This window comes from Sminthopsis crassicaudata, chromosome 3 (assembly GCF_048593235.1).
Source record: "Sminthopsis crassicaudata isolate SCR6 chromosome 3, ASM4859323v1, whole genome shotgun sequence".
NCBI classification, from domain to species: domain Eukaryota; kingdom Metazoa; phylum Chordata; class Mammalia; order Dasyuromorphia; family Dasyuridae; genus Sminthopsis; species Sminthopsis crassicaudata.
In genome coordinates this window covers 151,753,588-151,814,535 of record NC_133619.1, presented here as the reverse complement: position 1 = coordinate 151,814,535, position 60,948 = coordinate 151,753,588, and the positions used below count along the sequence as shown (strand labels likewise).

The 60,948-nt window shown below is 33.5% G+C and overlaps 1 protein-coding gene across 3 annotated transcripts; it reads left to right on the top strand.

Moving 5' to 3' along the window:
- Nucleotides 1-1,039: 1,039 nt before the first annotated feature.
- Nucleotides 1,040-54,978, top strand: SLC15A1 (solute carrier family 15 member 1). 3 transcript variants are annotated; one of them, XM_074299405.1, is made up of 23 exons: nt 1,153-1,171; nt 13,986-13,999; nt 14,350-14,431; nt 14,532-14,673; nt 15,304-15,423; nt 18,915-19,014; nt 19,233-19,323; nt 24,680-24,763; nt 33,028-33,110; nt 34,312-34,398; nt 35,540-35,629; nt 35,956-36,000; nt 36,089-36,121; nt 36,215-36,303; nt 37,755-37,836; nt 39,597-39,713; nt 45,130-45,270; nt 46,948-46,997; nt 49,489-49,596; nt 52,307-52,391; nt 53,006-53,152; nt 53,562-53,669; nt 53,965-54,978. In XM_074299405.1, the coding sequence occupies exons 1-23, from the start codon at nt 1,168-1,170 to the stop codon at nt 54,169-54,171; spliced, it is 2,109 nt and encodes a 702-aa protein (XP_074155506.1). In that variant the 5' UTR covers nt 1,153-1,167; the 3' UTR covers nt 54,172-54,978. The 3 variants fall into 3 exon arrangements, with proteins under 3 accessions (XP_074155507.1, XP_074155508.1, XP_074155506.1); XM_074299406.1 differs by lacking the exon at nt 13,986-13,999 and having other exon boundaries at nt 1,040-1,175; XM_074299407.1 differs by lacking the exon at nt 13,986-13,999 and having other exon boundaries at nt 1,040-1,196.
- Nucleotides 54,979-60,948: the final 5,970 nt, after the last annotated feature.

The following is a 60,948-nucleotide window of genomic DNA, read 5'->3' as shown; positions in this document are numbered from 1 at the left end:
CGGTCTCCCAACCTGTCCTTTCCCATGTTCTTATTCATTCTCCACTTGGTTTGAGGCAAAACTACCAAGGCTATGCCACAGGTTTCTTAATATCCCTCTTTGCTTTAAACTTCACCATAAACTATGCCCAAAAAGCTATCAAATTGTGCACATCCTTTGATTCAGCAGTATCTCTACTGGCTCTGTATCCCAAACAAATCATAAAAAAGGGAAAAGGACCTATATGTGAAAAATGTTTATAGCAGTCCTTTTTTAGAGTGGCAAGGAACTGGAAACTGAGTGGATGCTCATCAGTTGCAGAATGGCTGAATAAGTATATGAATGTTATGGAATATTATTGTTCTATAAGAAACAACCCTCAGGACGATTCAGAAAGACCTGGACTTATATGAACTGATGCTAAGTGAAGTGAGTAGAACCAAGAGAACATTGTACACAGCAACAAGATTATGTGATGATCAACTATGATGAGTTTTGCTCATTGAGGTGATTCAGACCAATTCCAATAGACTTCTGATGAAGATATCCATTTGCATCCAGAAAAAGGACCATGGGGACTGAATGAGAATCCCAACATAGTATTTTCACTTTCTTTTGTTGTTGTTTGCTTGCTTTTTTTCTTCCTCATTTCCCCCCTTTTTTTTGATCTTATTTTTCTTTGTGCAGCATGATAAATGTGGAAATATGTTTAGAAGAGTTTAACCTATATTAGATTACTTGCTGTCTAGGGGAGGGGAAAGGAAGAAGGGAGGAAAATTTGGAATAAAAGGTTTTGCAAGGGTGAATGTTGAAAACTATCTTTGTATGTATTTTGAAAATAAAAAGCTATTATTATTTTTTAAAAAATAAAGCATCGTAGATGTTTTAGCTGTTTTCCCCACACCTGTTAATTAGAAATCTGGGCTCTCTAGGGAAACACCTAGGGCATACTCCAGTCTTCATTGAACATCAAATTTTATTGCTTCCCTCCCCTTCCCCCAGCTGGAGGAGGGTGGAGCCCTGGCCCGCCTCAACCTCCTACAATTCCAGCTGGCCAGGTAGATGGGCTGGGCTTGGAGCAACACCTTTATAGGAGGAAGAAAAAAAAAAAAAACAGCAAGCAGAGACAAAAGGTCTTCGCGGTTCCTCTGACTTGGCAATCCCGTGGAGGCACTCCAACCTATCACCATGGGTAAGTGAAAGGGGACAGAAACTTGGTGGGTCAGAATCAAAAGTTTTGACAAACTTCTTGAACTTTTCTCTAGCTCTCTAAAGACCTCAGGACCTAGCGGGTGAGCTAAGGAAGACGTGCTCAAAAAACTGGAGCTCTTAGAGTTTCAGAAGTTGAAGAGCTCGGGGTAGTAGGACGTTGGGGTGGAACCAGGTCCCAGAGTAGCAGCAAGTTCACCCTCCCACCAGAACGGCAAGCCTGGCACCACCTGCTCCGCGAAAGCGAGCGCGCCCAGTGCCCAGTAGCGCCGAGTCCTCCACTCTGCACCTCACGGTCGGGAACTGAACTTCTTTCTACTTGAATAAGCGCAAGCTCCCTCCCAATAGCGTGGAGCTTCCCTCCACTAGCACTGAGATTCCCCTAAGTGGCACGGGACTCCCTTTGAGTAGCAGCGATCTCTCCCCACTCACAACACTAAATTTCCCCCTGAGCAGTCGGGAACAGAGTAGGAGTAAGCCCACCCCAGTAATAGTGAGCCCTCTCGGAGTAGCACGGAGCCCCCCGGGTGGCAGCGAAATATACTCCTCTCCCCAGCCCCTGGTGCAGCAAGCCCACTCACTACTCCAAGCTCACTCGGAGTAGCTAGGACCTTCCTCCGCCCCCCTCCCTCTCAGTAACCGGGAATCCCCTCGTTCACTTGAAGCTGGAATGGAGGACTCCGCTGAGGGCTAAGTCCGAGCTGGTCCGGTCTTGGGGGCACATTCTCTACCAGAAGCGGTCATCCCCAGGAGTTCTCACAGCCTCACATCCGGAATGGAGTGAAGGAGGATGGGGTTGGGGATGGAAAAAAACACGTGCTAGAGCACTCTGAAAGGGAGATAACGAGAAAAGTGAGTCCCAAGAGGTCTTGGGGATTTAGGCTGTCTTAATTCCCTTCCCTCAAATGCTGAAACATCAGAACTACATTGCGGGGTAGGTGCCTAGAGGGCGGCAACAAATGGGTCTGCATCCTTGGAAGACTCGGCCTCACCTCCCTGGTGTCGTGGTTATTTTTGAGGACGAAACAAACGATAATCACCCTCGAATTTTTGGCCACTTCTAGGAATCCTCCGCCTTTAGAAGAGAAAACTGGACGCAGCCTTTTCCTGGCTATTCTTTTGCAGAAGGGAACCTTCCGAACTCCTTTTGTGATTAGAGGTTGGGGGGGGGGGGAACGAAAGAATGGAGAGAGGAGGAGAGCTCAGATTAGTAGTAATAGGTTGAGTGTGTGTGTATCTGAAGGAGGGAGAAACTAAATTTAACATCCCTTCTTTGCCCCAAAAATTCCTATTACGAGACCTTTCCCTAACTGGGCATTCTTTCCACGTCCTAGAAGCAATTATGCAACTTTGCTGTCTGAACAGATACTCAACTAGGCGATGCTCACTATCTTGGGAGGCACTCCACTTTCTAAATAGCCAGCTGTCTGGGGGGGAGGGGGGGAAGCCTTCTTTTGTCAAATCGAAGTAACAACAATTAAACAGCAACAATTGAAGTATCCAACCAACAACATCATTTGGTCCCAGTCCTGACTCCTTGAAGAGGAGACTTGTAGAACTTTGGAGACAGTTGTGCACTCCCCCCTTTCTCCTCGAGATTCTAGTTCACAACATTTTGGGTAACGTTGCATGTTTTTGTCACTAACTGGTACCTTGCAGAGTTCTGGATTAGGTTTCAATTTGCCAGCATTTTTTCTTAAAATTTAGAATCCAGACTTGTCATTCTTGCCCTTCTCCTTCCCCTTTCTCCTTTCTTCCTCCTCCCCCGAAATTTGTGTAACTTGATAAAAGAATTTTTGGCTTTGGTTTTGGAGGGAATGGAAAGGAACATAACTTTGTTTTGCCTAGACAATAGGAAGGAAGGAAAAGGGGTGGGACTGGGCAGAAAAATGAAACTCCCATTTCTAAGTATAGGTCTTAGAAATGGTTTAATCTGTCACCTGGAAATGAATGAATACTGTCAAATTGTAGGCTTGTTTGTCAGGAGTTTAAAGGAGTGGTGATCTCCCGCAGTTAGGTTGTGTTTGTATTGTCTTTCCTCTTTATGGCTCTTGTGAAATGGACCCTTGAGAGCAACTATTTGGTGTCTTTTGGGGGTCATAGTTTAGTGTTCTTAGTTAATTCGTATGCTTTTAAAGCTAAAGTTTACAGCTTGAATAATTCTGTACTTGCAAAATATAAGTGGCTGAAGTTCAAGCCACCTTTGGAGTATTGCATTCAGTTTACAGAGAACAGCAAATCAGCCAATTGAATTGAAACTTGGAATGGGAATGGGAACAATTCAAAATATATCCATAAAAACGGGTTGGAGTCAGATTTTGAAATTTTGAACGCCAAACCCAGCAATATATATTTTTTTCTTAGAGGCAATAGAAACTTCTTGATTAATCAATCTAGCCTAAATTGTGCTCCAGGAATATCAGTTGGGTAGCTGTGTGAAGAAGGGATTGGAGAAGGAAAAGACTAGAATCACAGACCAATTAGGGAAGAAATAAGCATTTATTAAGCACCTACTGTGTACCCAACACTATGATAAATCTTTTGCTAATGTCTCATTTGATCCTCACAATAATCTTGGGAAGAAGGTGTTGTTATTATCCTTATTTTATAGTTGAGAAAGCTGAGGCAAACATGTTAAGCCATTTGCCCATGATCTCATGGCTGATAAATCTGAGAACTCTGGCCATTCTGATTCTAGACCCACTGAGCTAGGAGGAGACTAATGCTGTAGTTCTGGTGAGAAATGATGGACTAAAAGAAAATGATGGTCATTTTGAACAAAGAGAAAAAATAGTTATGAGATATTGTGGAGATAGGGTAAAGAAGCTTTGACAACTCATTGGATATAACAGATTAGGAAGGCTGAACTAAGGTTTTTGAACCTGGGGGCCTGAAAAGATGCAAATGCTTTCAACAAAAATAAGTGAAGGGAGCTGGAGAGCAGGTTTAGGAGAAGAGATGAGTTTTGTTTGGAGATATGTTCATTTTGAGGAAGTATGACACATCCAGATGGAGATGGCCAGTAGGCAGAACAGAAACTCAGATATGAGGATTGGATATATAGATATGGGAGTCACCTACACAGAAATAATCTATGTGATTACTGACAATATGTGATAAAGAGAAGTGAGCCAAGAAGAGAACTTTGGGAGATAACCTGGAGCTAGGAGGAAGCACATGAAGTATCTCAAATAGTTTTGAACAACTTAGGTTCCCTAGAACAGTGGTGTCAAACTCAAATGGAAATCTGAGAAATTTGAGATTACTACTAATCTCAACTACTACTAATCCATATGTGAGGATGACTTTGGGCTACATATTGACTTAGTTTTAAAATGTAATGTTATCTGTGTTTTATTGTATTTTCACTTATTTTGTTTAATTTTTCCCAGTTATGTTTTAATATGATTTTACCTTCACTAGGGAGTTATATGACCCAGGACTTTGTGCATTATCTTTCTTCTCTAGATTAGATGGTCTAAGATGTATCCTTTAGCTATCTACAAGAAATGTTATAGAAATCATGATTAAATCATTGGCTAGCATTATTCAAGTTATATGATAGACTAATAATCTTAGACCTTAAACCTATAATGAATATCTCATTTGAACACTTGAAACTAGGATTTTTCTAGTGGAAAATTTGTTACCCATATGATAAGTAACGATATATTTATAGGGCTGCCATTTGAAGTGTTCCAAGGGCAGTGTTATATTAGGAAATAATGACTTTTGGACAAATGAACAGTTCTACTGTTAGACTGAATCATCTCTGAGATCTCTTCCAATGAATCTGTATACCTATGATTCTTTAAGTTGAGAAAGGGGCAAGGTGATAAAGCAAGGTGAAAAGAATCTTAAGACTCAGCTTGACAAACTCTGCATTATAAATGGATCCACCTTTTATGCATAAATCACTGCTCTACTAGTATATAGAAATGCTCATTTATTTGGTGTCAAGTTCAAAATATAAAAAAAGGAAAAAAAATTAGCTCTAGTGTTATTTTCTCTAAAAAAGTCTTTCTTGATCTTCCCCCCCCCCCAACTATTAATATCATCTTATCTAAGCCTACCTACCCTCCCTTTATCCTACATATCTTGAAGGCATTGGTTTTCATGAGCCTAAGAATATTTTCTCCCTCTTTACCCAGTAAAGTTCCCTGAGGACAGGGGCTATTTTTGCCTTTTCTTAGTCTCAAATAAACAGTTTTAAAATACTAATTGACTTAATTTGCCATAGAGTAGACTAAAGATGTTGGGGGGAAATATAATGTCCACCTCTGATATGGTTATTCATGAAATGGTCCTTCATTTCTGATTTTTTTTTTTTCCCCTTTGAGGCTGGGGTTAAGTGACTTGCCCAGGGTCACACAGCTAGGAAGTGTTAAGTGTCTGAGATCACATTTGAACTCGGGTCCTCCTGAATTCAGGGCTGGTGCTCTATCTACTGCGCCACCTAGCTACCCCTCTGATTCATTTCTGATGGCCACACTAATGTTTCAATACAGGGGGTGGGGAAAGGAAAATGGGAGAGTTGCTATAGGACTAAGAAATCAACTCTCTATTTTTGTCTCTGTCTTTCTCTCTGTCTGTCTCTTTGTCTTTCTCTACCTCTGTCTGTCTCTGCCTCTCCTCTTTCTATTTCAAAAATAAGAATGGGTTTGTAGATACTTTGAATTATAATGAGTTTTACTTGGTTTCACATTTTAAAATATTGCAAGGAATTGGTTTATGAACACTAAGAAAGAAAAGCAGTGTTGACAGAATATCATAGTAGTTTGTGGATAAGTCAAGAGACCAACTTTTGGTAAAGTTTTATAGATCAAGTTATCATAAAACTGACTTTTAGAGCTGTAGCAGATCTTTGATATCATCTAGTCTATTCCATTTCAAAAATGAATCACTGAAGGTTTATAAAGATGAATCTATAATCATACAGGTAGTAAATAAGTGAATCAGAATTTGAACTCAAGTCTTCTGATTTTAAATCCAGCACTTTCCCCAATGTATTACATTATTCTTTTTTCATCTTCTGAGGAAAAGGACAGATATGGCTGTTAAAATAATTAATGAAATCAGAACTGATTGAACAATTATACCTAAAGAGTTATGAATGGATTGAATAAGATAACATATGCAAAGCACTCTACTTTGCAAACCTTAAAGTGTAATACATATTATTTTATTATTATTAATTAGCATGTCTCTCTGACATAGAAAGATCTGTAATAATGTCACAGTTATATAGTGACACCACAATCTGTAGTCTTTTTCAAAATTTTGATCAATAATTTAGATGACCCCTTTATCAGATTTAAGGATGACAAACCAAAATATCCACTATATTGGATGACAGAATTGGACCCCCCCCAAATTGGTGAGATAAGAACAATGGACTGAAGATGAAATCAAATAGATGTCCGTGTAGGGAACCATACTAGGTTTAAAAAAAAAAAAACCCCACCAACATCTAAGGACACAAGCATAGCGTGGGGAAAAGTGTGGTTAGATAGTTTATCCAAAAAGAGGTGGAGAGGTATATCTTAAGGAAGCAAAATTAAGCACTTCACAAATCTTGACACCCATGTGAAACATATGTAACTATGGTTTAATCTGTATCATAGTTATTTGTGTAACAATCTTATAGGATTTAAGACTGCAGCAAGTTTGCATTCCCTGTGTATGTTAGTACTACCCCATTTGCAGTGGTGTGCAAACTATTGGGGAAACAAATAATTAATCTTTTGAGTTTATATACCTTAAAAACATTAAATATGGACTATATCCTGGTTTTGCATCAATCACTTGTTTTATGTGATTTGATATTGAATTCATACATTTTTAAATTTATCATGAAACTGTACTTTTATTACATTGGCTATAAAGCACCCTTTTGACAAACTTGTTTTTCAATTCTAGCTTTGATTATAGCTCTTATGTTTTCAGTAAGGTTTAAATCAGGCAAATTCCTGGATCATTAAAGCGTGTTTATCTCCATCTCTTTGACAGATTTTATAATCTTTTGTGACATGTAACTGATCTGTTTTTGTAGGAGTTTCTACACTTGAGAAATCACAGGTCAAATCCCATTTCCCCCCTAGCAGTAGAATATGCTGCTTGAGGGAGGAGCAATATCTAGTTTTCAATATCTATGATTTGGTTAAGATTAAACTTCTGATAATCAGAAGATACAGTTATCCAGAATTCTCTAGTTCTGGACTATTGCTAAGTGTTTTTTACTGTAACTTAGAAAGTGTCCTCGAGAGAAATCTTTCTTTTGATAGCCAGCACTCTGAATTATCTGCTTTGGGCATATTATACATGCCTTTTCTTATTGCTGACATTCATTTCACTGTTTATAATTGTTTTTTTTAATTTTTAAAAAAGTAGTCAATTGTATAAATATGTATGCATATATTGGATTTAATATAGATTTAACATATATTGGATTACTTGTATCTAGGGGAGAGGGTGGGGAGAAAAATTGGAATGTAAGGTTTTGCAAGGATTAATGTTGACAAATAATCTGTGTATATGTTTTGAAAATAAAAAGCTTTAATATATTCAAAGATAAAATGAAATAAAAATAAAATAAAAAATAGTCAAGGAAAAGAAAAGATATGCTTCAAAACTAGATGTTTATAACTTATTAGCACTATTGATTGTTTTCTTGGTGAGAATTATATTTACAAGTATTTTTTAATTACATGTAAACAAAAATGTTAATATTAATTTTTTAAAATTTTGAGTCTAAATTCTCTTTCTTCCTTCCCCTTCTCTTCCCTTTTTGAGAAAATAAGCAATTTGATATAGACAAAAGAAACAAGAATATTGAGGAAAGTTTTAAATGTATGCTTCAATCTCCATTTTCAGACTTCATCAGTTCTTTCTCTGGAGGTGGATACCATTTTTCATGATAATTTTTCCAGAATTGTCTTGGATCATTGTATTTCTGAGAATAGCTAAGTCATTCACAGTTCATCATTGCACAGTATTGTTGTTACTATATACAATATTCTCCTCATTCTGCTCATTTAATTTTACATCCATTCATGTGAGTCTTCCCAGGTTTTTCTGAAAGTGCCTGCTCATTATTTCTTATAGCACAAAAGTATTCTGTCACAGAGGCAGCTAGATAACATAGTGGATAGAGCACTGGTCCTGGTGTCAGAACCCTCCCTTCCTCCCTGGAGCTTGAATCTGGCCTTAAACACTTGCTGTGTATTGCAAAGCAAGTCACTTAACCTTGTTTTTCTCAGTTCCTTATTAGTAAAAGGAGCTGGAAATGAGCTAGGAAAACCCCAAATAGGGTCGTGGAGAGTTGGACATGACTGAAATAACTTAACAGCAATATTCCATCACAATCATATACTATGAACCTGTCTGGTTCAATCATTTCCCAATTCATGGGCATCCTCTCAATTTCTAATTCTTATCAATACAAAAAAAAAGCTACTATAAATATTTTTGTACTTATTCCTTCCCCTCCCCCCCTTTTCTATCAGGAGATAGGAACTTAAAAGAAGTAGAAAGTAGTAGATAAAAATATAGCCCAAGAATTTGGGGTAACTATGTGTATGAGAGGCAGGCAGCATGGGATAATGAACAGTTAGAGTAAGGAAGTATGGCTCTGGCACATATGGCTAGGCAAGTCTCTTTATCTTTCACTGCTTTACGAAACTCTGTAAGATCATACATTTCAGAGAAGGTGCTGACATGCTCTGGTAGAAAGCATTTCCTCACCTGAGAGTTGCCTCTATTCACAGGTTCACACTTATCCCTATGAGTGTACATAAATAATATAGAGGCATTTCATGTTCCATTTCTACCAACTATTATGTGCCAGGTATAGGGATTACAGATATAAAACATGAAGCTATTTCTATCCCCTTCAAGGAATATGCATTTAATGGGAGAAAGAATAGGTGTATGAATATTAAGATAATAGTAGTTGGGAAGGTAGTTAGGGAGGAAGGGCCCTAGGCAGTTAGTGAGGTAGGTAGTAGTCAGGAAGTAATACTTGAATTGCACCTTGAAAGAAGAGAGAATACTATAAGAAATAGGCAGGAATTCATGGACTTCTTAGTAAGTAAAGTGAGCTTAAAAATAAAAACCTTATCTTTAAAGAAAAAAAGATATGATACGACCTAACATTATACCAAGATGGGCATGCATAAAACACTGTGGCTGTACAAAACATTAAATGTCTATTGTGTGCAAGGCACATAGAGCATATAAAGACAAAAAAATCCCTACCCTCAAAGACCTTGCATTGTACTAAAGGAATACAACATATAAACAGATAAATATATTCATGATAATTCATCATATCCCTGTTGTCTCATCTATAAAATGTTGGGATTGGATTGGGCTAGATTTCTTAGGACCTTTTAGTCATAATAAAGATTCAACTGTATCATAAACTCACACATTCCCTTTTTCAATGAGATTTATTACCTACAAGTTTCAGGATATTTTTCTGACTCCCTACAAGAGGAGATTAACAGTTCTCAAAAAGAGCCATGCAAAGATTTTCAATACATTTTATTTTGATGGACTCCTTGAAGGGGAAGGAGTAGGGGGGAAGAGAGGAAGAAGGTATTCTGAAGGCAAATTGGACATTGACTATCCTATCACTGATCCTGAAAAACAGGGAGTGCGGAAGCCTTGATTTCCCTAATGCTTTTTATTGGTGATGATTTTTCAAAATGGCAAAGGGGTCATGGATACAACAAACGAGTTGTTTCAGATCTCTGTTGAAAATAAAAATGATTAGAAGCTCCAATCTGAGACTGATTCATAAATTCAGTTTCTAACTCCTTGTTGCTATGCTTTCTGTTCCTAACCATTTGTAAAAGATAAAATTTTTATTATTTCCAAGGCAAGTGCTAAAAATCAGTCTCCTAATTCTCAGGAATGGTATCTTCATGTTACTACTCCCTATCTCAAAAAGCCTATAGAGAACACCATTCTATATCACCTGATGTTCACTCTCCTCTACCCTAAGGACAAATAGCACGTTTCCCTTATGCCTTGTGTCAGGTCAAAGTAACCTAAAAACTGTAGTTTACCAATGCTATTTCAAGTGCTTTATGTTAAATCACATCTTGTTTTATGTTAGGCAACATTCAGACTAATTTATGTAGGAGAGATCTAAACTAACCCTACTATCATTTCAATACATAAACAACCTCCCCCCAAAACCCAAAACAAACAAACAAAAAAAAAATCAGCTTCCCAAAAGCTTTTCTTTATGGAAAGCTTAACTTGGATATGAATGGCCTGGTATAAAGTATTATAAATAAGATCATTGTATTTCTAAATCATACACTGCTGATCACTGTACAGTATTGCTGTTACTATATGCAATATGTAGTATTTTCAAGGGTACAGACATACCTTGAGTTTTCTGTTTTCTATTTCTCAGATCCCCCTTTTTTAGATATCTTGTTACTCAAATGATACTGTCCTATCTCTCATGATCATTATGTCTTTTCATCACCTTTGGGATACTTACATTTTAGATTCCTTAGGTTGTGATATTATGGACATATATATGTATAAATAATAGTTAATGATTTGCCACTATGGAGCATTGATTGGATAAAATGGGGTATTGAGGATTAGCTTTCACAGAAATGAATAGTTTTGGATCACTGAAAATACTGAACAACTTTCTAGATGACAAATCCAGCCGGATGTCTTAATTATAAATTCTGTATCCAGCTCAAGAGTCTAGGCAAGATGTTTTTTTTCTGAGCATACTTTCTATCAGTATTTTTGTATCATTTTCCTATAGATGTTAAATTTAAGTAGATGCATTTTGCAAATTTTGAAAAAAAAAAAACATAGTATCAAAGAAAACAAACATGTGACCCAGTACATAAATTTAAAATCTCATAAGCATTAACACTTAAATATCAAAGTACACATCATCTTAGCACTTGAGTTTTCTGTCCCTGATAAATCTGCTTACCTGTAATATATTAAGATAAGAAATGCTGACTGTAGTTATAGGCAATAGATAGCCTGAGGCTTTCTTAAACCTAACCTCTGCTCTTTCGTGTAAAAAGAATGTTTCAGGGAAGCTATAAATGTGACTACTTGAAATATTATAGGTGTGGCCTCCCTTCAATTCCAGAAGTGAAGTTTTCAATCCTATATTTTACTTGAAGTTTCTTATATTTTAGAACTGGAAGAGGCTTTGAGGATTAACTATTCCAATTTTCTCATTTTATATACAAAGAAACAAATTATCCAAATCTTAGCAATGCCTTATCTGAAATAACATAGCTATTGAATTTAAGACTTCAAGAAATCAAATGCAGTATTCTTTTCATAGCAGAATACAGATTTGTGTAGTAATGACTTTCTTTAGTATTATTTATGATGATTGATACCCACATCAAAGAAATCCAATCATGTATGAAAACTGTAGTAAAGCTGTCTCTCTATTGAAACTCCTCCCTTTAAGGCAACCACTCATCCCTTTTCTTTTCTTATCTTTTCCCTTTTTTTTTTTTTTTTTTTTTTTTTTGGATACCCTGGAGGTTAAGTAACTTGCCCAGAGCCATACAGCTAGTAAGTGTTAAGTGTCTGAAGCCAGATAAGAACTCAGGTCCTCCTAATTCCAGGGCTGGGCCATCTACCTGTCCCAACTCATCTCTTTATTGTGAAAGTGAATGGTATTTTCTCATTCTTCATCTCTTGAAATCTTTCCACAGATTTCAGCCCTGAAAATTCCTTCCTTCTGTATATTTTCTCTTCCTTTAACTTCTCTGACACTTCTCTCTTGGCTGTGTTCTTCCTCACAACAACTTGTGAGAAAAGTTTTCCTGTTCTCTTTATTTTATTTTCCAAGTATGTAAGGTTTGTGTCCTGGACTATTATTGATTCCATCTGTTTTCCTATCACATCTATGCAGATGACTCCCCAAATTATATCTTCAGTCTCAACATCTCATGAACTTTAGTCCCATATCTCCAACCTCTTTGCTATACATAGCTTCCTCTATTCCTTGATAGCAATTCAGATCAAACACATTCAAAACAGGTTTTTTTTCTCTCTCTCCTTGAATATATTCTCAATTTATCATGGAGCAAAGGTACCACAATCTTCCTAATTACCCAGTGTTACTGCCTCAGTTTTAGATTTTCCATTTCCTCATTCATATCCAATTAGTTGCCAAGTCCTGCCAATTTTATCATCTCTACACCATTTTATGTATCTATCTCTTTGTTTCTTCCTTCCTTCCTTCTCTTCCTCCTCTTTCTTCCTTCTCTTCCTCCTCTTCCTTCCTTCCTCCTCTTCCTTCCTTCCTTCCTTCCTTCCTTCCTTCCTTCCTTCCTTCCTTCCTTCCTTCCTTCCTTCCTTCCTTCCTTCCTTCCTTCCTTCCTTCCTTCCTTCCTTCCTTCCTTCCTTCCTTCCTTCCTTCCTTCCTTCCTTCCTTCCTTCCTTTGTTTTTTTCCTCCCTCCCTCCCTCTCTTCTTCCCTTTTCTCCTTCTTTCTCCTTCCCTTTTCTCCTATCCTTCCTTTCTTCTTCCCTTCCTCTCTCTTCCCCCCACACACATACCCTTCCACCATTCTAGTTCAAATTCTATATATTTGTTTTGACTATTAAAATTGAGTTTTCAAGCAATAATGTTGTAAAAAACTACCCAAGCATATGTTGTCGATAAAAAGTTATAATAAAAAAAAAAAAAATTGAGCTCTCAGTGTCTCTAGTCTTCGTAGGAGATGGTGGGGGGGGGCAGAGAGAAAAACATCTATTTAGTATATATACTATATAGCATCTACTATGAGCTAAGCATTTTTTATGAATATCTTTTTTGTTGTTCCTCACAACAACTTTTTGAGATGCTATTATTATCTATCCCCATTTTATAATTTAAGAAAGTGAGAAAAGCAGAGGTCAGGTGACTTCTCAGGATAATATAGCTAGTAAGTATTTGAGGCTGGATTTTAACTTATTTTTTAAATTATTATTTCAGGTTTAACTCTATTCATTAAGCCATATAGTACTTAATTTTAAACATTTAAACTTTATTCTAAAGTACCTAGGAGGCCATTAACTTTTTTTTTCCCCATCCCTACATTGGTAGCTTATTACACCCTCTTTCAAATGAGAAATTAGTTCAGTTTTCTACCAGATAATCTGAGTAAGTTTCCCAATGAGCCTCTCACTATTCCAACTAAAGCAGAGCATAATTAGTTTCTATGAATTTACAAAAGAATTAGGGAGTAAAGAGTATGAATCTTCAGATATGTGGAACTCATTCAGTGGTACCTTCACTAAGTAAATCAGCGGTTTCCTATTCAGAATGTTACTTTGATCCTTTTCAAGTAAGCACAATTGTTTTGTTTGTGCACAGGTATAATTGTGCTCTTCCTTTTTCAAGGGGAAAAAAATAGAAACCAGGATATTTCACAGTTTGATTTGCATGTGTGTAGGTGGGGCAAGCATAGTTAAGTTCTGAGTTTTTCTTTTTTTGTTAATCCCCTCATGACTAGGAAGATTTTCAAATCGAAACCCTACTCAGTGATATAAATCAAAAATCTAAACCTAAAATGCGTTAAGGTAAAAGAGAGACACAATTGTTTATGATGTTCTCAAAAAAATTATTTCATAACTGAAAGATCATATACATTATATTTACAGTACTCTGAAATACCCAGGCACTAACCAATACATCTGAATTCAAGTTTCATATTTATGAGATTAATATGTAAAATGTTTAGAAATATTTTATTTGACTTCCTGGTTTTCACTGATTTTTTTTTTCTTCTTGCCTTTCTAGGGACCAAATCACTGGTGAGTATGTCATTTCCGTTATTGTTTAAATGGCTTCCTTTTTAAAAGATTTCCTTATTTATTATTAAGAAATTATACTGTCCAATTACTTATATCAGGTATTTCATTCATAAATGCTGTGATTAAATTTTTTTCTTAGATCAATGTATAGTAGATGTGAAATGACAAGACAGAGAATTATGAATTTTTAAACTCTGAATTGTTACATAACTTTGGAACTCTGGATAAATAACTAAATATAGCTGTCTCTTTTCCTGTCTCTGAGTATACTAATGAGAAATAAATTTCTGTCTGTCCATGAAAGAACCTTCAGTTGTGTAACCAGAATATTTTCTTTCTTTTCTCTTCAGAGTTGCTTAGGTTATCCTGTAAGCATCTTTTTCATTATCGTCAATGAATTCTGTGAAAGATTTTCCTACTATGGAATGAGAGGTAATTATTTGAATTCACATTCTTCTATTAGCTTCAACAAATGATTGTCTTGGATATTTTAACATTTCCTTTTTGCTCTCCCTACCCCCTCCACATACAGCAATTCTAGTTCTATATTTCCAACGCTTCCTTGGATGGGATGATAATGTATCTACTGCCGTCTATCACACTTTTATTGCTCTATGCTATCTAACACCAATTCTTGGAGCCCTTATTGCTGACTCATGGCTGGGCAAGTTCAAGTGAGTATTTTCTATTTTTTATTTATGGAGAGAATCTTCTTGATTAATTCACTTACTATCTTTTTTAGAGTATATGTACTTTTTCTTTAATGTATATAGAGTTAATGTTTAACATTCTTCAAGGAATCTTCAATTACCTTTAAGCACATGCTGTGTGTAGGGTACTATGCTGAAGTACAGATAAGTATAGAAACATAAAACAATATTCCTCATGGATCTTGTAATTTCACTAGAGTTACACAAAAAAATAGAATGTATTGACTGTTATTAAATGAGACTGGTGGACATCAAATAAAATAGAAGGACTTGAGCTGGGAAATGAAGGAAGTGTTGGAAAGCATTCTTAGATAGAAGAATGGCTTGAGCACCAAAGGCTAGAATGTCTGATTTTAATCACATTAAAAAAAAAAGTGTGCTTTGCTACTGCTCTGTTCGATTCAACAGGCATTTTCCATAATATTTGTCATTATATGAAACAATTATAAAAAATCTCATAGTAACTTAGTACAAATTATCATGAATATAGTATTATGAAAAATGATGTTGATAAAATGGAGAATCTTTTATATAGCTATATATAGCTTTTATATAGCTAGATCTTTTTACCCCAACTTTTTCTTTGTTTTAAAGAACAATCATCTCGTTGTCCATTGTTTATACTCTGGGGCAAGCAGTCACCGCCATAAGTTCCATTAATGACCTCTCAGATTCTAACCACGATGGAACTCCTGATAACATTACTTTGCATGTGTAAGTTGAAACTTATTTTCTTATTCAATTTTTTTCAGCTTTATCTGTCTTCATTCTCTTTCCTCCTAAAAAAAGTGCCTGTTCTTTCACAGGTAGGTTATAGAAATAAGAGACCATTCCTCTTAACCATAAGTTGGGTCTTGAATATGATATCATATGATATTTTCTGTCTTCAGATTTTGATGTTTCACTTATCTCCATGTTTTAGTTGCAAAAAGCAATTTGTATTGTGATCAGACTATCCTTGAAGTGATTGAAAAAATCCTAGTGAGTAGCAACTTGGCAAACACAAGGAGCTTTCTCAGGTCTTAGACTTGCTGACTTCATTGTTTAAGTTAAATGCTAATTTTTCTAGACTGAATTAATTTTCACTTTTGTGAGGTATGGCTTGATGAACATAGGTCTAATAGTGTCCTTTGTATATACTATCTTGTTTCTATAAGTTTATAGAAAGTAAAACTGAGAACTAACATTTTGGCTGGACAAGCCAAGCTGGGAAAAATTGTTCCTTCAAATATTAGATCCCTTAATTTACTTTCCATTATTTATTTAAAACTTAAATACAAAATAGAAAAAGGAAAAAAGAGAAAAAAGAGAAAGGAAAAACATTGTCATGTGCACAGAAGAATATAAGGGAAGATTCAAAATATGTAACAATGAATTTCTATTTCAAGAAAGCATATATAATAATAGAAGACATTGTATTTGGTATTGTACATCTTTTCTTTGCTTCCTTGTAGGTTTTCTTTTTCTTGCATGGTTTTGCTTTTTAAAAAGAGTCACATTATCCTCACATTCATTATCTTGAGGATAGTAGAGTCTACTGGAGTAGATTCTACTCTAATCTTTCTCTTGGACTACCCGAACACTAATAACAATCTTAGACATATGAGTTATATGTATCTCATATATAAAACAAAGTTTTTCCTTAATTAATCCCTTGAAAATAGTCTTTGATGGCTCTTGTATGGCACATTTTCTATTGCATTCAGATTTATTGGCAACAAAACTCTGAAAATCTGATAGTTCATTCAATGTTCTTTTAATTATCAATATATAGTATTCTAGGACTTACTGTCTTTTATTGTAGTCACTGATGGGTCTTGTCTTAATTATAGTTCCAGTATATTTGAATTTGTTGTTGTTTTTGTTGTTACTTGTAAAATTTTCTCTTTGATTTGGGGTTTTCAAAATTTAGCAAAGATGTTCCTATTTTTCTTGTAAGATCTTTTTCAGGTGGTGATTGGTGGATTTTTTTTTCTTTTTTCTATTTTTACTTTTCTCTCTTATTCTATCACTTAAGTACAATTTTCTTTAATTATTTCTTAAACTATTATATTAAGATTCTTTTTTGATCATAACTTTTCTTATACGATATCTCACATTATCTTCAATTTTTTTTCATTCTTTGTATTTTGTTTTATAACAAATAATCTTTTATCTTCACTTTGACTAGTTTTAATTTTCAGACAGTCATTTCTTCCTTAAGACTTTGGAAGTCCTTTTCTAGTTGGTTGACTTTCTTTTCATAATCTTTTTGCTTTTCTTGAATTGCTCTTTCTCTTTTTTTAAAAAAAGTTTTTCCTCATTCTCCCTCATTTGATTTTAAAAGTCTTCTTTGAGTTCTTCTATGAATTCTCCTCTGAAGATGAAGCCCAGTATCTCTACTCTTGTAGTAACTTTCTATATTTGGGTTCTATCTTCCTTTGCGTGTTTTTTTTTTTTTTTTTTAATAATAAGAGCTTGTTAGTGTAATCATCTCTAGTTCTAGGGTGAGGGGATCTTGCCTCTGGTTTTCCTTCAATTATTCCTTCTGACCTAGAATCCCAAACCAAAACCTTCATCCTTCTCTCAACCAGCAGTTATTCTCCATTCCTACTTTAGCATTCAACTAATTCGTAGGTTCCTTTTGCCCAGGGCTCTGTCTCAGCAGCACAGCTGGGCCTAGTTCCTTATCAGCAGAAGTTCCCTCAATCTTCCCAGACTCTCCCCCTACCAGGTGAAAATTCTTGTGATTGGGACTATTCCCAGGGTCCCCCATAGCTGTTTCTGCTCAGGTAGTCTGGAGGTATTTACATTCTCATTTCTGACCCTCCTGGACCTGAGGCACAGTTTTACCTTATTTGTGGAAGAAATCTAGCGTGTTTGGAATTTTATGACTTACTCTGCCACCTCTCCAAAATCCTCCCCCAACCATAATCCACAGAGACTATTCTAGAGTACCCAGTTTCATATCTTTATATGAGGCTTTATAAAGTTGTCCATTATGATTTAACATTTACTTTAATATATTTAACATGTATTGGACTACCTGCCATCTAGAGGAGGGGATAAAGGGAAGGAGGGGATAATTTGGAACAGAAGTTTTTGCAAGGGTCAGTGTTGAAAAATTACTCATGCAAGTTTTATAAATAAAAAGCTTTAATTAAAAAAAAAGTTGTCCACTACTTTACATAAACTGTGCATATTTAAGGACTATTTCTTTGTCAGTATCAATAATATTAATAATGCATAGCATTTATACAATATTTTAAGGTTTAGAAATGTTACCTCATTTGATCTTCATAACTGTGAACTAAGTGGCTTTATCCCCAGAGACAAAGTGGCTTTCCTAGAGTCACATAGTTAATGACTATCTAAGATGGGATTCAAATTCAAGTCTTCCTGACTCAAAATTCAGCACTTTTTTCCATTATACTATCTCCCTGACTAATTCATGACAAGCTGTTAAAATGTGACTACTTGAATGTAGTCAAAAAAACAAAGAAAAAAAACCCATATATATTTAAAAAACTCTTAGGCTATATTCCATAATCTTAGGTCACTTTCTCATTGGTTTACTTAGTTTCTGCAGCCTATTATACAAGTCAGGGATATTTGGTTTCTTAATCCCCAAATTCCAGCTTTGATCTTCCTACCCCTATACAACTCATTACATTAATCCTTAGGGCTTGCTTTCTTCTTATGGGGATGGTTTATACTCTTCTTGTAAATCTCAGGTGATCCTCTGATAACTTGATATACAAATCTCAATGTTTTGCATCTGTTAACATAGTCCAACTGACCAATGCACAACTCAACATTGCTAATTCTTTAAATGCCTTTAAAGGGTGATTTTAAACTGATTTTGCTAAAGCTGTTCAAGTATATCCCTTTCAGTTACATATCATAGCTATGGAACTTAACTGTCCCTTGTAATGTTACCTTACTTAGTCACATTTTTGTGGAACCAATCAGGGGTATTAAGGACAGTATGCTTGTGCTATTATACACATAGTTTTGCTGTTTACTAGGAGAAGAGAAAATTTATTGTTTGCTATTAAAAGACTGTAGACAAAATGTGTAGGAATGAGAATTTCACTTACATTCCTCAATAAATATTTGAACCTGCTCTGTGTTACCATATCAACAAAGAACAAAGACCTTTACTTTTGAGGAGTGTTTTTAAAACTGTTTTAACGATGTTTTAAAAAGTTAATTCCTTTCCCTAGAGCTTTGTCTATGGTGGGGCTTGTCCTGATTGCTCTTGGTACTGGTGGAATAAAACCTTGTGTGTCAGCATTTGGTGGAGATCAATTTGAAGAAAATCAGGTATGTGCCCTTTGTTGAAAATAACTGGATCAATATGTCTAGGAAAAAAAATTTCATTGACAAGCTCATTGGCTACTTGGTTTTTTCAAGTGTGCTTGGAATAATATATACAGTGATAGAAGATGAATTAATCATGTCAGATAATCAGTTGGTTTTTATCCTTCACAATTGCTATTGATTTGTGTTCACTATTTTAAAAAATATCCTTTTCAATACAGGAAAAACAAAGGAACAGATTTTTTTCCATCTTTTATCTGGCCATCAATGCTGGAAGCCTGATTTCTACAATCATAACTCCCATACTCAGAGGTAAAATCGTGTTCTCACTTCTTCCTCTTCCTTAGAGGCAATATCACATTGTTGTTCATTGTATTGGGAGTCAGAGCTTGAATATGAATGCCAATTCTGCTAATTTAGGTCTTCTATTACTCTCTATGTTCTTAATTTCCTTACCTATAAAATACAAGGGTTTGACTAAATGATTTCTGAGATTTTTTCTAACACTACTTTTGATCCTTTGAAACTCTCTATAAGGAAGTACAATAAAAAAAGATGATTGCACATGAAACTGCAAATATACTATGCATAACTTGCTATTCCTTTCAAACATACAACAAAATTATTATGTAATTTTTTTTTTTTTTGCTTCTCTTCCATTTTTCCCATTTTAGAGATAGCTATCATTATGTAATGCAGGAGAAACTGAGCAAGGTAGAGATTAGAGAACAATTTAATAATTTACTTAATGGGGGAGGTATCTGGATGGGGATGACCTATTGGGGGGACATGATAGAGGTAGGCACATCATGGAGGGAGGCACTGGAGAGGCTCCAGATATTCTAATGATGTCTAAAATGGATAAAGACCTTTATCCCTAACATTAAGAAGGAATGGTTATAACCTGAGGCAGAGTAACTGATTAGGACAATTAGGGAAACGAGGTCTGGACTTTAAAAGGGAACAGTGGCACAACACATATAGCGCATTTGAAGACAGTATAGATTTTTGATAAATAGGTCAGGGGTCTAAGATTCCAGAGACCCCAAGGACCTAGTCCCACCTTCCATCAACATATAGTGTAAAAGACTCTAGACAGAGTGTTTAACTTTTAGGGATCTAAAAAAAAGACTTAGCCTCATCAGGTCAGGATGAGATTCCCAGCTTTCTCTCAAAGAACAAAAGGCAAAGTGGGAGTGGCCCCAAGTACTTGGGCAAAATAGGATCTTATCTTAGTTGAGACCAAGATAGTCCTCTCGATTCATTCCCAAATGCCATCTTTCACCTGTAACAACTTCTTCTCAATATCCTGTGGCATATTCCTTTCAGATGGTGGAGTTTGATGATCTATGCAGACAGTCATACCTGAATTCAAAACTCTAAATAAATATTAGCTGCAGTTCCAAAAGATTTTATCTCCTACAGCAATCAAAGCTTCAGCTGAATCTAGTTCTCAAGAATCATAGTAAAGGATTCATCCTAGAAAGTTTACAGCTTATACAGCTTATCCTTCATATCTAAGTAGTTGGTTCTAAGTTTAACATTACACAGATTATTTTGCTTTTAAAATACTCAATACAAAAAAAAATATAAATCGCATTTGCCATCCTGTTTCCACATAAAAGAAACTTTAAGATCTTTCAGATTTAATATTAATACTCTCTTCATTCTAAGAATTAAAGTTTTGGAAATAACTATCAAATTATGAGATCAGATTAAAATCCTGCTCTAGGTTTTAAAAAATTTTTTATAATATTCCTTAAACAAGAAGACTATCATGCATGTAAATAAACATTAAATAATTTGCTTAGACAAATGAGATATCTTTAGTAGAAATAAATTGCTTTCAGAAAACTTATAGTTCCAACAAACTTCTTTGAGCAGCTATAGACTTGAAAAATAAAAATAAAACATTTAGTTATTAACACCATATAAATATAGGCTGTTCCTTTAAACAGTAGAAGCAATTAAGATACAAACCAGCAAGGAGATGCAGTTGTTAAAAAGCCACCAAATTTAATGGGGGTAGGGGGATTACATCATCTGACAAAGTTGATTTCCATGTGGTCTCCCTTCCCCCATTCGACCATGCTTCTTGATCCCAACTTATTATAGCTAACCTTTTAAGGTGCTATTTCTCCAGGATCCAATCTGCCAGCTCAAGACAGACCCCAAACTCATGAGGTATCTCCTTTCCCATGGCAAATGGCAAATTCACTAGGGGTTCATGCCTTTTTGTTGTCATTTCTGGAAAGCTATTTTCTTCTCTCTTCTTCCTTCTCTCACGTCATCTCTTCCTGTCCCATCTCTCTCTTTCTCCTTCCAATGTTTACTTGCTCAAACCTTCTCTGACATACGTTAAACACTCCCAAACCAATACTAGATGCTTCATTTAAACTATTAATTGCTTTTGCAAATTAATCTCTCTTGTCCCTTGTCTTTAAATCAAAGAAAATTTTTTAACTTTAAACTTCAAGGTTCACAAATAACTGAACCAAATTTCATAAAACTTATACATGTCCAACAGAGCTGATAAATTTTTTAAGGCATAATTCATAGTTTACAAATTACTCAATATCTCTAGAAAACAACATACCATCTAAATAGGGAGATACAATCATGACCTCCCCTAAGGTAAGCTACTGGCATTTTGTTTTAATAACCTGTGTTTTAACTTAAAATCCAATCAAATACAGCTTTAAATTCCCAATAATATAAAACTATTTTTGCTTATATTTATTATATATACGAATACATTATATTTTACTTATATTTACTTTTGCTTATATTTAAAATAATGAATTTCACTAAATAGCAGTTTCTTTCCCTCTGGCCCCACGTGGCCCTGCTGCAGTCACTATACTAGGGAAGGAAAGGAAAGAAGCTACCATATTCACTCTCTTGATCCTACATACTTCCTTGATGTACAGGGTTACTGTGATCCCAAATGGGATCTACTAAAGGGTATTTCTGGTCATCTGAGACTACCCTTGCAGCTGGAGGGTTTCTCCTGTTGCACTCCTTCATAGTTACATCTCTAATTAGTCTCCTTACCTCTTGTGAGATGAGAGAATTCAAAATAGACATAAGTTCTCCTCCTGGGCACTAAGGGCCCCTGGAGGGGCTGATAGAATTAAATCCTTTCCTTCCCTTTCAGGTACAAATTTAGTTTTTGGCACACCCAGTCTTCAAGGAGCCATACTTAGGCCAAATAGTGCCTCCACCAATACCTTTGTCACCCCAGACAAAATAACAATACCTTATCATCTTTTTCTTTTTCTTGCTTTTTCCTTATATTTTGGCAGTTTGTCCCAATTACTTAATTTATCTCCCAAGGGACTACCTACTGGTATTTTCTGATCATTTTTCTCATTTCTTTCCATGAGGGCTGGTTGGGACTGGGCTACACCCATTGAATTTGGATGGAATCTAAATTCCAATTGTTACCAGTTGACCCCAGTCACCTAAGACTGTCCTGTCCTGTCCAGAGCAGCCCTCCAGAGTCTGTAACTCGACTCAAATGGCTCATAGGAGGCTTACCTCTGGGGTGCTACACAGAAAATTGCTTGACTGATTTGTCCTCACACCAAACCGGTCAGAATTTTTACTGTGGAGTTTCTCCCTTTGCTTTGCCTTGAGTTTCTCCACTTCGGGCCTACTTTACTTTGGGGAGCAAAGAGAAGCCCCTGAATGCTGGTGGGCTGCCTAAATCAAGGCAGGGCGCCATCTTACTAGCACCCAAGAGTTCACCTACTCACCAAGTAATGTGATCCCGGACGATCCCCCAAAACTGTGTGGTTCAGAAATGGTGAGGGGTCACTACTTAATAAAAAAGCTGGAGAGATTGAATTTGACCAATAAGTACATAGTTGCCCATATTTGACTGGAATAAGGAGAAAATGATGTCATGGGAGGATAGCAGGAAAGGGATTTAAGTATGCCCTTGGATCTATGCTCAAAGTCCTTCAGGCCTACTCAAACTCTGAAGTAGATGAAGCCTTACTCGATTTTCACAACTGTATTGAAAGATCTCACCTCATCTCATAACAAAACTATTCACAGCCAATCTTCCCAACACCCAAGGAATAGGGGAATATTATATAGAAATATAATGGCATATTCTTATCTATGCCAACTCACTTTTTTCCCTATGAGGAAACAGGCTTAAAGAACTCAGTAACTAACCTAGATTTTGCTGAAAGTATGGGTGAAAGAAATTTCTTTTCATTAATATAATGAAGTATGATCTGATATAAGAAAAATGAGTCTCAAATAGATAAAATGACAAGTCCTTGCACAATAAGTGGCAGAGACAGAATTTAAACCCAGATCCTTTGACTACATAAAAATTCCTTGTTCTTTTATCAGGGACTATGGTCAATAAAGAAATGCTATTTAAAACTGAGCTCCCTAAACCAATTGAATTTTCTTGTATGCATGTCAAAGTTTTATAACATATACAATTATTAGCATAGACATTTCAAATGTAATTATTAGCATAGTAGGACATTTAAAAAAATTCACTTTTATTTATTTTCAGCTCCAAATTTATCACCTCTGTCTTCTTATTGAGAAATCAAGACAAACAAAACCCAGCCAAATGGCACAGTGAAGAGATTGTTGGGCCTGGAGTCAGTAAGACCCAAGTTTAAATCCAATCTCAGACATTTACTACCTGTGGGACCCTGGGCAAATAACTTAAAAACTGTTTCCCCTTAGTTTCCTCATCTGTAAAATGGAATAATAATAGCACCTATCTTCTAGATTTGTTGTGATGATCAAATGTGACAATAATTGTGAAGTGCTTAGTCCCTGGCATATGATAGCTATTATGACAATTACGTAGCACAGTGCACAACTCCTGTTCTTGAGTTCATATCTGGCCTCAGATACTTATTAGCTGTGCATGGCAAGTCACTTCTCTTTGCCTCAGTTTTCTTATCTGTAAAATGAACTGGAGAAGGAAATGGTAAACCACTCCAGTATCTTTGCTAAGAAAACCCAAATGGGTCATGAAGAGTTGGATATGACTTAAATAAATGAATGAGCTATTATTGTTGTTGTTGTCATCTTACTGAATTTTTCAAGATAGTTGTAAAACAAATATGATGCTAGTAGGGTTGAGATTCTATCATGAAAATATTTATTTTTCCCTTGAGGGAAAAAAAAGATTCATATGCAAAATTATTTGCAGCAACATAATAGCCATTCACAGCCAATCTTCCCAACACCCAAGGAATAGGTGAATGTTATATAAAAATATAATGGCATATTCTTGTTATCTAGGCCAACTCACTTTTTTCCCTATGAGGAAACAGGCTTAAAGAAGTATCTTGCCTAAGGCTGAGGACCACGCTGAAATAAGAAAACAGGTTTCTCTTTATTATAACATAGATTACTGAAACAGGAGCTTTTGTGTATTAGAGGTAAAATGAAAAGTTCAGGTGGTTGAGTAAAGAAAAATTTTTATTTAAGTTGACTCTCAGATCCTTGAGATCAGGTTCTATTTTCAAAGTCTGTTTTATCTAGAATATGTATTTTATGTGGTAGGTGCTTAATAGTATTTTAGCTTAAATTGGTAACTAACCTATATTTTGCTAAAGTATGGGTGAAAGAAATTTCTTTTCATTAATATAATGAAGTATTATCTGACTTAATTTTCCCATAGTTCAAGAATGTGGCATTCATAGCAAACAAGCATGTTATCCATTGGCATTTGGAGTTCCTGCTGCTCTGATGGCTGTAGCTCTGAGTAAGTCTCTCCAATTCACTAATGCAACAAACTTATTGAGTTTACCATTGTCACAACACTGTGGATAGCTTTTTAAAAAATGTTTACAATCTTTGAGAATCTAGATAGAAAAATTGTATTCCTCATCCTAAAATGTAAGTATGGATGATTTCATGTTTTGTCTTTGTTCTTCCAGCACCTAGTATATTGCTTTTTACATCAAGCTGATTAATTCCTTTCTTCTTTAATGAGTTCAGCAACTGACTCATGGTCTTTCTCTTCTCTAACTACTTCTCTAATAATAGAAAACTTCAGCCTCTATGTTGCTACTTCCTCAAATACCTTTACTTTCCAGTTGTTCAACTTACTCATTTCCTATTTTCTATTCCTCCACTTTACCAGTTCTCTGGATGGGTTCTGTTACAGTACCAAAAGATTCCCACATTGCTGTTTCAACTAGAGAAAATCTTTGATTTCCCAAGTCACTGGGGTAAGAAAGAGGATAGATAGAAGTGAGTTTTGTCTTGGGATGGGTTGTCTTTCCTTGCCAGAGCACGGAGTACAGGGGGATAGAGAGTACTGAGTGAATACCTTGAAAAATAAATTTCTCTATATGATCTAAATCATGAAGACAACTGAAAGTATGAATATCCTCCAATGCTCTGTCCTGGATCTTCTTCTTTTCTCATTCTACATTATGTTGCTTGGTAATCTAATGAGTTTCTATGAAATCTATTATCATCTCTGTGTAGGTAATTCTTAGATTTATTTGTTTAGCCTTCACCTCTCTCTAGACTTCCAGTCTCTTGTCTCCAAATGCCTATTATGCATCTTAAACTTTATATGTCCCAAACAGAACAAATCCTCTTTACTCCTAAACTCTCCAGTCTTCTGAATTTTTCTCTTACTCTTGAGGGCACTATAATACAAATCACTCAAGCTTGAAACCTCATTATTTTCCTCAACTCATGTGCTTTCACCCTCCCATATACATTCTGTTATCGAGTTTTGTTAATTTTACTTTTGTAACATCTCTTATATATGTTACCTTCTCTCCTCACACAGTCATCAATCCCAGTGCAGAGTCTTCTCACCTCATGTCTGGTTTATTGCAATATCCTTCTAGTTGGTTCCCCTACTTCAAGTCTCATCCTATTCCATTCCATCCATTGTTGCTGTCAAAGTGATTTCCCTTAAACTCTAGTCTGACCATGTCATTCACCTATTTAATAAACTCTGGTATCTCCTTTTCACCTCCAGAATCAAACATAAAGTTCTCCTTTTAGATTTTAAAATCCTTCAAGATCCTTTTAAAAAAAATACTTTACCTCTTTTTTGGCTAGTCATTTTTCTTCATAGTCCTCCATTCCTGGAATTTTCTCCTTTCTTACATCCACTTCTTGGCTTCCTTCATGTTAAAGCTAACATTCCATCTTTTTATAAGAAGGCTTCTTATAAAGGCATCATTGCTAGAGCCTTTCCTCTGAAATTATCTCTGATTTACCATGAATGTATTTTATATGTACATATTTGTTGGGTTGTAACCCAACAAATAGAATGTGCCTTTTTTTGCCATTCTTTGTATTTGTGGCATTTAGTACAATACTTGACACATCATAAGTACTTATTAAATGGTACTTGACTAATTTACTTGATTGATCTCTCTTTCTGAATTCCTTTGTAACATCTGTTTGCTTACTACACTTGGAAAGTTAAAACATTAGCACAACTAATGACATAAGACAGAGCCAAATAGATGGTCCAAGTAATGTTAAAAGAGTTCTGGAAGATAGTAGAGGGAAGACAGGAAGTTTCCTGAGTTCTCTGCAGTTTTCCTCAGAAACAATGTTAAATCAAGTCTTCAGAGATTCTGGAGGAACAGAACTTATGAAGAGATGGAGTGAAACAGTTTTCCAGTTTAAGATAGCTTAGAAGGACTTCAGAAAAAGTCAGCCTCATTTAGGCCACAACACAGATCATCAGCAAAGACCTTCTTAGTCCTGTCTCAACTGGCACAGCAGGCCAGTATTTGTGAAGCCTTTAGCCCCAGTGCAGAAGGCAAATGGTCAGTCCTGGAAATTAGGCAACAACCAGTTGTGACTAGGTCAGGTTGCCACAGTACAATGAGCAAGTCACCAAACACCTGAGGCCCCAGTGCTCCAAACCAGTGACCTATTCATGGCCCCAGACAAGAAGTTTGGGACAGCATCTTCTGTGTCCCAGGAGCAGAACTCAACTTTAAAAGCTATGAAATTAGGGGTGGCTAGATGGTGCAGTAGTTAACATATCAGCCTTGAAGTCAAGGTGGCCTGAGTTCAAATATAGACTTGCCACTTAATAACTTTGTGACCATAGGCAAGTCACTTAATCCCAATTGCCTTGCAAGAAAAAAAAAGCTATGAAATTGGCACACACCAAAAAATGAACAAAAACCAAAAAGAACCTTGACCACAGAAAGCTATTATGGTGACAGGGAAGATCAAAACACCACACAGAAGACAAAATGCTTACATGTGAAACCTCAAAGAGAGGGTTATAAATTGGTCTCAAGCTCAAAAAGCCTTCTTGAAAGAGCTCAAAAATGTTTTTAAAAGTCAAATGAGAAGGTAGAAGAAAAATTGAGAAAAGAAATGAGAAGTATTCGAGAGATTTAATAGTTCAGAAAAGGAAGGACAAAAATTGATTGAAGAAAACAATTCCTTAAAAAATACAATTGGCCAAATAATGGGGAAAATTCACTGAAGAAAACAAGTTCTTTAAAAGTAGAACTAGCCAAATGGAAAAGGAGGTATGAAATTAATTGAAGAAAATCATACCTTAAGATTAGAATTAGGCATATGGAAGCTAATGACTATGTGACATCAAAAATCAGTCAAACGGGCAGCTAGGTGATGCAGTAGATAGAGCACCAGCTCTGAAGTCCGGGGGACCTGTGTAATGTCCAGGCTAGCTTTCTGGGGGAATCTCTGGATGGGCTTTGGTCTTTAGGTAGAGAGGTGATTAAGGCAGGAGGGCCACCACGAGGCTGGTCAAAGGTGGAGTCTTGAATCTTCTCTGTTTCTGAGACTCTTCTGTGTCCATGGCTGAGAAACTCCTCCCAGTTTTTCCAGCCCTTAAATACTTCAGTATGATTATATCACTACAGCAACTGAGCATGTACAATCATTATATCACCATATCACATTAAGTATATGTTTAGAGTAGGTGCTTAACTATAAGCACCCTGCTGTCTTCAATTCAAGTACACCTTTTCAGTTACAGCCCTCTAAAGACCTGAGTTCAAATCTAATCTCAGACACTTAATACTTCCTAGTTGTGTGACCCTGGGCTAGTCACAATCCCAATTGCTAAACAAAATCAAAAGGATGAAAAAATAGAAAAAAATGTAAAATGCCTCATTGGAAAAACAATCCACCTGGAAAACAGATCCAGGTAAAATAATCTAAGAATTATTGGATGACCTGAAAACTATGATTTTTAAAAAGAGCCTGGACAGCATCTTTCAAGAAATCATCAAGGAAAATAGTCATTGAAAAAAATTCACCAGTCATTTCCTGAAAAATACCTCAAATGAAAACTTTGTGTGTGTGTATCTCCAAATTTCAGAATTATCAGTTCAAGGAGAATATACTGTAAGCAGCCAGAAAGAAACAATTCAGATATCAAGGAGCCACAATCAGGATTAACCAGGATTTAGCAGCTTCTACATTAATAGATCAGAGGAGAGCCTAGAATATGATATTCCAGAAAGCAAAGGAGTTTGGACTATAACCAAGAATCAGTGACCCAGCAAAAATGAGTGTAATCTTTAAGGGAAAGATCTTTATTCAGTGAGATAGTGGACTTTGAATCATTTCTGATAAAAAAAAAATTAGAACTAAATAAAATTCAGTCTTTAAATACAAGACTCAAGGGAGGCATAAAAAGGTAAACAGGAGATAAAAACTGTCATTTAAAGGTTAAATGACCTTTAAAAGGTTAAACTGTTTACATCCTTACATGGAAAATGATGCATGTAACTCTTGAAAACTGTATCTTTATTAGGGCAGGTAGAAAAGGATATTCATAGACAGAGAATGTGGGTATAAATTGAGTGTGATGTGATATAAGAAAGAAATTAAAGGATGGAAAAAGGATTATAATGGAAGAAGATGAAAGGGGAGGTCAAATTTGAATAAGTTATGCCTATTACAGGGGAAGGAAAAAAGGGGTGAGATGAGCACCACTTGAATCTTAATCTCATAGATTTGGCTCAAAGAGGAAACAAATAACCTGCACTCTGAGTTGGGCATAGAAATTTGTCTTATCCTATAGGGAATTAGGAGGAGAAAGGAGAAAGAAATTGTAGGGGATGATAAAAGGAAGGGCAGATTGAGGGAGGTGCAGTGGTCAGAAGTAAAACAGTGGTGGGAAAAATAAGAGGGAAAGAAATACACAGTTGGTAATCATAACTGTGGATGGAACAAATTCTCCCATAAAACAGAAGCAGATAGCAGAATGGATTAAAAACCAGAATCCTACAATATGTTTACAAGAAACACATGTAAAACAGAGAAATATACACAGAGTAAAGGTAAAAAAAAATGGAGCAGAATATATTATGGTTCAGCTGAAGGAAAAAAAAAAAGCAGAGGTAGCAATCCTAATCTCAGATAAAGCAAAAGCAAAGTTGGTTTTAATTTAAAAAAAAATAAGGAAAGAAACTACATCTTGTTAAAAACTATCATAGACAGCAAAGTAATATCAATACTAATGCCACCAATACAATGACACCAAGTGGCATAACATCTAAATGAATTGCATGAAAAAATAGACAGCAAAACTATACTAGTAGGGGACCTCAACCTCCCTCTCTTAGAACTAGATAAATCTAACTGCAAAATAAGTAAGAAAGGAATTAATAAGGTGAATAGAAATTTAGAAAACATAGATTAGATAAAGCTTTGGAAAATGAATGAGGATAAAAAGTAATATATCTTTTTCTCAGTGATACATGGCCTCTATAGATGCCCATGTGTGAGGGCATAAAAACCTCAATCAAATGTAGAAAGGTAAAAGTATTAAATTAATTCTTTTTAGGTCATGATACAATAAAAATTGCATGCAATAAATGGCCATGGAAAGATAAACTAAAAACTAATTGGAAATAGAAAATCTAATCCTAAAAAAAAATGAGTGTGTCAAACAACAAACCATAAAAACAATTGATAACTTCAGTCGAGAGAACAACAATAATGAGACAACATATCAGAATTTATGGGATTCAGCCAAAGGAGTTCTTAGGGGAAATTTTTTTTTAAATCTCTGAATAATTAGAAAGATAAAATAGAGAAAGAGGAGATAAGTGAAATGGACATGCAACTAAAAAGGCTAGAAAAAGAACAAATTAAAAATCCACAATTGATTACCAAATTAGAAATTCTGAAAATAAGAGATTAATAATAAGATTGAAAGTAAAAAAAATAACTGAACTGGTAAATGAAACTAGCAATTGGTTTTATGGAAAAGGAGCCCAATAAAATAGATAAACCTTTGGTTAATTTGATTTGAAAAAAGGAAAAAGAAAACCAAATTACCAGTATAAAAAAATGAAAAGGGTAAATTGGCCACTAATGAGCAGGAAATTAAAACAATTCATAGCTATTTTGTCCAACTGTATGCCAATAAATCTAACAATCTAATTGAAAAGAATGAATATTTTAAAAAATATTTAACAGAAGAGGAAATAAAATTCTTAATGAACCCTGTTTTAGAAAACAGAAACTGAACAAGCCATCAATGAATCCCCTAAGGAAAAATCTCCAGGGCAAATGAATTTATAAGTGAATTTAACCAAACATTTAAATATTTATTTATTTATTTTCTTTTTCTGAGGCTGGGGTTAAGTGACTTGCCCAGGGTCACACAGCTAGGAAGTGTTAAGTGTCTGAGACCAGAATTGAACTCCCATCCTCCTGAATTCAAGGCTGGTGCTCTATCCATTGCGCCACCTAGCTGCCCCGTAACCAAACATTTAAAGACTAATTAATTTTAATACTATATAAACTATCTGAAAAAAAAAATAGGTGAAGAAATCTTACCAAATTCTTTTTATAACATAAATGTGGTGTGGGGATACCTAGATTAGGAAAAGCCAAATTAGAGAAAGAAAATTAAAGATCATTCCCCATAATGAATATTGATACAAAAAATTAAAATAAAAAATATTAGTGATAATATTGGTCATAAATTGCTGTAATGTCTTTGTTATATTTTTATCACCAGGATAATACACTATGACCAGGTGGAATTTATACTAGGAATGCAAGACTGATTCAATATTAAGAAAATCAGTATTCAGGACATATCAATAACAAAATAAAAATCATATAATTATCTCAATAGATGCAGAAATTTTTTTGATAAAATCCAACACCCATTGTTATTAAAAACATGAGAGCACTGGAATAAATGGAGTTTGCCTTAAAATAATAAGTAGTACCTAAGAATATTAGCAAGAATTATATATAATGAGGATAAGCTAGAAGACATCTCAATAAGATCAGGGGTAAAGCAAAGATGTTCATTTTCATTATTCAATATAGAATTAGCATATTGCTTTAGCAATAAGAAAAGGAAAAGAAATTGAAGGAATTAGAATAAGCAATGAGGAAATAAAACTATTACTCTTTGTAAATGACATGATGATATCATTAAAGAATCCTACAGAATCAACTAATAAACTACTTGAAATAATTAACAATGTTGGCAAAATTGCAGGATATAAAATGAACCCACATAAATTATTCGATTTCTATATATTACTAACAAAGTCCAGCAGCAGGAGATAGACAAATTCCACTTAAAGTAACTGTAAATGACATAAAATATTTGGGAGTAATCCTGCCAAGACAAACCCAGGAACTATATAAACACGATTATAAAACATCTTTCATACAAATAAAAGAATATTTCCATAATTGGAAAAATATCAATTGCTCATGGGTAGGTTAAGCTAATATAATAAAAATGACAATTCTTCCTAAATAATTTGCTTAGAGAATTGAGCCAAATTAATAAGAATACAAGTCATTCCCAAATTATAAATAGCCAAAGGATATGAATGGATGGTTTTTAGATGAAGAAATTAAATCTATTGTCATGAAAAAAAATGCTCTAAATCACTATTGAGTAGAGAAATGCAAATTAAATCAACTCTGACCTAACACGTGTCAGATTGGCTAAAATGACAGAAAAGAAAAATGCTAAGTGTTGTGGGAAAATTGAAACAGTAATGCATTGACAATGGAGGTATGTGTTGATACAACCTTTCTGGAGAGCAATTTGGAACTATAATAAAATTGTATATTCTTTTATCCAACAACTACTAGGTCTATATCCCAAGTAGCCATGTATGAAAGTTTTTAGTGGTGTTCTTTGTGATATCAAAGAATTTGAAATTGAGGCGATGCCCATCAATTGGGGAATTAATGAACAAATTGTGGTACATGGAATTTAATGGAATACTTTCTATTATTAGAAATGATGAGCAGGCAGATTTCTAAAAAACCTGGAAAGACTTAGATATACTAATGCTAAGTGAAGAGAGTAGAACCATTGTACATAATAACAGCAACATTTTGTGTTAATCAACTTTGATAACCTTTGTTCTTATCATTATTCCAACAATCTAAGACATTTGCAAAAGATCATGATGGAAAATTCACATTTAGAGAAAAAACTATGAAGTCTGATTGCACATTGAAGCATACTATTTTTATTTATTTATTTTGTTTTTTTCTTTCACATGTTTTTCTCCTTTTGTTCTGATTCTTCTTTCACAACATGACTACTGTGGAAATATGTCTAATATGATCGTACATGTACAACCTATATCAGCCTTGCCATCTTGGGGAAGGGGAGGGAGAGGAAGAAAAAAAATAGAAATAAAAATCTGGTGCTCAAAGGAGAGATAAGAATTTTATAAGCTAGAATAAGATAGAACGAGAGAAAAGGATGGAGATTTGGGAAGTCATATGTATAGAAATGATTAAGCTAGGAAAGCTGAGGGACTCAATTAGAAATGAAGTAGTGAAAAGTCATAATAGCTGATTAGTGATTTAGTTATGGTATGAGTCAATTCAAGTAGACATTATATACCTTAAAGGTCACAAGGTTATTTTAATTTTGATATATTCCAAGCAAAAACTGTTTGTTTTTTTCTTTATATTCTAACACAGCACATGAAACATAATAAGAGTTTTAAAAAGGCTTGCCAATTGATTCTCTGCTCTATTTCTCTTTAGTTGTGTTCGTCATTGGCAGCAGCTTGTACAAGAAGGATCAACCTCAAGGCAATGTAATGGCTGAAGTTGCCAACTGCATTGGTGTAAGTATGACAAACTATTCCATGGTTATGTTTAACCATCTTAGAATATTCTTCTTTACTGCTTCACTTTTTTAATGCCACATAATCTGCAATGAAACAACTTTTTGAAAATATCAGGAATTCTAAGATATTCTTGGTTTCTTCTAGTTTCATTTAGGTTAACTTGGATGCTTGGCTAAGAACCTCTACAAATGTCCTTTTTTTTACAATAAATATACATATTCTTAAAAGTTGCCTGCAAGGAGAGAACCACTCCAAATACTCATCTGCCTTCCAGATGGCTTCCATTTTAAAAACTGAAGATTCTTCCACCATAAAGAGCTTTAAACTAACATTTAAATGAATTACCTGCCACTTAACTAGCTGTGTGCCTTAAGCTTCATTTAAGTCATTCTGGACTTCATATCTGGAAGGTCCAATCCAGGCCTTCTGACTCTTCACTCAGTGCTTCTTCTATCATATATTCTCATTCTCCGTTAGAAGGTTCATTATTCCTTGAATGAGACATTTGATCAAATTGAGGGTGTGACTTTTTGAATACTCCAAATGAAAAGTTGTTATTCATAACTTAAAATCATTGACTTAAGGGTCATTTCTTATTCCATCTGACTCAATCCTTTTAAATGTGAAATCCAGAGAAGTTTACTTTCTTGTCCAAGATAGTTAATAAGCAAAAAGTGAGTAGGATTTGATCTTCTAGTATAGTATTTATTCAACAGTATCATTATCTTGATATTTGTTGTTGTTCAGGTATTTCAGTCATGACTGACTCTTTATGACTACATTTGAGCTTTTCTTGGCAAAAATACCAGAATTGTTTACCATTTCTTCTCCAGCTCATTTTACAGATGAGGAAATTGAGGCAAATAGGGTTGAATGACTTTACCAGGTCACACAGCTAATAAGTATCTATGACCAGATTTGAACTCATCTTTCTGACTCCATGCCCGGTGCTTTATCTGATGGACCACCTAGTTGCCCAAACTTGAAATAAGAGATAATATTAAAATTGATCACCCCCAAATAGCACCTATGTTTAATTACTCTGATAGTCATTGCTCATCACCAGTTTTCTTCTGATTTATAAGAACAAGAATCCCCTTTATTTTTTGTCTTTTTATCGTTGTAGTGTTTCCTGATTTTTTTTTACCATCTTTAATAGTGACACCTTATTTTGCTTTGTTTTTTTTTTTTTTTCCAGTTTGCAATCAAGAACAGATTTAAGCACAGGAGTAAAGAATTCCCAAAGAGGGAGCACTGGCTGGATTGGGCTAAAGAAAAATATGATGTAAGTGTTTTATTCATCTTAAACTGGACCCAAACAGTGGCTTTCCTCTGGAAAGAGAGTCAATAGAGCTTTCCATGGGATAGTCACTAGTTGAGATAAATTTAATTCATTATCAGGTTTATAATATGAAACCACCTTGTTTGTTCCTGAAGTACTTAGCAAGCATATTGCTATTGATATTTCTGAATGTATTTGTCTGCTTAATTATATTCTACCATTAGTCTTTCTGCCTCATGAAATTTCTCTCTTTTAAGATGTTACTCAAACACTGACTTTTATATCAAGGGTTTTTAAGCCTTTTTGTGACAGGGAGATATTTGTTAGTCTCAAGCTTATAGACCCTTCTCAGAAAAATGTTTCTAAATGCATAAAGCATTTTGTAAAGATATAGATGTGAATGTATCTATATAGGTACACATGTATTATATATGTGTATATGTGTGTCTGTATACCAAGGAAACCAATTATATTAAAAATATTATCTAAATAATTTTTTTAATTAACAGAGTTCTTGCGAGCACTTTCTATAGACTAACTTTAAAAGCCCTCTTCTACAGGGAAAATTTCCCAATTCTTATATTTAATTATTTTTACATATTTGTCTTTATTGTGTTTATTCCTTTTCTATATATACCTGCTTCTGTGCTTATTGTTTCTCTCATTTGAACATAAATTCCTTGTGAGTAAAAATTTTCATTTTTTTTGGTATTTATATCCCTAGTAACTAACACAGGGACTGGCCCATGGCACTTACACAATACATTTCTTATTTATAAGTTGATGTCACTTATATGTATGCTAATTTTATGATTTCATAGCCAAACTCTGCTTTTTATGCACTTGGTACATTCCTGTAATATATATATATATATATATATATGTATATATAGTGTGTGTGTGTGTGTGTGTGTGTGTGTGTGTGTGTGTGTGTGTAAATTTGGAACCACAGTTTGAAAAATTGTCAAGTTCTTCTAGGCTTCTTGATCATGTTAGTTTTCATAACTTCTAAGCTTTTTACTCATATGAATTTCCAATTGCTTATATATTTTTTGGACTCATGACAAAGGGAGGCATACTGGAGTTGGCAGGTGAGAGATGAAAACTCTTATGAGGTGTCTTGTTTTGCTTCTCTTTGTTTTAGGAACGACTTATTGCCCAAATAAAGATGGTTGTAAAGGTGATGTTCCTGTATATTCCTCTCCCAATGTTTTGGGCTCTGTTTGATCAACAGGTAATAAAGATTGCTGAGTCTGCATTTTACAATTTATTTGTTTATTTATTTATATTTAGCTTCCCAAGAGATATCCATTTGGCAGGCTAGGAGAGTCTCATTCCTAGCCACACTGATGGTGATACTTCTAACTCAGATATTAGGTGAGAAAGTTAAATTTGACCAACATTCTATGAAAAGCTTTGGTCAATTAAAAAAAATCACTTTAGTATCTGAGGTAGAAGTGTAGCCAGCAGAACAGCTTAGAATGATCATTGCTCACTAAGAATTCAGACAATTTCAATCTTATGATATAATTGGCTACTTACAATTATATTATTTTCAAGGGCTCAAGATGGACTTTGCAAGCAACAACCATGAATGGAAACTTTGTAAGTATATAAAATATCTTTCTAAAACCTTAGGCATTCATTGTTCATCTGGGCTTCTGATCAACGAAGTCTCCTTTCTCTCTTTTAGGGAACGATTGAAATTCAGCCTGATCAAATGCAGGTAAGATTGAGAACTTGGAGTACTTTAATTCTTGAAACTTTGAAAATGACTAAATTAATTGTGTTAACTTTATTCCTAATTTATTTCCAACAGACTGTGAATGCCATCCTGATTGTTATCATGGTACCCATTGTAGATGCTGTGATTTATCCTTTAATTGCCAAGTGTGGTTTCAATTTCACGTAAGTATAAGTTACTTTATATATCACTATAATGTATTATATACATGTGGCACATATGTATATGTGTGTTCACATATAAATATACTATATAAATATGTGTATACATATACATATATGTGTTTTTATATATATATATATATGTATATATGTCTCTCCCTCTCTCTCTCTCACTATACACACACACACACACACACACACACACACACATACACACATATATGTGTTGTTTTTTATTTTTATGTGAGGGTTCTATGCCTCAATAGATCAAATTTTTGGAGGGGAATGACTTTTTATTTACTTCCTTTCACCATCCAACTTTGCAACCAATAGTCTAATTTAAATTGGTCGAATATAGACTCATGGACCTCTAAGAACTTGTTCTTTAAAATTAAGTATTCTTGAAGGAAATCATGACTCTTACAAATTAGGGTATCCTTGTGCATCCAGGAGAGGTGAAGGTTAATTAGGCAATTTTGATTCTCTTCTTTATAGGATAATAGATTTCAAATTAAAAAGGATCTGGAGGCCATTATTAGTAATCCCTTCCTTTTACAGATGAGTAAACTGAAGCCAAGAGAGGGCAGCTGATTTGCCTGTGATTGCCTAGCTTCTAAGTGTCTGAGACAGAATTTGAATTTGGGTCTTTTTGTCTACAAGTCCAGTGTTCTATCCACTGGGCAACTCAGCTGCTTCAGGAAACATTTTTTGACTTGAATGAAGCCTCCTTGAAATACTTTCAATTAAACTGTTTTTTTCCACTTAATCTAGTCATCTCCAGTAGGTCAACAGTGAGTAGCTAGGTAATGTAAATTAAAGCCTTCTAGTAATTAGGAACTGCAATTAAATTAATTAGCTAATTATATGACTAAGTTTATTCAACCTGCAGAGATATTTATTTCTGTTGTGGGCCACTGGTGAAAATTTAAGAGACCCCTAATTTTATTTTTAGAGGGTCTTTTTGAATGGTTTGGCTGATCTTTACAGACCAGTATCAATCTTTTCTTCTTTGGTCCAGACCTGTAGTGTTAGTTGTTCTTAGTGTAGAAACTCCTTCCACTAGTTTTGCAACTGAGTACTTCACTTATAGTGAAGTATGTATTATGTATTCCTGTAAGAAATAAAACTTGCACCTACATCTTTTTATTCCAAAGCAAGTCTTCTGTTCATCATACAATGTTGCCTCTAGTTGCAGATGAGTATTCCAAAGTATAATGCACAAATACTTTAAGAACGGTTTGTCTTATTCATTTTTTGAGCGATTAGAATTATTTCTCTTCCTACTTCTCTCTGACCTTCTCCTATTTCCTCTCTGCTTCCATCTTGCTCTCATATTGGTCCTCCAAATCTAATGGAATTCAGTCCCAGACTATGCTTATTTTATTTGTATAAAGCAGTGGGTGAGGAATTTATCTTAGATATTACTATACATGTTCTATATCTTCTCTCTGCAGGTCCTTGAAGAAGATGACAGTGGGCATGTTCTTAGCTTCCATGGCTTTTGTTGTGGCTGCCATTGTACAAGTGCAAATAGATGTAAGTTACCCTTAGAAATTATTAAGCATCTGAAGGCATTTCTCCCAGTGGCTATAGGGAGGTTCCTTAGATAATGAAAGAAAGGGAGTTCAGGTTCTTTTACTCCCTTGAAAGCCCTTAAAGTCTAAACGGTAAACCTTGTTAACACAGTTAACTTTCTAAGTGCATTAATATATCACTTAAAGGTAAGGAATTAACAGACTATCAGTTTTGGGGATAAAGATCAAAAAGATTGTGAACAAATTTGGGAAGTTTTTGAGAAACTTCTTTGAAGAACAGAAGGGAAGAAAGTATCTCCCCAAATGCCATTTGTAAACGGACAAAAAATTAATTAGGACAAGGCAGCCTTCGACCAATTTTTTTAAAGGTTCTTTTCCTGTTTTGACAATTTCTCCTCCTTCTATTTTTCTGTTTCTTTTCCTAGGTATAGCCCACTTCCCCAAAGTGCTTAAAATAAACATTACAGCATATGTTTATTTTCCTTCAGAGCAAAGTGGATTCCCAGCTGCAGACTAGCTGTGGCATCCCTCTCTAAGCCAAAATGACACACATTACTTCCTTTTATATCCGTTGTTCTAGCTTGCTTCTCTGTTCATTGCTCTACCTTGTTTTTATGTCCATTGTTTTAGCCATTGTTCTGGTTTACTTGCTCTAGTTTGCTTTTCTGTCCCTTGATCTATCTATTGTTATAGCTTGCTTTTATGTCCATTGTTTTAGCTATTGTTCTAAATATTTTTTACATTTATTGTTTTAGCTACTCTTCTGGCTTGTTTATTCTAGCTTGTTTTTATGTCCATTGCTTTTGCCATTGTTCTAAATATTTTTTTACGTTTATTATTCTAGCTACTCTTGATTATTTATTCTAGCTTGTTTTTATGTCCATTGTTTTTGTTTACTTGGTTTCCATTCCCTGTACCCTAATTTGACATATAACCTTCATGCCTTACAAGCTGTGTTTTCCCCTCCCCACTTGAATGTGTTTTTCTCCTTATTTAAAAAAAAATTTGTTTCCATCTATATTTTATTTAGATTCACTCATTGTTTAACTTAGGTACTACATCACATACTGCCTTCTCCTATCCTAACTATTTGTGTTTTCCCCCCTCTTCCCCTTTAAATTATCTTGTATTTACTTATCTGGGTACATATTGTACTTCACCATCCCCAAAGATAGCTCTCTGAGGAGAGTTAATGTTCTGCTTTTATCTTTTCTTTGCTTATGGCAAAACTAAATGTTTAGGTTGAATTCAGTACAGGAAACAGGAAAGATGTATAATATATATTTTAAAATGTCATCTTGAGCCCACATTTTCTAAAATTTGCCAGACGTCAGTATATTAGCTTAGCAAACAGCACAATTAACAATGAAGAAATGTGTGTGTAAGTGTTGATATGTTCAAAACCTGTATTTTAGATAATAGATATGTAATAGTGTGCTAGGAAATATTTAACAATCAGATATAGGAACGGAAGAAGGGAATATACCTAATACAGTTTAAAGTTTAAGCTTGGTTATAAACATTTCTCCATCACTTTCTTAAATCTAGATGATCAAAAAAAATATGTTGTAACTGAAAATTTAATATTCAGCTGTTGTGGGCCAGTTTGAGTTGGTTCTAACACATGCCTGTATATAAGCCAATTGAGAGATTTTTCATTATGATTAGGACTACTTTTATGTAATTTTTATTTAGATACAATTCCACCTTTTGTAATTACTACATTAAACTATTTATTTTTTTCCTTCCAATTTTTCCCAGAAAACTCTTCCAGTCTTTCCTACAGGAAATGAAATCCAAGTTCAGATATTAAATGCAGGCAGTGAATCCTTACAAGCATATTTTCCTGGACAAAATATCACCGTAGGAGTGGATCAGGTAAGTAGAAGCAAGTAGAATTTTTCATATATTTTATTTCTTGTTTGTTTTCACTTTGATTTGGAGCTGCTATTCTCCAATACACTAGATGAAAAATGCCTATTACCTAGACCGTGTTAAACATTTGGGTGGATAATTTATAGAGCTTGTCCATGAATATATATGTATGTGCATATGTATATACATGTATACACATATATAAATATATATGTATATCTATAGACACATATACAAACATATTTATGTATATCTATCACATGTACAGAGTATATAGATGTACATATGTATAGAGACGATCAGTATTGTACAGTTTGGAATGGTATGGTTTGTTTTTGTTTTTAACAGACAAGAGCTTTTATTCAGTCATTCTGACTACTCATTTTGCTTGAGGCTTAAAGTCTTACAACTATTTTTATAGAAAGAATTACTTTTGCTGGTTCCTTATGTTTGAAACAACATATTTGATTGTCTAACTGTCACCTAGAATAATCAGTTACTTTTAAGATTTCAAACTATTTCAAATGGGACCAATACTCAGTAAGGAGATTTTGGATCTAGCCCTATTTATTAGTAATTACCTTTATGAACTTTAAGAACTCATGTAACTTCATGTGACTTGAATTTCTTTATAAATCTAGAGGATCTGGATCTCTAGAGTTCCTACTAATTCTAAAATGGATGTAATAACATCTGAATACTCTCTAACAATTAGTGACTTATAGTTGGAAGATAGGACAGGATTCTCAAGTCTGCTCTGCCATTGATTTGTGTGACCCCAAACAGACTATTTTCTTCATATATTGATTAAATTCTCATTATATGATCTGTAATCATATATTCCAGATTTGGAAGGAATATCATTTAGCTGAAATCTCCAGATCATGTATCTTGCTTCAACAGTCCTAAAAAAACACTTGTTACATCTTTGCTGAAACACTTACATTGACAGAAAGTTTATTTTATACTCATCTCCCAAGGAAGCGCCTCTCTTTTTTTGGATAGCTATAGTTATTATAATTATTTTTCCTAAAATATGCTTCTTATAACATTTTCTCTGACAGAACTCCTAGCTGGATTTTTTGGAGCCAAGCCAAACAAGCCTAATCTATCTTTTGTATAATAATCTTCAACTACTTGAAGATATTATATTCTTCACTCTAGTCCCCTAAATGCTTCTCTTCTCTAGCCTAAAAAGTTTTGATTTTTTTCCATTAATTTCATATTTTTTTTTACTCCTTCACTCCCTTCTTCAATCTCTTTATGATATAGGAATTTCCCAGCAAAATACGCAAATGAAATTTGACCTTCTGATCATTGATTGATATTAGATGAGATACGAAAACAGAGAAAAATGTCACAGTCACAGAGGAGGTACCCAGAGTCTAAGTTATGGGATTCCTGATAATGATAAGTCTTCTATATTGTCCTGTTTACAAATGACCTTGAATTGAAACCTGAAACATTTCAGGATCCACTGGTTAAGATAAAGCTCAAGAGTTTGGTCTATACAAAAAAGGAAAAACCAATTAGATGAAGAGTATATTCTATTTACACCATGATACATTATGCATTTGAATAGACAATCCATAGAGCTCATGCATAAATATATGTGACAATCTTAAACAGACATTACAAATGAAAAATGAGAAACACCTGGGATTGAGTAAAATGAGGAAAACTAGCAGGATTATGTTTGGGAAATTTCAAGGTAACTAACTTATCTTGTCATTTCAGTGATACTAACCTTCCTGAAACAAAAGTTAAAAATTTTAATACCAGTATTCTTTTGTGGATTGACCAAAAGTCTTGTAACCCCAAAATTATCAATAAATTGAAAATGAAGATTGCTCAGAGAGTAGTAGAGAAGTAGAGATGAATGTGAATATGAAAGCACATATTATCATCAAAAATTTATAAAAAAGAACTGCAGTTAGGGATAGTATTAAACAACATATTTATGGAAAAATATGACCCCATTGTATTAAAAGTGAGGGATGAGTGGTAGATAAGCTCTAGTGTTCATTCTCATCCCAGCAAAGGTACGAAAAAGTAAGGAAGGTCCCTTATTGGGCGGACCTTCTGTGTCAAATTTCGTAAAGAAAATAGACAAGTCACACAGGTTAGGCTGGCATGGTTGAAATATGATCTGTACCATTTGGAGGTGGGGAATGCCCATGATTAAAAACACATATCCATTTGGGTGAACTTATTATCTCCTAATATGTCATGCAGAATTTTACTTCTAATGTGATCTAATTCCCTTCTTTTACTCTAAATTGATGAAATCTTAAAACATTTTTTGTTTTTTAGTTTTTAACAGTTATTGATTCTTTCAGCTTGCAGCTCACTGAAATCCCTTAGTCTCTTGCACATGAGCTACTATTTAATCATCATTTCATTAACCTGTGTATGTACAATTATTTATTTGTTTTTAAACTTAGGCAGAGGATTTAGACAAAATTAAGTAAAGAATAAACATAACTTTGAGTCCATCATTCCAACCTGCCACTTTGAGGATCTTAAATATGTCATGTCATGTATTGGCTACTTATAGCTATCTTAAACTTATTTAATAAGCATACTATTGGGGCAACTAGGTGGTACATTGGCCCTGGAGAAGGAGAACTTGAATTCTAATCTGACCTCAGGTGTTTACTAGTTGTGGACAAGTTTCTTTACCTTGATTGCCTGAAAAAAAAAAAGTAGTTCAGTTAATAAGCATACTATCTATTCTTTTAGCCAAAATACTTTCCTTATATGTTGAATAGAATAAGATTTAAAAAAAGAGAGAGAGAAAGAGAGACCTCTGTCTCTTGACTGGTTAACCTAGCAAGACTATTTATGAATACTTTTGCATGTAGTCAATTGATATGCCAAAATGATCCATAAAAGAATTGTTATAATCCAAATAAGTGTAAAGAAGAAGGAAATGAAGGCAGTTGATATGAACTAGTCTTAATGAGCCCATTTTGGCTCTTGGTGATCAGATGCTAAATACTTTTAAAGCCTAAATTCATTCTAGAATTTTGTTAGTTATTGAAAGTAAGCCAAACTAGTGAAGCATCCATTTTTTCCCCCTTAAAAAATTTGTGACAATATTTTGCTTATCCATCTCCAGTTCTAAATAGTTTCCTCTTCTCTACAACTTTTCCAAGAGCAGACATAATTGCTAGATTGGTTATTTTTTAAAAATACATGGAGGTATAGTTAATCTAGAGAAATGACTTGAACCCATTAAGAAAAGCTAAGATCTCTTATCATCTCCTAATTTTTCTTTGTTAGCACCTATCTTCCCAGCTATGAAAAGCAAGAATCCAGTATCTTCTTATTTTTTTTTCTTATCCCTAATACAAGGGAGAAAAAGGTGCTTTTTATTTTTAGCACTTACTACAAGCTTCAATACCTACTAGATTTTATTCTTCCTGATATGACTTTTTTTCCTTCCAAATAGTATTTTTTTTTCTAATTACATGTAAAGATAATTTTCAGCATTCAATTTTGTAAGGTTTTGTGTTCCAAATTTTTCTCCCTCTCTTTTTTACTTTCCCACTCTTCAAGGCAGCAAGCAATCTAATATGGATTAAAAATGTTCAACCTGATATGACTTTTACAGGACTTTGCTATTATTTCTTTCTATTTTTCCTTACATCCCACAACTTCAATATCCTGCACATTTAAAATCTTTGATTTCCTTAGGCACTCTCCTTAGCTAACCCATTTTCCTTCTCATTCTAATCAAATGTGACTAAGCCACCAGATTTAATTTCTCAAAGCCTCCCATCATTTGTGATCTAACTTCACTCTAAAAATCTTTATTTAGGTCATGATAATCTATCAATCCTATATCTGAACTCTGAAATTTACCTTTTTAAAGTCTAGGCTTTAATTCAAATAATGACTCCCTTTCCTTCTTGGCTTAGTCTTATTGATGTCTATTGGATAAAATATTTTGCTTTTTCTACTAAAGTTATCCTTAACTTTCATGTTAAACTGATATTAATTAGTTCTTACCTTTCAAACTGTGACCAGACACATATTTGATAAAGTAATTTCTTTATTGGAATATACTCTGATATCAAGATGGCTAAAATAATAGGTAATAATATCATGGAAATTTCTCCAGACTTGTCATCTTTGAATTGAGTTATTAAAGTTATCACTAAATAAATAGACATTTGCCACTTGAGCTCTCTTGTTCCAAAGGAAGAGAGAGATTTACTTGTCACTTGGCAAAGCTAACTGACTTGACAAGACTAGGAAACTGAAGCTATTTCAAACCAGAGAATATGATAAAACTGAACTTGTAATTGTTAATGTAATTATAGTCAAATAGATGTGAAGTCCATTTCTGACAATAGTTTCCTGACTTTCATCAAATCACTTGCTCTCTCTATTCCTTAGATTCCTTATCCATAAAATGAAAGTTGGACTTGACCTCTAAAGTCCTTTCTAGCTGTAAAATTAGTCCAATGATGATAGTTGATATTTATATGGCATCTCAAGACTTATAAAGCACTTTGTCCATCTCATTTGAATCCTACAATAATTCTGAATAGGTGCAACTTGTATTATCTCTATTTTGTGGGTAAAGAAACTGAGTTCAAGTTAAGTGATTGCTCATGGTCATATAACTAATAAGTATCAGACACAGGATTTGAATCTAGTTCATTATTCTTTCTATTATATTATACTTAGTAGAAAGCTCAAAATGTATGACATCCAGACTGAAATAAGACATTTGAAAAATTCCAATATGCCCCTTAATACAGTGAAAAAAATATTTTGGTTTTTTTTTTTCCTTTTAACTATTTGGCACGAAATAATAAGGGAGGTATAAGACCCTTACTTATTATGGCTAGGAAGATAATAGATAATGAGAAAATTACTCAAAAATTTTGTTTCTGCTTACTTTACCCAAAAAGAACTTTCAGATTGGGTAAGATAAAACAAAAGCTAATTTTTAGCAACTGAAACCATTATAAATGAGAATAAGGTAAGGTCATAGAAGCTGCAGTCATTTGAAGCTTCTTTAGGCCAATTGACATAACCTAGATAGGATCACTTGACCCATTTTTATAGTCCACCCATTGGTAATAATTTCTGTGGTTATGTTCTTGACTTTCATAAGATAAAGACAGATTTAGCAACTCTAATGGAAATACTCTCATGCTTCTGTAATCCTGAGATATCTTGAGGCAAAAGCCAAAGGCAAAGGTTGTTGGATAGAAAAATGTAGGCAGATAATACAAATTTAATTGGGGGGGGGGGGAAGCCTGTTTGTTTAGACATGCATGATAAAGATAATTCAAGGGGAAGTATTTCACAAGCAATTAAATTCCAGAATCCTGAAATTTCCAATTTAGTGCAATAGAATAGATTCAATTTATGATTATGGCTATCTTTTTCTTTTCTATAGTCCAGTGACTTCTTGGCTTTTGAAATGAGTAATCCAAATATAATCATTACTTATGGGCAGCAGAACTACTCAGTTCCAAATAAGTTTGAAATGGGCTATCGCCACAGCATTATAGCATGGGATATCAACAACATTCTTGTGGTAAGTGTTTCTACTAAAAAAAAGTACTAGCTCTTTGTTTTTAGGGCCTATAGCAGATGTCATTACTGTAATTAAATATCATCTCTGTAGATGATGTTATTTTAAGAATTGTCTCTTTTCTTGTTGCTCACAAATATAAATTATTTTATCGCTTTCCCATGTAAGTTGGCACATGAAGCTTAAAAGACAATACTTGATCTTAATTTCCTTGAGAAGAAATGACCTAGAGATCAATCAAACATTTATAGTGTGCTGGATGCTATGCTAGGCACTGAGAATACAAAGACAAAGTTTAAAATTCTCATTCTGAAGGAGATTACACTGATCCCTTTTACATAATGACTTTCCCTAACACAGTTTATGTTGCACAAGAAATTAAACAGGAATTTTTTTTGATAGTTTTGCAGAAGCCACACATGACAGTAGACAATATAGAAAAAAAAAAAACTTTGAAACTCAGAATTGCATAAAATATCAACATATTTTATTTTTTAATACCATAGTAATTCAGATTTTTTTTTTGGTATAAAAGGAGGGCAAAAAAATTTTTACATGGGTTTTTCCAGATTGCAAAGGTATTTCTGGAGCCTCCAGCCAGCCTCTTCTTCTTCCTGAATCCTGGCTCTGAATCTCCTCCAGCTCTTGTCCTTCCCCAGTCCAGACTGCTCTCCAGGCTCAATGTTGCCTCTTTTTATCCTCCCAGAGAATGGGCGTGGGATAATGCAAGGGCTACTCGGTAGAAGTACTCCAACCAATGAGCTTGCTTCTCTTAGAATTCCTAAGGTGTAAACTCCCTTTAAAGGCCCGAACCAAAGGTCTGAGCCAGAGAACTGTCAAGTTGACCTGAGTTCTCACCTTGTAATTGTCCAGACAACCTGAATTCTCACCTTGTCACTGTCCAGACAACCTGAGTTCTCACCTGGTAATCCTAACATCTCCCCCTTTCTTTTGATTTAGAACATAGGATAGTCATGACCTTGAAACATAAATCCATCAATATGGGAGGTATTACACATAATTACATAAATTACATAAACACATAGTAACATAATACATGCTAGAAGTATATAACAAATAACATGATCAAATAATCATAAATTGAAAATTTATAAATGTCCATAAGTCCTTTGTCCATTAGTCTCATCTTGTGTTAGGAAGTCCAATGATTCCTGCTGGTTTTAAAGTTCTTTAACAGTCTTTTTATTAGCCATGCTCTTTTGGTGTGAGATGTACATTTTTTTTTATATACATATAATATATATATATATGTTTATATATAATATATATATATATATATTTATATAGATGTACATTTAATTGTACATTTTATGTAACACTGCACATTGAAGCCATTAATGTTGTTTTCCATGAACTAGAAACCATTAATACCATCCTATCTCTCTCAGTACTTATAAAGCTAGATTTCTCAATGAAATGAATTTAGTGAAACTAAGCCTTGTTCAACAGCAAATAAATGCAGATATATACAAGGTCTTTTGTTAATACACCTTAACAACAAAGGAAGTGTAGAAATTAATTGTTCTACCCATTAAACCATCCAGCCCTTAAACTAAGCATTCTTCTACTTTAAAGATACAGAATTGATACTTTATTTGTCCTTTAATCTCTGAGAAATATGTACTCAAATAAGTTAAAAACATTTTTTTCCTATCCCAGGTGAAAGATAGCCTTAAAACCAAGCCAGAAAAAGGAGAAAATGGAATCAGGTATCAGTTATGCTTTTTTTTTTTTTAAACAAAACAAATCAACATCTTTCTCTTTAACAGGCTAGATTTCACTAAAGGAGTTGACATTTTTAGGATAGTTTTTATTATTTATCCCCACTCACTTTGCTGAGTCAGCTTATAGTTCATGTTAATTTCAAGGGAAGTATTAGCAATAACTTTCAAAAGCCATGATCTGTCAGTTCTGAGGAGGCTTTTGTTTAATGTATGAAGCTCAAAAAAGCTGTCAACTATTTTTGGCCAAAAGTTGTCTCATTTAATGATCTGATGACATCAAAAAGTAAAAGTTGTATGATCTAACCTTAAATTAACCTAAGTCTTAATCTTCAAGGATGGATCTTATAAAAGGGAGTTCTGCTTCTTATTTAAGTTTGGTATATTCTCATCTTTGTTTATGACAGCCCTAGCATAACTGTCTTTAATCTCTTTGTATTTCATGTTGGAACTTGACTTGCTCAGTTTAATCAAGTTTTATCAAGATTCTATTTTATCACATATTTATTAGTCTTTAATAATGAGCTCAGATCAGTGAATGATTTTTAGAGGTTCAAAATGATGAGATAACTGTACTGAGATTACACAGCTATTAAATATCAGCATGATGACTCAACTTCTGTTTGAATCTCTCAGATATAGGGCTAATGTGTTTTTATTACAACTTGCTGCTTCTCAAAAACTACATCTATGTTTCAGCCTTCCTTGAAAAGAGGACATATGGTGATTTGTTTGCTTGACTATACTTATTTGTTAATGAATGAAGTTTCTCCCATTGGATGAAAAATCAATGGGAAATGATTTTTTTTTTAAAGAGCTTTTAAAGAACTTCTTTTTTTAAAGAACTTAAAGAAATTCTTCTCCTAAAATCTATTACTTTGTGTTTATATTGCTACTTGTATTATATTCTGTCATCATGGAGATTTTATTGCAATAGGGATTTGAGAATTTGCTACAGCTCAACTCTTCTATGCTAAACCCATTTTCCTAATCTTCACCTCAGCAGTTCAGTTCATCAGATGGAGCTAATGCTGTTATATTTTTGGTGTTTCACTCATAAAGACCTATTTCTTTCCTGTCCATCTGCCCTCTTGCAGATTCAGGTCTCTTTTTAAATGCATAGGCAAAACTCAAAAGCACCTATAAATATCAACATAGTATATAAATCTTTTTTTTTTTCGTATTAGGAGGGAGCACATCTCCTTTTGAAATCTAAATTCCAGTCAAACCCTATTATATCACTTCACATTGCACAATTGAATTTCTATATATCACTTTCACATGTAGTATTATGCTTAATCCCCTTTCAGTTGGGGGTGGGCTGAGAAGGTTTTTTCCATTTTTAGAGAAATTTAAGCTGAGAATCAATAATTGTGACTTATATGTTCTCAGGAGCAAATGAATGTTGGCTCAGACTAGAATCTATAATTTCTGACTCTTAACTAATTAATTAATCTTTTAAATATGATATTATTACTATTTAGACAGTGAAATAAATGCTAATGATGTGGTTAGAAACTTGGCTTAGCAGATGTTTAGATTATATAGATTGATTCTGGCATACATTCTAGAGATACTTTTTAAAAAATTGAATACCTGAATACCTCTCTTTGTATTGAATCTTAAAAGTGGTACTCAGAAAACTCTGGTAATTTTGGAGTTTGGAATGGTTGTATGTTAAATGTTGCATTTTAGTAGGTTCCTTAGAATCTCAGTCAAGAAGTTATGTTTCAACTTGGATTGTTTTAAAAGCCTTAAATTGTTTTTATTAATTATTTTAACTAGTAATTTTCATAGTGCTTTTAAGTTTTTAAAGTACTTATTTTCTTTGTTAGTATATCCTAATTTTTTAGGGACTTCCCCCAAAGCTTTTACCTTCTATTTTATTGCCTGAAGGCATATGATCTTTAAGATCTAACCAATATTAGAACCCATGATTTTCAATTCCTAGTACAGTATTTTATCTGTTTTGTAATGGTTATTTTAATATTTTTGGAATTTTGTACCTTATTTGAAATGGCTATGTCATAGTTGAAATTTTTCTTTTTTGCTTTAATAGATTCATTTCCATAATGCCAAAATGAAAAGAAATTTCTTCAGATTTGGCACTAAACAAAGCATGTTTAGTAGATATATTTAAATGTTGGGGGAACTCTTTTTTTAAAAAATTAATTTCGAGATGTGGAATGCCATCATTTTTAAGTGACTTGTCCAGAGTCACATAACCAGTAACAACTGTCTGAGGCCAGAACTGAACTCAGTCTCCCTATCTTCAGAGAAGATACTACACACACTGTACCACCTAGCTGCCCCTGGAACTAGGTTTTTCCAAGTGTTATAGACAAATATTTTGAACAGAAATTCCCCCAAAGAATAGAACTTAGAACTGTTAGAAAATTAGTGATAAGATGTTAAAATTTCCAGATTCTGTACTTCATTGCATTTTTAAAAGCAACTAACTCATTTTCAATTTTTTCAGATTTGTCAATTCCTTGGATCAAACCATCAATATTTCCATGGATGGAAAGTTGTATGGAAATATCAGTAGTTTTCAGGCCAGTGACTATGAGTTTTTTCCTTCTGGCTCGTAAGTACATTAAAAAAAATTTCAAGTGGGGATTTTTAGCTCTATTTTCTTTCAAATTAATAGAGTCAAGGCAGAGACCAGTAAAAAGAGTGAAATAGAAGGAAGCATAGCTCCGCCCTACAATAGTTTCTCACAACCAAAGTATTCAGTTAGAAGTTTATACAAATAAGAATGAAGAGATTGGGTAATCAGACAATATTTGAACTTGTTAAAGGAGGTAGAATAAATCCACACTTATTCATATGCTTGCATAGAACATGCTTCAGTCAACAGGAAAGCAGGAGAGAATAAGGAGTCAAGAGGGAAGGTAAATTCAGGAAGCAAAATCAACTCTAATCTGTAAGAATGGATTTCAAAGAGATATTTTAAGCCAAAAGAGAAAGAACAAAAACTTGATTGTACTAGTTGGGGAAAGAAGAAAGCTACTGGATAAGACAGGGAAGTAAGAACAGAATGTATCAAGCATAAAACACTGATGCTGAACACATTTCATCTTTTTACTTCCCTCTTCTTTTTAAAAAGGAGTGGAAAATTAAAAAATGAAAATGTATAAGAGATAGGATGGAGGGGGATGCACAATTGATGATCACAACTCTTTGTGTGAATGGAATGAACTCACCTGTACCCCTAAAATGGAAAACAATAGCAAATGGATTAGAAAGCAGAATCCAACAAGTTATAAATGAAAACAAAGATTTGCACAAAATGTTAGTCTGAATCAGTCTATTCTGTTTCACTTAGAGTCAAAGAGGCAGAGATAGCAACCATAATCTCAGATAAAACAACATCAAAAATATATTTAATAAAGAAATCAGTGAGATTACATTATACTGAAGAGAAAATAAATGAATATCAATATTTAAAATATATATATGCTAAATAGTATAGTGTACATAAATGCTTGAGGGAAAAACCACATAAATAAATGAAACAATAATGAGGAATCTCAATGTATCCATTTCAGAACATTTAACTAATCTAATGAAAATGTAAATAAGTAGTTAATTACTTAATGGAATTATAGAAATTGTCTATGTCAGACACCTGATGATTATTCAATTAAATAGAAAAAAGTACACATTTATCTCAACTGTAAATGGTATCTTTACAAAAATGATCAGATACTAGGGCATACAAACTTCACAAAATGCACAACTATTAAGGATATATATTTTATTCACTACAATGTAATAAAAATTGCATTTAAAAAGGACCACTGAAAAAATTAGAAATTAGAAATTTGATAACTTAATCTTAAAGAACTGATAGGTCAAGGAACAAATTATGGAAATAATAGTTAATTTCATTAATGATAATGACAGCAACCAGATAACAGATCAAAATTTGTAAGAGAGAGTCAAAATGGTCCCTTAGGAAAAATGTATATCTCTAAACATATTTAAGAGCAAAAGAAATTTAAAAAGAATCAATGCATTTGGTATGAAAGCAACTAAAAATAACCTTAAAACTCAAGATATTTAAAAACATCAATTAAATACACAAAATAGAAATTCAAAAAATCAAAGAAGAGAATAACAATAATGAAAGCAAAAGCACAAAAAACAAAACTAAAGTCAAACAACCCATTGGTTTAACTAAAAAAAAAAAAGAAAAAAAGTCAAGCCATTTTAATTTGATATTTTTTAAAAAAAGGAAACCAAATTACCATTATAAAAAAGAAAAAGGAACATTCACAACAAATAAAGAAGAAACAAGGAATTTGTTATGTAGGATTCTGTTCTCTGTATCATATACAAAATATAAATGAAATTAATGATAATTTAAAAAAATAAAAAATGTCCAGATTAACAAAATATTAAACAGACAATTTAAATAATCTCTTCTCAGAAAGAAACAATGAACAAAACATAAATGAGTTAGAAAAAAAAAAGCTTGAGGTCATTTGAATTTACAAGCAACTTCGATACAAATTCAAAGAACAATTTCAATATTATATCAACTGTTTGAAAAAATGGGAAAAGAATGAATACTACCAAATTGATTTTATAATATTAATATTCTCTAAAACAGGGAGAAGAAAACTTTAAAACAATGTCCTATAACTTGAACAATTCTTAATTAAACATCTAAATAAAATATAAGCAAGAACATTATACTAACATACCACAAAGATATACAATATGATAAGAGCCAAGTTGGCTCAATATTAAGGCAATTATCAACATAATAGAATAGAATTACAATAAGAACACCAAAAAATATATGATTATATCCAATACATTGCAGAAAAAGCTTTTGAAAATGAACATCTATTTCTATGAAAGAAAATTTAAGAATAAATAGAACTTTCTATAATAAAAGTAGTATTTAGCTAAAACCGAGTCAACCAAGAGTAAAGCAATAATGTCTATTATTATCGCTAATGTTTGATGTAGTGCTAGAAATGTTAAGTATGGAATTAAGACTAGAAAAAGAAATTGAGAAAATAAATATGGACAAAGAGAAAACAATAGTATTGCTTTTTGCACATAATATCATGGTTATGAGTAGACCTCAGAGAGAAAAATAAAAACTACCTCACACAATAGCAATAAACTTGTGGGATATAAAAGAAATCTACATAAGCCATCAGCATCTCTATATTAGTAATAAAACCCAGCAAGAAATATGTATACTGATAAAGTTCATATAATTATAAATTATAAAAAATTGGCTATTAAATGAGAAATTCCTTTCTTCCCTTCAATAGAAAAACTATAAAAATTTCAGAGCGCTGTGAAGGTAATTCTGAAAAACTTGGATTTGGCAGTGCATATACCTATGTAATAACAAAGGTAAATTACCAATCCCATTGTAGCATATTTGTTACAGATTTCTGTGCTATGTGTCTACTCCCTCCCCCCAATCACTATTAATTGATACTATTATATTAATGTTTTCCAGAGATAATTATCAATTTAATATGCATTTATTTTAATTTAGAATTGATCTTATTAAACATTCTTTAAAACTTAAATTCTAATTCCTTAAACCCTGAGAATGTTTACATAACCTTTTTGACTTTTTTTATTCTAAAATAGAGTAATCTTGTTCTAAAATTTAAAAAAATCAAACCTTGTCTTCTTGAACCATTAGTGCCCAATAGAATTTTGAGACAGAATTTTGTCTTGTTAAGGTGCTCAAATTTTATTTTCCTTTGAAATTTTATTCCTTTGAAAAAATATTGGTGGCAAATACTTTTATAGTCCATTAAGATACAATTCCAAAATTCTTTCATGTGAATTAGAGTTTCTTCCTTAAACTTCATTGGAAATTCTCATTGTGTGTCTTGATAAAAAGAAAACAAAACTCATAACTCTTTCTTAACTGTTAAAATCCTCTTCTCTTTTTTTTTTAAGAAAAAAATATATTAATATCGTTCTCTCTCTCTCTCTCCTTACTATTTTAGTGTGATGGCAGCGGCCTAGAATACAAGGTTTTTACAGATGTCCCAGCCAATACAGTTAATATGGCTCTACAGATCCCACAATATTTCCTTCTGACTTGTGGTGAAGTTGTCTTCTCTGTAACTGGCTTGGAGTTCTCATATTCACAGGTTCTGTATTCATTTGTTTTCTCTCCAAGAATATTCATGCTTTGTATCCTTGTTATTTAGATTGTAGATCTAGCAATATCATGAGTTCACATTAAATATATTTCTTTTTGAAGCAGTATTAGAACAGTTTTGTTCCTTATCTCATTTAAGGTTCATGTGAAAGTTTATTTCTAATCAACCATCTAAATAATAGACTCAATCTGAATTAGAATTATAGGAAGCAGGGAATCTCTCTACCTGATGATCATCCTAGCCATTGATTTGAATTCTACAGCAAAAGGTTTTATTGAGAAAAAGAGCAAATAATCTCTCTCTACACACATACAACCAACAGCCTTGGTTGGTACTTGGTTCAAATCTTCCTACTGCTGAATTTGAATCTTTTTTTGTTAATGTCTTATTTCTACAGGCTCCTTCCAACATGAAATCAGTACTTCAAGCAGGTTGGCTGCTCACAGTGGCTGTTGGGAACATCATTGTTCTTATCGTGGCTGGAGCAGGCCAATTCAGTGAACAGGTAAGTAGAGGCTTGCAAGAGTCCTGGTTATATTGAGCTCCATTGAGTTCCACTTGGTCAGAGAGAATTGTCTCTAGCATTAAGCTCATATTCTCAGTTTTCATTGCTGTTAATACCAGGGACCCAACTGTCTTTGTTGTAGTAGCAAGGGCTCCATGGCTTTCCCTGTACTTTTTATATTATGACCATAGGAAGTGTTAATCACAGGAGAATTTTCCTGAAGTATATATATATATATGTATATATTAATAATTTTCCCTTTCCTTTTCTTTCAACTCTTTCTACATCTTTAAAGTGGGCTGAGTACGTTCTCTTTGCTGCATTGCTGTTGGTCGTTTGCATCATATTTGCCGTCATGGCATATTACTACACCTATGTCAATCCAGCGGAAATTGAAGCCCAGTTTGATGATGATGATAACAAAAAAAGGAAGTTTGGAAAAACTGGAGATGTATCTGATCCATATGAAAAACCTGAATCATTTTCACAGACAGCGATGTGAATGTTAAAAAACAAATGTTGAGAACAGTAGAATTCACATCAGGACTACTCTAATATAAGCAGAGCACTATTGGATTATGACTGATGAGGAATTTGTCAACACCTATGGTGAGCAACATACGAAGCTAATTCTTCTCAACTGTAGTGAACGACAAACTCTGGAAGCATTTATAAGACATATTTGCTCTTAAAAAGAAAGCACAAAATTAATTTTTATAACACAAACTCAACTTAGTTGAGTACTACCCCCTCTCCACCATGAAGAAAACTAACCATTATTTTTGTTTATTCCTCTTTTTATTGTGAAAAAGCAACTTTTAAAATATGGCATACTATTTGCACATTTTAAACAGCATTACATTTAACATTGTAAGGAAATGTATCTAAAACCCATGCTAAAAATGAATCAACCAACTATATTTCAGGATATGAGGGTCTAATTACCAGTTAGTATTACTTCACAGTCCACTTTCACTAACCCCTGCCTCTATTTAAGTGTGCATGTAATTCAAAAAACCACTCAGGTGAAGGCCAGTTATGATACTAGGCATATAAATGGTAGATTAAATAAAGTCCTGTTCCTAAAAATAAATGTTTAGAATTTTTGCTTTGGAGAATGTAAACAGTTTTACTTGTTGGATCTTGGATACTTGACAGACTACATTTCAATAGTTGGATATTATAAATTTATTTCTTAGGGGTCACAAACATAGATTTCCATATTTTCCCAATTTCTTATCTCAATTTGTGTACTTTGTAAGTCATTCAATTTAAAATGTCAATAAAATCAGTTTTTTGAAATAAAAAATTTCAATTATTATACACCTAATACATAGGGTGGATATCCACTCTACCAATTTAAACAGGAACTCTTACATTCCTTAGATAGTCTTCATGGCCAAAAATTTTATCTCCTGATGATCAGCCTTCTGTGTTCTCTGAGCTCAGTAATTGAGAAGTAAATGAGGGATGGGAATGTCCATGGTAGAGTCTCTTTTAGATATTGTTGGGCTTTTCCTCCCTCTCTTTTTCCTCACTCAGAGTAAAATGAATATCTGGTATCCCCTCATAGAATGAGGATAAGAATCTTTTAGGTCCTGAGGTTGTTCAAGGAGTGAGGATAGGATTGTTCTTAATTCTTAATACTCACCCTCAATTAAAATGCAGAACTCTGAACATTATAAGAAAGTCAGGCTAAAAGGATGAGGCTTCTATTGAAAAAAAAGGGCTACTGTTGCAGATAAAATAAAACATTATCTAACAGCATAGTAAGACCGAGCTTCAAAACCTAGCTCTGCTTCTTCTCATGTAGGCTTGTGCAAGTCACTGAATTTCATTGGGCTTCCACTTCCTCCTCTATAAAATCAATCTTGTAATATTGTAAAAGACTTGAGAATACTGTTCACTTTGACGATCAAACGTGGTTCCAGAAAACTGATGAAGAGTGCTGCCCATCTAATGACTGAAAGATGATGTTCAAATATACAGAATGGATATGGATTGGTTGTGACAAGGTAGAAAGTGGTTTTACTTGACTATGCTCAATAATACAAAGGTTATTTCTTTTTTTTTTCTGTTACTAATTGGAACAATGGATAAGAATATTGGACCTGGAGTCAGGAAAACCTGAGTTCAAATATAGCCTTGGACATTTACAAGCTATGTGATCCTAGGGAAGTTACAACATCTGTCTGAGTTTTCTTACCTGTAAAATGAGAATAATAGTAGAACCTACTTCTCAAGATTGTTATAAAGATAAAAGTGTTATGTAAATGCTAATTATTTGTCCTAAATTTTTAGGTTTCTTCCTTTCTATCTATTCTCTTTATGTGGGTTTATAGAGGAGATCTAAAGGAAAAAAAAGTTCAATAATTGAAAATTATTTTAAAAAATAGATTAGAGGTGAAGTAGATATTTCTTAAGTTCTCTTTCACTTCTAAATATTATAGATAATCTTATAAGTGATAAACGTCCTAGGTGTGTTGGTTAAGAGAATATTTATTCTGTTCTTTCACAGAATTATGTTGTTATTAAATATTGGATTGTTTATGCACAGAAAGAAAAAAGAAAGCTGAAAAACAAAATATATACATTTATATGTATATATATATATATGTACATTTATAACTAAGTCCAATAGTGAAATATGATCATTTACACTTCAAGTATTCCATAAAAAAAGCAGTTGACATGGTAATATTGCTTCTCATAGTAGTCTGTACTATAAATCCAGCCACTGTATTCTGGGGTAAGAGGGAAGAGGTATAAAAATTAGTAGCTGATAGTTTCAGCTTTTTTTTTTTTTTTAAAGAAAAATCTTGAAAGCATTTATTGACATTTCCCTTTGTTTAATGGCACCTTACGCTTCCTATTTAATTGAGTTTGATGCCAATTTTCACAACCTACTACAGCAGAGACTTTAATATGGGACCAATTTATAGTAAGTAGCTTAAAATAACATTTCATCCTTGTAATTTTTAACGAAATCTAGATATGACACCTGATAATTTTTTTCTTGACCACTTCATTCACTCTGCCCCTCGATACCATCCTTTTACATTTCTAGAAAGAGTAGTGTGTGTTTGTGGATTCTATTTTCCTATTCCAACTCCCTACAATTTGGTTTCTGTCTCCATTACTTTCCTGAGACCATCTGCTACAAAAATAATCAGTGATCTAATTGCTAAATGCAATGACAACTTAATTCTCAAATTTCTTCTGCAATATTTGATGCTGACTACTTCCTTTTCTTTAATGTACTCTTTTCTGCTATCTTCCATGACACTTCTATCCTCATTTCCCTTCTCTGCCATCCAACCATCTTTCGGGAAATTCTGTGTTAGTCTCCTTTGCTCTTCATTTTCTTTCTTGCTCCTTAAGTCTGTTCTTGGACTTGTTCATTTCTTTGGTAATTGGTCATTTTACCTACAACTTTGACTACAGTATCCACTTCTGAAAATAGATAGGTCTCAGAATTTCTGTGTTCTTTCTGAGTTTAACCCTTAACTGTGGGATACTATGTATGGAGGAATTAATGGATAGTCATTCAACTTTGGGATCCAACTAGGTATCACAGTGGTTATGATGCTAGATTTGGAATCTTTTTGAGTTGAAATCTGACCTTAAAGACTTACTGGCTGTGTGACTCTGGGCAAGTCATTTAACCCTGCTTGCCTCAGTTTCTTAATCTGTAAAATGAGCCAGAAAAGGGAAAGTCAAATCATACCAGTATTTTTGCCACACAAATCCCAAATGGGAGTTTTGAATAGCCCCAATTGTTGGGGAAGTTTTCTTTATATTGAACTGAAATCAATCAATTTTACTTATGTCTTCTAGGTCCAACCAAAATCTCTCTCCCACATACTATATTAGACCAAGACTATAAAATAAAACCATCACTTTCATTCTCCTCACCATAGTCCTATTAATGTGGTTTAAGATCCCATTAATATTCAGGGCTAGAAGAGAGCTCAGTAGTCATTTATTTCAACCCACACCTTGAAAAAAACATCCTTTTTTACAAATGTACCAGAGAAATAGTTATCTGATCTTTACTTAAAGACTTCAATGAGGTATAAACCCTTTCCATTACTGGCTACTCTAGTTCTTATTAGGCTCTTTGCAACTTCTACCCATTACTTCTAGTTCAATTCCCTAGAAAGTAAAACTCACATATCACAGACTATATACATTCTGACATTCATTTTTTGTGTAACTGGCCAGTTGTTTTTTTTTTTCCTTTTTCATTTAACACATTTAATTTCCTCCACTAAAGTCCTCTGATACCTCATCTTGTAAAAGGCGTTCAAATACATGGGTCCATAAAATTACCAGTGCTGCCAAACCAAATTAAAATGTATCTAGGAAATGTTTACCAAAACAAAATATAATACAAGATAGATACTATTAAAGTTTGATTTTCTAAGTCAGTATGTGGCCCACATGGATCCTTATGTAGAGTTTAGCAGCCCTATTTTTACTTGAGTTTGATACTGCTGGTGCAGTAGAAGGAATATTGGCTCCAGGTTTCAGTCCTGTTCTACCATTTACCTCTTGTGACCTCATCGATCAGCAATAAACTTCATAGACTAACCAAATAACTTATAGGTTTCTGAATGAGCAAATAAAAAAGGAAAAACATTAATCCTAATTTAATAATTAGTTATTAATATGAGAGAAGTAGTAATTTCTCTCAGAACCTTAAATGAAACAGAGCAGAGGTATCAAACAGTAAGTGCAAGAGGAAAAAAGTTGGAAAAGAAATGAGTGATTCATCCATAGTGATTTATGGTGTGTCTTCAGCACAGAACACTCCTGAGCATAGCCCAAACCAGAATAAAATGTAATTGGAAAGTATTTTAAAAATAAATGAAAATATAATAAAAACATAGATAATATGACATTTTAAAGTTAAGTCAATCTGCAGCATATTGAGACCCTTATTTACTCATTCCCCATTTGAATTTGACACCACTAAATGAGAGGACTTCTAAGCAATCTTTATATAAAGACCAGAAATGCATAGAAATTTTGACATATAAATAAATGAGAGCCAAGAGAAACACAAAAAGATAAACAATCATAAGGGAACAAGCAAGGACAAACCACTTACATGTGTTACATGTGTAATGTAAAGAAAAAATTCTTTTTTAATGTGAATCTAATTAGACAGTTTGGGAATGTTTTTTCTCATATAATTTAATTTGATAATTTAAAGGAAAAATGGAACAGGAAGGGAAGAAGAATACACAAGGAGAGTAAAGGTATGAAAAATTATCTCCAAAATCTACTTTTATGAGTAGAAGTCTTTACAAACAAGGAGGAGGAGATGGAGAGGATAGTTTATACCTAAACTTCATGCTCATCTGAATTAGTCAAAAGAGGAAAAAAAATACACAAACACATAATTGGACATAGAAATACATTTCACTTAATGATTTAGGAGGGAAAGAGTTAAAGGAGAGGACTGGAATAAGAGGTAAAAATTAGTCTTAAGGAAAACAAATTCTGAGAATGTACTAAAATATTTATAGCTGCTTCTTTTGCCATCGCAAAGAATTGGAAACTGACATGAACATCAATTGGGGAATAGCTAAATAAGTTATGGTAAATGAATGTGATGGAATAATATTGTGCTATAAAAATAATAAAGAGGATGGTTTTAGAGAAACCTGGGAAGACTTATAAGAGCTATTAAAGAATGAAGTAGATAAAGTGAAATAAATATTTACAAAAATATAAATTATCTGGATTAACAGAAGAGGAAAAAGAATGTTTAAATTATCCTAGTTTAGAAAAAAGAAATTAAACAAGCCATCAATGATCTCACCAAGAAAAAAGTCCCAGGACTAGATGAATTCATAAGTGAATTCTACCAGACATTTAAAGAATAATTCCAATACTAGATAAACTGTTTGGAAAAATAGGTTAAGAAGAAGACCTACCAAATTCATTTTACAACATAAATATATTACTGATAGCTAAATGAGGAAGAACTGAAAGAGAAAGAAAAGTAGAGATCAATTCCTAAAATACTGATGTAAAAATGTTAAATAAACTACTGACAAGAGATATAGCCATATAGCATAAGAATTATACACGATGAGCAGATGGGATTTATAGCATAATTGACTGTATTAATATCCAAAACCAATAAAAATCATATGATTATCTCAATAGATGCAGAATTTTTTTTTTTACAAAATACAATACTCATTCCTATTAAAAAACACTAGAAAGCATAGAACTAAATGGATTCTTCCTTAAAATGAAAAGTAATATCTTTCTAAAGCCCTCAGTAGCATTATCCATAATGGAGATAATTTGAAGCCTTTCCAGTTTGATCAAAGATCAAGCAAGGATGTTTGATTATTCAATATTATACTTTTAATTGTCATTCAATAGTATTCAATATTATACTAGAAATTATTTAGTTTTATATTATTCAATATTATACTAGAAATGCTTTTATAACAATAAGAGAAAATGAAGAAATTGAAAGAATTGGAATAGGCAATGAAGAAACAAAACTATAACTTTTTGCAAATAATGTGACAGCATATTTGGAAAATCCTAGAGAATTAACTAAAAAACTTCTTAAAATAATTAGCAGCTGTAGCAATGTTGCAGGATGTAAAATAATATGAGGATTTATAAAAAATAAATCCTTTTAAATCACCAGCTTTTCTATATATTATCAACAAAGTCCAGCAGCAAGAGAAAGATAAATTCCATTTTTAAAAGCTTTTTATTTTTGAAACATGCATAGTTTTCACCATTCACCCTTGGAAAACCTTGTGTTCCAAAATGTTTTCTCCCTTCTCCCACGTTCTCTCTAGATGGCAATAATTCAATATATGTTAAACATGTGCAATTCTTTCATATATACTTTCATAATTATCATGCTTCATAAGAAAAAAAATCAGATCAAAAAGAAAAAAAATGAGAAAGAAAACAAAAAGCAAACAAACAATAACAAAAAAGTGAAAATACTATGTTGTAATACTCACTCAGTTCCCATACTCCTCTCTCTGAATGTAGCTGGCTTTCTCCATCATAAGACCATTGGAATTGACCTGAATCACCTCATTGCTGAAAAGAGCCACGTCCATTGGAATTGATCATTCTTGTTGTTGTGTACAACATTCTCTTGATTCTACTCACTTCACTTAGTATCAGTTCATGTAAGTCTCTCCAGACTTCTGTGAAATCATCTTGCTGATTGTTTCTTATAGAACAAGATTCTATAACATTCCATATACCACAATTTATTCAGCCA

Excerpts from the sequence above, each read along its gene's own strand:
- SLC15A1 (XM_074299405.1), top strand. Across the intron at positions 35,630-35,955 it reads GGGCTCTGTTTGATCAACAG|GGCTCAAGATGGACTTTGCA; the intron begins GTAATAAAGATT and ends ATTATTTTCAAG. Across the intron at positions 36,001-36,088 it reads CAACCATGAATGGAAACTTT|GGAACGATTGAAATTCAGCC; the intron begins GTAAGTATATAA and ends TCTCTCTTTTAG.